At 41.8% G+C, this 72,089-nt stretch overlaps 1 protein-coding gene across 2 annotated transcripts; it reads right to left on the bottom strand.

The window, feature by feature from the left end:
• Nucleotides 1-23,169: 23,169 nt before the first annotated feature.
• On the bottom strand, nucleotides 23,170-68,651 carry CCDC61 (coiled-coil domain containing 61). 2 transcript variants are annotated; one of them, XM_053696432.1, is made up of 13 exons: nucleotides 68,256-68,651; nucleotides 67,234-67,316; nucleotides 61,218-61,378; nucleotides 60,980-61,132; nucleotides 60,689-60,899; nucleotides 60,520-60,602; nucleotides 60,244-60,437; nucleotides 59,676-59,754; nucleotides 47,212-47,270; nucleotides 47,049-47,124; nucleotides 46,862-46,931; nucleotides 25,776-25,857; nucleotides 23,170-24,262 (listed from the first exon to the last, which is right to left on the bottom strand). In XM_053696432.1, the coding sequence occupies exons 1-13, from the start codon at nucleotides 68,446-68,448 to the stop codon at nucleotides 24,168-24,170; spliced, it is 1,539 nt and encodes a 512-aa protein (XP_053552407.1). In that variant the 5' UTR covers nucleotides 68,449-68,651; the 3' UTR covers nucleotides 23,170-24,167. The 2 variants fall into 2 exon arrangements, with proteins under 2 accessions (XP_053552407.1, XP_053552408.1); XM_053696433.1 differs by having other exon boundaries at nucleotides 61,218-61,316.
• Between the last annotated feature and the right edge of the window lie 3,438 nt (nucleotides 68,652-72,089).

The raw sequence follows: 72,089 nt of genomic DNA, 5'->3' as shown, positions 1-72,089 counted from the left end.
AATCTCCTTAAAAATAAAGGGAGACAACCTATATGTCCTTACTGTAGCAGATCAATACCCTGCTATACTGCCCAAAGTTATATCCCCAAATTGAAGAGATATAACAAGTAAGTCCCATGACTCCACCAAAGAGGAATTTAAGTGCCACAGCCTTCATACGTAGAAGGGAAAGAGCACTTACTTGTGGAGCTCAGCTGCAGGGCATGCACAACGTATCAGCCATGACAGACTCAGACAACATCTGACAAAAACCTGAAGAGAAGAGAAAAGCAGAGTAACCAACCCTGGTTTTCTATAAAGGGGTTAGCATAATTTGTTGGAGGAAAGACAAAGACTACCTCACCGACCTCCAACAGCTAAAAGCCACCATAACTCTTACTAAAGATGATTACTTAGACACAGCATGGCCCCAATCCTTGCTTGCAGGGAAACTACCCATTAAAGGATTCATTTTCTTCAGACACCATCTTCACACACCACCATGGATCTACAAAGGCAAAGAATGACTGGGGGATCATGGGAAGTAGAAGGATACTTAAAGCTTTGCTGGGGTGTTCTTTGCCCAAAAGTCAGTAAATCCGTCCCCAGTTCAGGGTACAGGATAAAGATGTGTGTGGTGGTGCTGGACTCTACTGGAGATCAGTGAAAAGCTCTTCCTCAACAATCTTCAAAAAAGAACCACCACAATGGTGCAGAATGTCAGACCCACTGACGGCACTAAATGGAAAGTACTCACAGGATATCTGGTTACAAAATGTAAACAGCTTGTGGAACAATACGTAAAAACAAAACAGCTTTTAATACAATTTAAAACTCTCAACGTGTTTCAGAGATTACTAAACACCTTTCGCAAGAGCAATAAAAAAAGAAAATTTATGCTTACCTGATAAATTTGTTTCTTTTTAGACACAATGAGACCACGGATCATCTTCATTACAGCAGGAGGAGGCAAAGAGCACCACAGCAGAGCTGTTAAATAGCTCCTCCCTTCCCTCCCACTCCAGTCATTCGACCAAAGTTAGGAAGAGAAAGGAAAAGCCAAGGTGCAGAGGTGTCTGAAGTTTTTAATAAAAAACAACCTATCTAAACAGGGCGGGCCGTGGACTCATCGTGTCTAAAAAGAAACAAATTTATCAGGCAAGCATAAATTTTCTTTTCTTTTTAAAGACACGATGAGTCCACGGATCATCTTCATTACTTATGGGATACAATACCCAAGCTAGAGGACACAGATGATACGGGAAGGACAAGACAGGGAACCTAAATGGAAGGCACCACTGCTTGAAGAACCTTTCTCCCAAAAGCAGCCTCAGCCGAGGCAAAAGTATCAAATTTGTAAAATTTAGAAAAAGTGTGAAGAGAGGACCAAGTTGCAGCCTTGCAAATCTGTTCCACAGAAGCTTCATTTTTGAATGCCCATGAGGAAGCAACAGCCCTAGTGGAATGAGCCGTAACCCTCTCAGGAGGCTGCTGTCCAGCAGTCTCATATGCAAAACGTATGATACTCTTCAGCCAAAAGGAAAAAGGTAGCCGTAGCTTTCTGACCCTTACGTTTTCCAGAGAAAATTACAAACAAAGAAGAGGGCTGACGAAAGTCCTTAGTCGCTTGCAAGTAAAATTTTAAAGCACAGACCACGTCCAGATTGTGCAGAAGACGTTCTTTCTGAGAAGAAGGATTAGGACACAAGGAAGGAACAACAATCTCCTGATTAATGTTCCTATCTGAAACAACCTTTACTACGCAAAACTACCTTATCTGAATGAAAAATAAGGTAAGGCAAAGTGTATTGCAACGCCGAGTGCTCAGACACTCTACGAGCAGAAGAAATAGCAACAAGAAATAAAACTTTCCAAGATAACAACTTAATATCTAAGGAATGCATAGGCTCAAACGGAGCCCCTTGCAGAACTTTGAGAACTAAATTCAGACTCCATGGAGGAGTAACTGGTTTGAACACAGGTCTGATCCTAACTAAGGCCTGACAAAATGATTGTACATCTGGGACATCTGCCAGACGTTTGTGTAACAAAATAGATAGGGCAGATATTTGACCCTTTAGGGAACTTGTCGATAGACCCTTCTCCAAACCTTCTTGGAGAAAAGACAAAATTCTGGGAATCCTAACTCTACTCCATGAGTAGCCCTTGAATTCACACCAATAGAGATATTTACGCCATATCTTATGGTAAATCTTTCTAGTTACAGGCTTACGAGTCTGAATCATGGTCTCTATGACCGAATCAGAAAACCCCGCTTGGATAGGATTAAACGTTCAATCTCCAAGCAGTCAGCCTCAGAGAAACTAGATTTGGGTGAAGGAAGGGCCCTTGAATGAGAAGGTCCTTCCTCAACGGAAGTCTCCAAGGTTGCAGGGATGACATGTCCACCAGATCTGCATACCAAATCCTGCAAGGCCAAGCAGGAGCGATGAGGATCACTGGTGCCCTCTCTTGCTTGATTCGAGCAATGACCCGAGGAAGAAGCGCAAATGGAGGGAATAGGTATGCAAGATTGAAGAACCAAGGAACCGCCAGAGCATCTATCAGTTCCACCTGGGGATCCCTGGACCTCGACCCGTATCTCGGGAGCTGGCATTCTGATGAGATGCCATGAGATCCAACTCCGGCCGACCCCATTTGAGAATCAGGTTGGAGAACAGCTCCGGATGGAGTTCCCACTCTCCCGGATGAAAAGTCTGCCTGCTCAGAAAGTCCGCCTCCCAGTTGTCCACCCCTGGGATGTGGATCGCTGACAGATGGCAAGAGTGGGTCTCCGCCCACCGGATTATCCTGGCTACCTCTGTCATTGCTAAGGAACTCCTCATTCCTCCCTGATGATTGATGTAAGCCACTGACGTGATGTTGTCCGACTGGAATCTGATAAACTGGGCCAAAGCCAATTGAGGCCAGGCCAGAAGAGCATTGAAGATCGCTCTTAGTTCCAGGATATTTATAGGAAGAACAGACTGTCTGAGTCCTAGAAGGCTGGCGTCTGTTGTCACAATCGCCCAGGACGGTCTGTGAAAGCAGGTTTCCTGGGATAGATGATCCAGATACAACCACCATTGATGAGAGTTAGCACTTACCTTTGTATTCTGCCCGACAGCAGGGCAGCTCAGCAGGTTTATGAGGTCCTCTCCCTCCCATAGCCCTGTGGAAAATCATAAAGCCTGAGTTAACTTTGCTTAGGCTGTTAGGAGGGCAGCATCAATGTATAGGAGGCGCAGTGAGAATTATGTCCCACCAGTTCCTATTGCTCTAAAGCCACCAAAAGCTGTACTGAAGAGACTGATATGGACTACGGCTACACCCTAGAACAAAGCAGCACTCTCTGGCACTACTTTAAAAATAATAAACACTTGATTGAAGAATCTTTTCTAACACCTCACTTTACCTCTTCCTATCACTAACGTAGGCAAAGAGAATGACTGGAGTGGGAGGTCATTCCCACTCCTCCCATAAGTAATGAAGATGATCCGTGGACTCATCGTGTCTTTAAAAAGAAATAAAACTTTCAACAAAGGTGAATCACTGATTGAATTACATATATTTTTAGTTCATAGCTCCAATCAATATACCAGTGTGAACCATGGCTCCCGATCAAATGAAAATAGAATAACATATAGCAAATTATACCTCCTGTTTGTCAAAAATCTAAATGTTTATAAATAAAAAAATATTTTGTATTAAAATATTTGATTTTTAAATTATATTTTAATATTAAAAACTTTGTTTTTTGACAGTTTACACTCACATAATATAGTAGATAAACCACTAACCAATCAAAACAAGCTTAAAATTTGAACCATCCAATCCTATGTGTATTTGTTTATGACGCTCAAAATGCACCCGCTCAGGTAAATCAATATTCTATTCCTAAAACGTTATAATGGCCAATGTCCACATGTAAAATGTTCATGTAAAAAAAAAAAAATTGATCCATGTCAATTATCGGAAAATTAGTTCTCAAATAAGTCTGCAGTGCAAACCTCCATATTATAGCCAAATAGTTCTCAAATGAGTAGTAGCGCGCATCAGTTCTCAACCAAGTGCATTTAGCTCACCTTTCTGAATCCTTCTCCGACAATTGGATGCCCATAGTGCACTCCTCTCTCGACTAGATTATGAGTGGCCTGCTATCGTTTGCACACAAGCGATAGTTTTTTTCGCAAAAGTTTGTACGCAAGTTAAATTACGCTCGTATTACAACTTAAAAGTAAATGCGAACGCGATTCATACTAGAATGATTACCGCAACCTTTCTTTCAGAATGATGATGGTCCACAGGCCTACATAACTTATGGGATATATTTCCGGCCACTAGGAGGAGGTCACAAACCCATACAAGAGCTTTAAAATCCTACCACCTCTCTCTAGTTTTACATATAGCTGAGTAGAGAATAGAAAAGAAAGGTAGGAGAGGCAAAGCAGGGTCTATAGAGGTGTTATTAGAACTGCCGCCCAAAAATGTAACCCCTTAACGACCAAGGACATACCAGGCACATCCTACAAAAAAAAACAGTACTTAATGACCAAGGACGTGCCTGGTAAGTCCTCAGGGGTTTCAAGCAGTGGAAGCAATCGTGATCGCTTTTAGACGCTTTCAGGTTATTGCAGTCATGCCTCAATATTGAGGCATCATGCAATACCCTTTCCTAAGCAATCGATGCAGAGAGAGCACTCTGCATCAGCCAGCGATAGTGCCGGTCGTTGGTGGCGTGGGAGGGCGGTGGCCTATTGCTGGAGGAGGAGGGAGAGCAGGAAGGGAGCTTGAAGGGGGGCGGGACCGCTACGCCACATCAATCACGGCAGTGGGGAGGAGGGGGATACTATGTGAGATCCATGTTTGTAAAGGGATGTGGGAGGGCGGTTTGGCAACAAATAGGTATGTGGGGGAGGGTTAGAGCTGTTTGGGGGGGGGGGGGCTCAGGGAGGTTGGGTGGTAAGGGGGATCCTATACTGCAGAAATGATATAATAAAAAAACAAAACCTTTTTTTTATTTTAGTACTGGCAGACTTTCTGCCAGTACTTAAGATGGCGGTGACAATTATGAGGTGGGGGAGAGAAGAGAGCTGTTTGAGAGGGGTCAGGGAGGGATGTGTCAGGTGGGAGGCTGATCTCTACACTAAAGCTAAAATGAACCCTACAAGCTACCTAATTAACCCCTTCACTGCTGGGTATAATACAAGTGTGGTGCTCAGCGGCATTTAGCAGCCTTCTAATTACCAAAAAGTAATGCCAAAGCCATTAATGTCTGCTATTTCTGAACAAAGGGGATCCCAGAGAAGCATTTACAACAATTTATGCCATAATTGCACAAGCTGTTTGTAAATAATTTCAGGAAGAAACCTAAAGTTTGTGAAAAAGTTTTTTTTTTTTTTTTTTTTTTAATTTGATTGCATTTGGCGGTGAAATGGTGGCATGAAATATACCAAAATGAGCCCCTCTCTTTTGCTCTCTCCTCTCTTTTGCTCGCTCTCTCCCCACTCTCTTTTGCGCTCTCTTAAGGCCACGCCCACCCCTGTCTCTGCCACGCCCGGGCCCAGTCACACCCGCTCCAGTCTCGTGGTGGACAGCAGATCAGGTGTGTATATTCTAAGGCTAGGTGTGTTTGCCCTTGCGCTGTCTCTATTGCACATGACAGCTTCGGACAAACACACTTGGCCTTTTATATTATAGGATGATGAAAATAATGGTATCTTTAGAAAGTCCATTTAATGGCAAGAAAAATGGTATATAATGTGTGGGTACAGTAAATGAGTATATAAACTGTATATAATTTGTGTACAGTAAATGAGTATATAAACGGTATATAATATGTGCAGGTACAGTAAATGAGTATATAAACGGTATATAATATGTGTGGGTACAGTAAATGAACTGTATATATGTGTGGGTACAGTAAAGGAACTGTATATAATTTGTGTACAGTAAATGAGTATATAAACGGTATATAATATGTGCAGGTACAGTAAATGAGTATATAAACGGTATATAATATGTGTGGGTACAGTAAATGAGTAAGAGGAAAATCACAGCTAAACACAAACACAGCAGAAATGTAAAAATAGCCCTGGTTCTTAATGGTAAAATTGAAAAATGGTCTGGTCACTAAGGGGTTAAACTGGAGCGGGGCTTGTGGGCCATCATCATTCTGAAAGAAAATAATATATCAGGTAAGCATAAAATTTTATTTTAGTAAAATAATGATGGTCCACATTCCTCCATGACATATGGGATTAATACCAAAGTCGATGGTCTAGAACAGTGTTTTTCAACCAGTGTGCCGTGAGAGATCCTCAGGTGTGCCGCGGCAGACTGACAACAGTGCGGGGGTGTCCCTATTTCAATTTTTGAAATATTGTGAGGTATGTGACAGGCTCATCAGGCATCATTTACAACCATGACATTACATTCACAAACAATCATTATGATTGTTTGTGAATGAATGTCAATATGTCATGTATAGTTTGTAGGAGGCATGGCATGACAGCACAGTACTGTGTGTGTGTGTGTATATATATATATATATATATATATATACACACACATACACACACACATACATACTGTATATATATATATCCTGTACTAGGCTACAATGTGTGATTTTGTAAAATTTTGGGATGGTGGTGTGCCACAGGATTTTTTTAATGTAAAAAAGTGTGCCACGGCAAAAAAAAAGGTTGCAAATCACTGGTCTAGAAGACACTGTGGTCTGAAAGGCTTTCCTGCCAAAAGTTGCTTGTGATAAACTCTGAAAAACGTATGCAGATAAGACATGTTGCAGCTTTGCAAATCTGCTCCAAAGATGCATAATCTTTCAAAAACCCATGATGATGTAATTGCTCTTGAAGAAAGAGCTGTAATACTCAGAAAGGTGACCTTCCAACCGTCAAGAAAGTCTTGAATCCCTGGCACACCCCCCCTTAGTAGCTTCCTGCTCCTTACTAGACTCAGCAGTGAAGTTTGTCTAAAATGTTTTAGTTGCTTGGAGATAGAACATCAAAGCGTTTACTACAATCAGATTATGCAATATCCGCTACCTAGTGTTAGCAGGATCTGAACACAATGAAGGAAGGAACAACCATCTCTTGATTGGTATTTTTCTTAGGAAGAAAATCGTATTTAGTACAAAGTATAGCTTTTACTTTGTGAATAGGGAAAAATGTAGAATCACAAGATAAGGTTAACGATTTAGAAACTCTTTATGCTAAAGATATTGCTAAATAGAAAGAGAACTTCCCCAGATAAAAGTCAATATCAATGGTTCAAGAGAAGAACCTTGTAATATAAGAAAGGTGAGTTCAGATTCCAGGGTGGAGAAATAGGTTCCATTAGGAGGCTAATTCTAACTAATGCCTGAACAAAAGTCTGAACTTTAGGAAGTTTAGCCAACTTCCTATGAAAAAGAGATACAGAAGAAATTAGTGGACAAACCCTTGTTAAGGGCTTCCTGGAAAAACTGAAGGAATCTAGGAGTTTTAAAGGATACCAAAAAAAACCTCTAGAAGAACACCACTTAAAATGTCTTCTAATCTTGCATTACAGACTTTGTGGCCTGCATCAAACCTCTATGTTCCAAAACTACACACCACTAAATTAGAGATCTTGATAGAAAGAAGAACCTTGAGACAACCAATTCTGTCTCAGGGGAAAAAAAGCCATGGAAAGCAAAAGGACATCTGCACTATGCGGTGCCAGGCTGGAGCAACTAATATTACTGACGTTGACTCCTGTTCGATCCAAGGAATGACTTTTGAAATATAAACAAAAAGAAACAGATAAGTTGGATGAAAGTCCCATGGACATACCAAGGTGACTAACTTGTGAGCCTTAAAGGATTACTTTCTGTTATAATTTTTAAGCTAAACAACTAACATATTAAAGTTAATAAACATTAATTAAAACCTACTGACCTATATTTTCTCCAAAACGAAGTTTCATAACGTTCTAAAAGTTATATCTTTTATTCGCCGATGATGTCACGTTATCCTGCCCACTATTTTCAGCACTGCATGTTCAAAATACTTAAACCAATAACTTTGTGTTTAAACCGCCATTTTGAAACCTAGGTATTGTAAACGGATTGGTACAGAGCAAAGGATACCCACGGAGTGGGTTTGGAAAACAATTAAATTTGCAGACAAGATTTCTGATATACGGTAGAGATATGTTAATGAAATGCTATTGATAAAAAGCGTATTTGGGGTAGTTAGTTAGTAACAGGCATAAAAAATATTTACTTACAGTGGCCCTTTAAGATCTTTTGATATTGCACAATAGCTTGGAAGTATGAGATTTATGTGAGAGGCCATTAGATCTATGTCCTGTAAGCCCACTGGATCAATAAGGGATCAAAAATGTCCTATGGAGAGACCACTCTCTTGCCTGAGCCGGCCAGTGACTGCCTGCGTATGTGCCTGAGCCGGCCAGTGACTGCCTGCGTATGTGCCTGAGCCGGCCAGTGACTGCCTGCGTATGTGCCTGAGCCGGCCAGTGACTGCCTGCGTATGTGCCTGAGCCGGCCAGTGTCTGTCTCTGTATGTGCTGTGCCGGCCAGTGACTGCCTGTGTGTGTACTGTGCCGGCCAGTGACTGCCTGTGTGTGTGCTGTGCCGGTCAGTGACTGCCTGTGTGTGCGCTGTGCCAGTCAGTGACTGTCTGTGTGTGCGCTGTGCCAGTCAGTGACTGCCTGTGTGTGCGCTGTGCCGGTCAGTGACTGCCTGTGTATGTGCTGTGCCGGCCAGTGACTGCCTGTGTATGTGCTGTGCCGGCCAGTGACTGCCTGTGTATGTGCTGGCCAGTGACTGCCTGTGTATGTGCTGTGCTGGCCAGTGACTGTCTCTGTATGTGCTGTGCCGGCCAGTGACTGCCTCTGTATGTGCTGTGCCGGCCAGTGACTGCCTGTGTGTGTACTGTGCCGGTCAGTGACTGCCTTTGTATGTGCTGTGCCGGCCAGTGACTGCCTGTGTGTGTACTGTGCCGGTCACTGACTGCCTGTGTATGTGCTGTGCCAGCCAGTGACTGCCTGTGTGTGCGCTGTGCCAGCCATTGTTTATAAGCTGTGCCGGTCAGTATTTCAGTACACTGATACTTAGAGGTGCAAAGACACACAAACAATAATGTAGCAGATTTTTCCACAGACACAGACCAATACACACACACAGACACTGGTGGATATTTCTGTCTAATTCTTTCCATACCTCGCTCTCTATTCCGCACACTCTAAATATAAACATCCGAAAACTCTCTGCTAAGGAATGTAACCAAACATAGTGCAGAGCTGAATGCAGTGTATAACCCCTTCCCTGCCAGAGTATGCAATTCCTAACCGAGAGAGAGGAAGCCTTGCAAGACACTTATCCCCTCTGCTGCCAGAATGGCACAACATATTGCCCTATCATTACCAAAGAACTACAAAGCAATGAACCCCTGCAGAGTACTTAACCCCTCCCCTGCCAGAGACTTGCAGAGTTCTTAACCCCTGCTCTACCAGAGACCTGCAGATTAAATTAACCATCCCGACAGCAACCTGAAGAGCATTTAACCCCTCCCAGCAAGAGTTAACCCCTGCTCTGTCAGAGACCTGCAGAACAAATAAACCGTCCCCGAAAGCAACCTGCAGAACATTTAACCCCTCTCCACCGGATAAACCTGCAGAACTTGCAGGCCCTCAGCTAAAAAAATAATAATGGAGGCTATACACCTTTACTTGAGCCAGAGTGGGAAACTTTATTTAGCCCAAAAGAGCAACATTTTTATTGTAGTGGCCAAAGACTTGCAGAGTTCTTAAACCCTCCCTTGCCAGAGTCCTGCAGAACTTAACCACTTCATTAACAGAGTGCTGAAGATCCTTTAACCACTTCCCAGTTAGACAAACATGAAAATCACTCAACCTCATCCTGTCAGACTTGTAAAACACGTAACCCCTTCCCTGCCAGACACCTGTGAAACACATAACCCCCTCCCCTGCTAAAGAGGCCTACAAGACAATTATTTACTCTCCTGCCAGAGACCTGTGGAACATATCAGCCGACCACTGCAAGACAGAAGTGCGGAACGCATAAGCCTTCCCCTACAAGAGAGACCTGTGGAATCTTGCGTAAGCCCTCCCCAGCTAAAGAGACCTACAAAACAATCCCTCCCCTGCAAGACTTGTAAAACAATTACCCCCTTGTAACGGGACCTAATGGATTGCCCCCTGAAGAGAGGGTCAGTTACGTCCCGCTCTGCCATTTGCCGTTCTCCAAGTACCATCAGAGAGCTGCAGGGACCAGGCAACTCATCTAATAGCCCTATTTGCAGCGATTAATCCCTGTACTATAGAAGCTCTTTCCCTCCAGCTTAGTGCAGTACAGAGTAACTCATTTTAATGGTGAAGACACAGGGTTTATATACAGTACAAGGTGTAAAATGTAAACAAGCCAATCACATTCTGCCCCCAAGTGTTTGTATGCGTCTGTGCAGGAGCAACAAGACTTTTTGCGTTTACCGGCTGCTCACAAGGTAGCGTAGCCAGGATTAGTAGGGGGTATTGAGGGTACAATAAAATACATCCTAAAAAGGGAAAAGGTGTTGAAAAGGGTGTGAAGGGACGGGAGAAAAAAAAAAAAAAAAAAAAAAAAAAAAAAAAGGGACTTGTGGCTATGAATCATCTTTTTAACCCCTGAGTGGCCAGGCTTTGTGTCACACCCCTTCCCTGCCAGAGATCTGTGGAATGCGTAAGCCCACCCCCTCTAGGGACCTGAAAAAATATAAAACCCCCACTGCAAGAGACATGTGGAACAACCTTCATAACAGTTAACCCCTCCCCTGCCAGAGAGACTTGCAAAGAACTTAAAGGGACACTGAACCCAAACTTTTTCTTTCGTGATTCAGATAGAGCATGGAATTTTAAGCAACTTTCTAATTTACTCCTATTATCAAATGTTCTCCATTCTCTTGGTATCTTTATTTGAAATGCAAGAATGTAAGTTTAGATGACGGCCCATTTTTTGTGAACAACCTGGGTTGTTCTTGACGATTGGTGGATAAATTAATCTACCAATAAAAAAAGTTCTGTCCTTATTTCTGAACTAATAAAAAAAGCTTAGATGCCTTCTTTCTCTTGTAAGGTGTATCCAGTCCACGGATCATCCATTACTTGTGGGATATTCTCATTCCCAACAGGAAGTTGCAAGAGGACACCCACAGCAGAGCTGTCTATATAGCTCCTCCCCTCACTGCCATACCCAGTCATTCTCTTGCAACTCTCAACAAACATGGAGGTAGTAAGAGAGAAGTGGTGATATGTAGCTGTTATTTTACTTCAATCAAAAGTTTATTATTTTTAAATGGTACCGGAGTTGTACTATTTTGTCCCAGGCAGAAAATAGAAGAAGAATCTGCCTGTGATTTCTATGATCTTAGCAGGTTGTAACTAAGATCCATTGCTGTTCTCACACATGACTGAAGAGAGAGATAACTTCAGCGGGGGAATGGCGTGCAGGTTATCCTGCTATGAGGTATGTGCAGTTAAGATTTTTCTAGAAGATGTGAATGCTAGAAAATGCTGCTGGTACCAAATTTATGTAAGGTAAGCCTGAATACAGTGATTTAATAGCGACTAGTATCATGCTTACTTTCTGAGGTAATACTCTTTTATATTTACAATATAAAACGTTTGCTGGCATGTTTAAACGTTTTTATATATACTTTGGTGATAAAACTTTATTGGGGCCTAGTTTTTTCCACATGGCTGGCTTAAATTTGCCTAGAAACAGTTTCCTGAGGCTTTCCACTGTGTTACTATGAGTGGGAGGGGCCTAATTTAGCGCTTTTTTGCGCAGTAACTTTTACAGACTGAGACATCCAGCTTCCTCCAGGAGTCCCCTGAATGCTATAGGACATCTCTAAAGGGCTCTTAGGCTTTCCAAAATCGTTTGTTGGGGAAGGTAGGCCCACAGCAAGGCTGTGGCAGTTTGGTGTGACTGTTAAAAAACGTCTATATCGTTTTTTTGATCCGTTTTTTTTAACTAAGGGGTTAATCATCCATTTGCAAGTGGGTGCAATACTCTGTTAGCTTATTATACACACTGTAAAAATTTCGTTTGATTTACTGCCGTTTTTCAAATTCTGACAAAATTTGTTTCTCTTAAAGGCACAGTACCGTTTTTTATATTTGCTTGTTAACTTGATTTAAAGTGTTTTCCAAGCTTGCTAGTCTCATTGCTAGTCTGTACAAACATGTCTGACATAGAGGAAACTCCTTGTTCATTATGTTTAAAAGCCATGGTGGAAAACCCTCTTAGAATGTGTACCAAATGTACTGATTTCACTTTAAGCAATAAAGATGATATTCTGTCTTTAAAAAATTTATCACCAGAGGAATCTGATGAGGGGGAAGTTATGCCGACTAACTCTCCCCACGTGTCAGAGCCTTTGACTCCCGCTCAAGGGACTCACGCTCAAATGGCGGCAAGTACATCTAGGGCGCCCATAGCGTTTACTTTACAAGACATGGCGGCAGTCATGGATAATACACTGTCAGCGGTATTAGCCAGACTACCTGAATTTAGAGGAAAGCGAGATAGCTCTGGAGTTAGACGAAAACAGAATTTATGCTTACCTGATAAATTACTTTCTCCAACGGTGTGTCCGGTCCACGGCGTCATCCTTACTTGTGGGAATATCTCTTCCTCAACAGGAAATGGCAAAGAGTCCCAGCAAAGCTGGCCATATAGTCCCTCCTAGGCTCCGCCCACCCCAGTCATTCGACCGACGGACAGGAGGAAAAATATAGGAGAAACCATATGGTACCGTGGTGACTGTAGTTAGAGAAAATAATTCATCAGACCTGATTAAAAAAAACAGGGCGGGCCGTGGACCGGACACACCGTTGGAGAAAGTAATTTATCAGGTAAGCATAAATTCTGTTTTCTCCAACATTGGTGTGTCCGGTCCACGGCGTCATCCTTACTTGTGGGAACCAATACCAAAGCTTTAGGACACGGATGAAGGGAGGGAGCAAATCAGGTTACCTAAACGGAAGGCACCACGGCTTGCAAAACCTTTCTCCCAAAAATAGCCTCCGAAGAAGCAAAAGTATCAAATTTGTAAAATTTGGCAAAAGTGTGCAGTGAAGACCAAGTCGCTGCCTTACATATCTGGACAACAGAAGCCTCGTTCTTGAAGGCCCATGTGGAAGCCACAGCCCTAGTGGAGTGAGCTGTGATTCTTTCAGGAGGCTGCCGACCGGCAGTCTCATAAGCCAATCGGATGATGCTTTTAAGCCAAAAGGAAAGAGAGGTAGAAGTCGCTTTTTGACCTCTCCTTTTACCAGAATAGACAACAAACAAAGAAGATGTTTGTCTGAAATCTTTTGTAGCCTCTAAATAGAATTTTAGAGCACGGACTACGTCCAAATTGTGTAACAAACGTTCCTTCTTTGAAAATGGATTCGGACATAAAGAAGGTACAACTATCTCCTGGTTAATATTTTTGTTAGAAACAACCTTTGGAAGAAAACCAGGCTTAGTACGCAAAACCACCTTATCTGCATGGAACACCAGATAGGGCGGATAACACTGCAGAGCAGATAACTCTGAAACTCTTCTAGCAGAAGAAATAGCAACCAAAAACAAAACTTTCCAAGATAGTAACTTAATATCTATGGAATGCAAAGGTTCAAACGGAACCCCTTGAAGAACTGAAAGAACTAAATTTAGACTCCAGGGAGGAGTCAGAGGTCTGTAAACAGGCTTGATCCTAACCAGAGCCTGAACAAATGCTTGAACATCTGGCACAGCTGCCAGTCTTTTGTGTAGTAAGACAGATAAAGCAGAGATCTGTCCCTTTAGAGAACTTGCAGATAATCTTTTCTCCAAACCTTCTTGTAGAAAGGAGAGAATCTTAGGAATTTTTATCTTATTCCATGGGAATCCTTTGGATTCACACCAACAGATATATCTTTTCCATATTTTATGGTAAATCTTTCTAGTTACCGGTTTTCTGGCTTGAACCAGAGTATCTATCACAGAATCTGAAAACCCACGCTTTGATAGAATCAAGCGTTCAATCTCCAAGCCGTCAGTTGGAGGGAGACCAGATTTGGATGTTTGAATGGACCCTGAACAAGAAGGTCCTGTCTCAAAGGTAGCTTCCATGGTGGAACCGATGACATATTCACCAGGTCTGCATACCAAGTCCTGCGTGGCCACGCAGGAGCTATCAAGATCACTGAGGCCCTCTCCTGTTTGACCCTGGCTACCAGCCTGGGAATGAGAGGAAACGGTGGGAACACATAAGCTAGGTTGAAGGTCCAAGGTGCTACTAGTGCATCCACTAGAGTCGCCTTGGGATCCCTGGATCTGGACCCGTAGCAAGGAACCTTGAAGTTCTGACGAGACGCCATCAGATCCATGTCTGGAATGCCCCATAATTGAGTTAGTTGGGCAAAGATCTCCGGGTGTAGTTCCCACTCCCCCGGATGGAATGTCAGACGACTCAGATAATCCGCTTCCCAGTTTTCCACACCTGGGATGTGGATCGCAGATAGGTGGCAGGAGTGATCCTCCGCCCATTGAATTATTTTGGTCACTTCTTTCATCGCCAGGGAACTCCTTGTTCCCCCCTGATGATTGATATACGCAACGGTCGTCATGTTGTCTGATTGGAATCTTATGAATCTGGCCTTTGCTAGCTGAGGCCAAGCCCTGAGAGCATTGAAGATCGCTCTTAGTTCCAGAATGTTTATCGGGAGAAGAGACTCTTCCCGAGACCATAGTCCCTGAGCTTTCAGGGATTCCCAGACCGCGCCCCAGCCCACTAGACTGGCGTCGGTCGTGACAATGACCCACTCTGGTCTGCGGAAGCTCATTCCCTGGGATAGATGGTCCAGGGTCAGCCACCAACGGAGTGAATCTCTGGTCTTCTGATCTACTTGAATCATTGGAGACAAGTCTGTATAGTCCCCATTCCACTGCTTGAGCATGCACAGTTGTAATGGTCTTAGATGAATTCGTGCAAAAGGAACTATGTCCATTGCTGCAACCATCAACCCTACTACTTCCATGCACTGCGCTATGGAAGGACGTGGAACAGAATGAAGAACTTGACAAGTGCTTAGAATTTTTGACTTTCTGACCTCTGTCAGAAAAATCCTCATTTCTAAGGAATCTATTATTGTTCCCAAGAAGGGAACTCTTGTTGACGGAGACAGAGAACTTTTTTGTATGTTCACCTTCCATCCGTGTGATCTGAGAAAGGCCAGAACGATGTCTGTATGAGCCTTTGCTGTTGACAGGGACGACGCTTGTATTAGAATGTCGTCCAAGTATGGTACTACTGCAATGCCCCTCGGTCTTAGAACCGCTAGAAGGGACCCTAGTACCTTTGTGAAAATCCTTGGAGCAGTGGCTAACCCGAATGGGAGGGCCACAAACTGGTAATGTTTGTCCAGAAAGGCGAACCTTAGGAACTGATGATGTTCTTTGTGGATAGGAATATGTAGGTATGCATCCTTTAGATCCACGGTAGTCATAAATTGACCTTCCTGGATAGTGGGTAGAATCGTTCGAATGGTTTCCATCTTGAACGATGGTACCCTGAGAAATTTGTTTAGGATCTTCAAATCCAAAATTGGTCTGAAAGTTCCCTCTTTTTTGGGAACTACGAACAGATTTGAATAAAATCCCATTCCTTGTTCCTTTATTGGAACTGGGTGTATCACTCCCATCTTTAACATGTCTTCTACACAATGTAAGAACGCCTGTCTCTTTATTTGGTTTAAGGAGAAGTGAGACATGTGGAACCTTCCGCTTGGGGGTAGTTCCCTGAATTCCAGAAGATAACCCTGAGAAACTATTTCTAGTGCCCAGGGATCCTGAACATCTCTTGCCCATGCCTGAGCAAAGAGAGAGAGTCTGCCCCCTACTAGATCCGGTCTCGGATCGGGGGCTACTCCTTCATGCTGTTTTGTTAGCAGCAGCAGGCTTCTTGGCCTGCTTACCCTTGTTCCAGCCTTGCATAGGCTTCCAGGCTGGTTTGGGCTGTGAGGCATTACCCTCTTGCTTAGAGGATGCAGAATTAGAGGCCGGTCCGTTCCTGAAATTGCGAAAGGAACGAAAATTAGACTTATTCTTGGCCTTGAAAGGCCTATCTTGTGGAAGGGCGTGGCCCTTTCCCCCAGTGATGTCTGAGATAATCTCTTTCAATTCTGGTCCAAATAGAGTTTTACCTTTGAAAGGGATGTTAAGCAATTTTGTCTTGGATGATACATCCGCTGACCAAGACTTTAGCCAAAGCGCTCTGCGCGCCACAATTGCAAACCCTGAATTTTTCGCCGCTAATCTAGCTAATTGCAAAGCGGCATCTAAAATAAAAGAGTTAGCCAACTTAAGTGCATGAACTCTGTCCATAACCTCCTCATATGGAGTCTCTGTACTGAGCGACTTTTCTAGTTCCTCGAACCAGAACCACGCTGCTGTAGTGACAGGAACAATGCACGAAATGGGTTGTAGAAGGTAACCTTGCTGTACAAAAATCTTTTTAAGCAAACCTTCAAATTTTTTATCCATAGGATCTTTGAAAGCACAACCATCCTCGATAGGAATAGTAGTGCGCTTGTTTAGAGTAGAAACTGCCCCCTCGACCTTAGCGACTGTCTGCCATAAGTCCTTTCTGGGGTCGACCATAGGAAATAATTTCTTAAATATAGGGGGGGGAACAAAAGGTATGCCAGGCTTCTCCCACTCCTTATTCACTATGTCCGCCACCCGCTTGGGTATAGGAAAAGCGTCGGGGTGCACCGGAACCTCTAGAAACTTGTCCATCTTGCATAATTTCTCTGGAATGACCAAGTTGTCACAATCATCCAGAGTAGATAACACCTCCTTAAGCAGTGCTCGGAGATGCTCTAATTTAAATTTAAATGTCACAACATCAGGTTCAGCTTGTTGAGAAATTTTCCCTGAATCTGAAATTTCCCCATCTGACAAAACCTCCCTCATGGCCACTTCAGATTGGTGTGAGGGAATGACAGAACAATTATCATCAGCACCCTCCTGCTCTTCAGTGTTTAAAACAGAGCAATCGCGCTTTCTCTGATATGCAGGCATTTTGGATAAAATATTTGCTATGGAGTTATCCATTACAGCCGTCAATTGTTGCATGGTAATAAGCATTGGCGCGCTAGATGTACTAGGGGCCTCCTGCGTGGGCAAAACTGGTGTAGACACAGTAGGAGATGATGTAGTATCATGTCTACTCCCCTCATCTGAGGAATCATCTTGGGCAATTTCATTATCTGTGGCAGTACTGTCCTTACTTTGTTTGGACGCTATGGCACAATTATCACACAATTTTAAATGAGGAGACACATTGGCTTTCATACATATAGAACATAGCTTATCCGAAGGCACAGACATGTTAAACAGGCTTAAACTCGTCAATAAAGCACAAAAAAACGTTTTAAAACAAAACCGTTACTGTCTCTTTAAATTTTAAACAGAAACACTTTATTACTGAATATGTGAAAAAGTATGAAGGAATTGTTCAAAAATTACCAAAATTTTACCACAGTGTCTTAAAGCATTAAGAGTATTGCACACCAATTTTCAGAGCTTTAACCCTTAAAATAACGGAACCGGAGCCGTTTACAAATTTAACCCCTATACAGTCCCAGATACAGCCTTTGCTGAGACCTAACCAAGCCCAGAGGGGAATACGATACCAAATGACGCCTTCTAGAAACTTTTCCAGCTACTTTCAGATCCTCACACATGCATCTGCATGTCTTGCTCTCAAAAACAACTGCACAGTAATGGCGCGAAAATGAGGCTCAGCCTACAACTGGGAAGGCCCTCCCTGACTGGAAAAGGTGTCTAACATAGGGCCTGCCGTTAAAAAACGTTCCCCAAGTTTATAAATGTGAATTACAAGCATAAACATGTATAAAATGCCCAAATAAAGCAATCGATTTTGCCCATAAAAATGTCTACCAGTTTTATAGCCCATATTAAGCCCTTTATTCTGTTTGAGACTAAGAAAATGGCTTACCGGTCCCCATGAGGGGAAATGACAGCCTTCCAGCATTACACAGTCTTGTTAGAAATATGGCTAGTCATACCTTAAGCAGAAAAGTCTGCTAACTGTTTCCCCCAACTGAAGTTACTTCATCTCAACAGTCCTATGTGGAAACAGCAATCAATTTTAGTTACTGTCTGCTAAAATCATCTTCCTCTCACAAACAGAAATCTTCATCCTTTTCTGTTTCAGAGTAAATAGTACATACCAGCACTATTTTAAAATAACAAACACTTGATAGAAGAATAAAAACTACATTTAAACACCAAAAAACTCTTAACCATCTCCGTGGAGATGTTGCCTGTGCAACGGCAAAGAGAATGACTGGGGTGGGCGGAGCCTAGGAGGGACTATATGGCCAGCTTTGCTGGGACTCTTTGCCATTTCCTGTTGGGGAAGAGATATTCCCACAAGTAAGGATGACGCCGTGGACCGGACACACCAATGTTGGAGAAATACAGAGCATACTGACGACGCTTTAAGAGCTATGTCTGATACTGCCTCACAATATGCAGAAGCTGAAGAAGGAGAGCTTCTTTCTGTGGGTGATGTTTCTGACTCAGGGAAGATGATGCAACCTGATTCTGATATCTCTACATTTAAATTTAAGCTTTAACACCTCCGCGTGTTACTCAGGGAGGTTTTAGCTGCTCTGAATGACTGATACAATTGCAGTGCCAGAGAAATTGTGTAGACTGGATAAATACTATGCAGTGCCGGTGTGCACTGATGTTTTTCCAATACCTAAAAGGTTTACAGAAATTATTACTAAGGAATGGGATAGACCAGGTGTGCCGTTCTCTCTCCCTCCTATTTTTAGAAAAATGTTTCCTATAGACGCCACCACACGGGACTTATGGCAGACAGTTCCTAAGGTGGAGGGAGCAGTTTCTACTCTAGCAAAGCGTACTACTATCCCTGTCGAGGACAGTTGTGCTTTCTTAGATCCAATGGATAAAAAGTTAGAGGGTTACCTTAAGAAAATGTTTATTCAACAAGGTTTTATCCTACAGCCCCTTGCATGCATTGCTCCTGTCACTGCTGCTGCGGCGTTCTGGTTTGAGTCTCTGGAAGAGGCTTTACAGGTAGCGACTGCATTGGATGACATACTTGACAAGCTTAGAGCACTTAAGCTAGCCAATTCTTTTGTTTCTGATGCCATTGTTCATTTGACTAAATTAACGGCTAAGAATTCTGGTTTTGCTATCAAGGAGCGCAGAGCGCTATGGCTTAAATCATGGTCAGCTGACGTTACTTCAAAGTCTAAGCTGCTTAACATTCCTTTCAAGGGGCAGACCCTATTCGGGCCTGGTTTGAAGGAGATTATTGCTGATATCACTGGAGGAAAAGGTCATGCCCTTCCTCAGGATAGGTCCAAATCAAGGGCCAAACAGTCTAATTTTCGTGCCTTTCGAAACTTCAAGGCAAGTGCGGCATCAACTTCCCCTAATGCAAAACAAGAGGGAACTTTTGCTCAGTCCAAGACGGTCTGGAGACCTAACCAGACCTGGAACAAGGGTAAGCAGGCCAAAAAGCCTGCTGCTGCCTCTAAGACAGCATGAAGGAACGGCCCCCTTCCGGTAACAGATCTAGAAGGGGGCAGACTTTCACTCTTCGCCCAGGCGTGGGCAAGAGATGTCCAAGATCCCTGGGCATTGGAAATTATATCCCAGGGATATTTTCTGGACTTCAAGGCTTCCCCCCCAAAAGGGAGATTTCACCTTTGACAATTATCTGCAAACCAGATAAAGAGAGAGGCATTCTTACACTGTGTACAAGACCTCCTAGTTATGGGAGTGATCCATCCAGTTCCAAAGGAGGAACAGGGACAGGGATTTTACTCAAATCTGTTTGTAGTTCCCAAAAAAAGAGGGAACCTTCAGACCAATTTTGGATCTAAAGATCTTAAACAAATTCCTCAGAGTTCCATCATTCAAGATGGAGACTATTCGTACCATCCTACCTATGATCCAGGAGGGTCAATACATGACTACAGTGGATTTAAAGGATGCTTATCTTCACATTCCGATACACAAAGATCATCATCGGTTTCTCAGGTTTGCCTTCCTAGACAGGCATTACCAGTTTGTAGCTCTTCCCTTTGGGTTAGCTACAGCCCCAAGAATTTTTACGAAGGTTCTGGGGTCGCTTCTGGCGGTCCTAAGGCCGCGGGGCATAGCAGTGGCCCCTTATTTAGACGACATCCTGATTCAGGCGTCAAACTTCCAAATTGCCAAGCCTCATATGGACATAGTGTTGGCATTTCTGAGGTCGCATGGGTGGAAGGTGAACGAGGAAAAGAGTTCTCTATTCCCCCTCACAAGAGTTTCCTTCCTAGGGACTCTGATAGATTCTGTAGAAATGAAAATTTACCTGACGGAGTCCAGGTTATCAAAACTTCTAAATTCCTGCCGTGTTCTTTATTCCATTCCTCGCCCCACGGTGGCTCAGTGCATGGAAGTAATCGGCTTAATGGTAGCGGCAATGGACATAGTGCCGTTTGCACGCCTACATCTCAGACCGCTGCAACTCTGCATGCTCAGTCAGTGGAATGGGGATTACACAGATTTGTCCCCTCTACTAAATCTGGATCAAGAGACCAGGGATTCTCTTCTCTGGTGGTTATCTCGGATCCATCTGTCCAAAGGTATGACCTTTCGCAGGCCAGATTGGACAATTGTAACGACAGATGCCAGCCTTCTAGGTTTGGGGTGCAGTCTGGAACTCCCTGAAGGCTCAGGGATCGTGGACTCAGGAGGAGTCACTCCTTCCAATAAACATTCTGGAACTAAGAGCGATATTCAATGCTCTTCAGGCTTGGCCTCAGCTAGCGACAATGAGGTTCATCAGATTTCAGTCGGACAACATCACGACTGTGGCTTACATCAACCATCAAGGGGGAACAAGGAGTTCCCTAGCGATGTTAGAAGTCTCAAAGATAATTCGCTGGGCAGAGATTCACTCTTGCCACCTATCAGCTATCCATATCCCAGGTGTAGAGTACTGGGAGGCGGATTTTCTAAGTCGACAGACTTTTCATCCGGGGGAGTGGGAACTCCATCCGGAGGTGTTTGCACAATTGGTTCATCGTTGGGGCAAACCAGAACTGGATCTCATGGCGTCTCGCCAGAACGCCAAGCTTCCTTGTTACGGATCCAGGTCCAGGGACCCCAAGGCAACTCTGATAGATGTTCTAGCAGCGCCTTGGTCCTTCAACCTGGCTTATGTGTTTCCACCGTTTCCTCTGCTCCCTCGTCTGATTGCCAACATCAAGCAGGAGAGAGCATCGGTGATCTTGATAGCACCTGCGTGGCCACGCAGGACTTGGTATGCAGATCTAGTGGACATGTCATCTTTTCCACCATGGACTCTGCCGCTGAGACAGGACCTTCTACTTCAAGGTCCTTTCAACCATCCAAATCTAATTTCTCTGAGGCTGACTGCCTGGAGATTGAACGCTTGATTTTATCAAAGCGTGGTTTCTCCGAGTCAGTCACTGATACCTTAATTCAGGCACGAAAGCCTGTCACCAGGAAAATCTATCATAAGATATGGCGTAAATATCTTTATTGGTGTGAATCCAAGGGCTACTCATGGAGTAAGGTCAGGATTCCCAGGATATTATCTTTTCTCCAAGAAGGATTGGAGAAAGGATTGTCAGCTAGTTCCTTAAAGGGACAGATTTCTGCGCTATCTATTCTTTTGCACAAGCGTCTGGCGGATGTCCCAGACGTTCAGGCATTTTGTCAGGCTTTAGTTAGAATCAAGCCTGTGTTTAAACCTGTTGCTCCACCTTGGAGCTTAAATTTGGTTCTTAAAGTTCTTCAGGGGGTTCCGTTTGAACCTCTTCATTCCATAGATATCAAACTTTTATCTTGGAAAGTTCTTTTTTTGGTAGCTATTTCCTCGGCTCGTAGAGTTTCCGACTTATCTGCCTTACAATGTGATTCTCCTTATCTGATCTTCCATGCAGATAAGGTAGTTCTGCGTACCAAACCTGGGTTTTTACCTAAGGTGGTATCTAATAAGAATATCAATCAAGAGATTGTTGTTCCGTCTTTGTGTCCTAATCCTTCTTCAAAGAAGGAACGTCTATTACACAATCTGGACGTGGTTCGTGCTTTAAAGTTTTACTTACAAGCTACTAAAGATTTTCGTCAAACATCTGCTTTGTTTGTTGTCTACTCTGGACAGAGGAGAGGTCAAAAGGCTTCGGCAACCTCACTTTCTTTTTGGCTAAGAAGCATAATCCGCTTAGCCTATGAGACTGCTGGCCAGCAGCCTCCAGAAAGGATTACAGCTCATTCTACTAGAGCTGTGGCTTCCACATGGGCCTTTAAAAATGAGGCTTCTGTTGAACAGATTTGCAAGGCGGCGACTTGGTCTTCGCTTCATACTTTTTCTAAATTCTACAAATTTGATACTTTTGCTTCTTCGGAGGCTATTTTTGGGAGAAAGGTTTTACAGGCAGTGGTACCTTCCGTTTAAGTACCTGCCTTGTCCCTCCCTTCATCCGTGTACTTTAGCTTTGGTATTGGTATCCCACAAGTAATGGATGATCCGTGGACTGGATACACCTTACAAGAGAAAACATAATTTATGCTTACCTGATAAATTTATTTCTCTTGTGGTGTATCCAGTCCACGGCCCGCCCTGTCATTTTAAGGCAGGTATTTTTTAATTTTAAACTACAGTCACCACTGCACCCAATGGTTTCTCCTTTCTCTGCTTGTTTTCGGTCGAATGACTGGATATGGCAGTTAGGGGAGGAGCTATATAGACAGCTCTGCTGTGGGTGTCCTCTTGCAACTTCCTGTTGGGAATGAGAATATCCCACAAGTAATGGATGATCCGTGGACTGGATACACCACAAGAGAAATACATTTATCAGGTAAGCATAAATTATGTTTTTTCAAATAAAGATAGCAAGAGAACAAAGAAAAATTAATAGGAAAAAAAAGTAAATTAGAAAGTTCTATGCTCTTATCTTAATCACGAAAGAAAAAGTTTGGGTTCAGTGTCCCTTTAACTTCCCACATGCTGGAGAATGATCTGAAAGGACCTCTGCTGCTGGAAATAAAAAAAAACTGAACACAAGTGATTTTGTTTAAATATAATATAAACATTACAGTCTCAAACCTTCATTACAAGTTACAATAAAACCAAATAAATTAAAAATTCCAATATAAAAATTCAGAAAAAAAAAAAAAAAAAAATACAATAAAATGATCCAAGCAGCAAAATGCAGAGCAGCTCCACATGGTTCATTGTGGGCCCCACACAATCTGCAGCCGCCCTTGTTCTAATCACACGTGAAAGCGAATTTGTGCGCCAGTGTGAGGAGGTAGCACACACAAGGTTGGCAGGGTCATCCGCTGGATTACGTTACTTGTACCATATAGAAATACTCTGTCTCCTTTTCACCGCTTGGCTGCTAATGCTGTGCCTGGCTTCTAATTAAATGTCCCTGATATGGTGCGTTGGCTACTGAGCTTTCACTATGATAGAAGGTAACAGATTACATGGACGACTAAATTCCAATACTCCTCTTTCATTTAAAGCACAGAGATAAAATGACAATTTGTTCGTTGTGTACGAGGAATGCATAAGTTGCTGCAATAAACTGCGTAATCCAGGGCAGTCCTAACTCAGTGGCGCAAGCCGAGAGCATAACGCAGCCACAAGGTGGTATTAACTGTGGTCCTGTGTGCGCTCACACATTCTGTTTGGTCAAACAAGATACAATCGAGTGTCTGTACATCTCACAAGTTTTTAGTTGGAGTTCTACCTCCTCTTCTTAAACAGCCTCATTCTACACACTTTTTACGTCTCTAGGATTGTCATATAGTTAAAAACAAAGTGTCTGCACGGGTGACCAATCAGTAATACAGATACTGGCGATAAGTAGAATGGTGATGTATTCTCACTGGCGACCAGATGCCAGGGAATTTCTATTGCACCCATTGTTTAATTCAAGATGAATCCCAGAACTGCAGGAGAGCTTTTACTAAGGGGGGTGTCATGTCTCACTTCCCCCAAGTATCGTCAAAGCAGGTCAGCCATTTTTTATTGCATTCATTGTCACAAACCGTGGGAATCACTTTAGCTGCGAGTGTCAAGATTTCTCATGTAATCCTGCAATGCCTGCAGCCGTGCATCAATGTCTGAGAGATCTGAGAGGGGGTCAAAGCGATTTTCTGTGGGAAGAACAAAAGGGGGATACCAGTTTTTAGGATTTATAAAGAGAAGTATGAAGGTGACTCATACAGGATAAGAATAAGAAGGCGCTGAGGGCGAATATTAGTGCAGGGATAACTTGTACAGAATAAGACAGGAGTGCTGTGTATAAGATAAAGAAGGCATGGGGGGGGGATGTATAAGATATAAAATAAAAGGGGCGTTGGGGGGTATATAAGATAGAGGTTGTTGGGGTGTATAAGATAATAGGGCGAGGTGGACATTTATAAGATAAAGGTGTGGGGAGTGTATAAGATAATAAGGCGAGGGGGACACGTATAAGATAAAGAGGTTGTTGGGGTGTATAAGATAATAGGGCGAGGGGGACACGTACAAGATAAAGAGGTTGTTGGGGTGTATAAGATAATAGGGCGAGGGGGACACGTACAAGATAAAGAGGTTGTTGGGGTGTATAAGATAATAGGGCGAGGGGGACATGTATAAGATAAAGAGGTTGTTGGGGTGTATAAGATAATAGGGCGAGGGGGACACGTATAAGATAAAGAGGTTGTTGGGGTGTATAAGATAATAGGGCGAGGGGGACATTTATAAGATAAAGGTGTGGGGAGTGTATAAGATAATAGGGCGAGGGGGACACGTATAAGATAAAGAGGTTGTTGGGGTGTATAAGATGATAGGGCGAGGGGGACATTTATAAGATAAAGAGGTTGTTGGGGTGTATAAGATAATAGGGCGAGGGGGACACGTACAAGATAAAGAGGTTGTTGGGGTGTATAAGATAATAGGGCGAGGGGGACACGTATAAGATAAAGAGGTTGTTGGGGTGTATAAGCTAATAGGGCGATGGGGACACGTATAAGAAAAAGGTGTGGGGGGTGTATAAGATAATAGGGCGAGGGGGACACGTATAAGATAAAGAGGTTGTTGGGGTGTATAAGATGATAGGGCGAGGGGGACATTTATAAGATAAAGAGGTTGTTGGGGTGTATAAGATAATAGGGCGAGGGGGACACGTACAAGATAAAGAGGTTGTTGGGGTGTATAAGATAATAGGGCGAGGGGGACACGTACAAGATAAAGAGGTTGTTGGGGTGTGTAAGATAATAGGGCGAGGGGGACACGTATAAGATAAAGGTGTGGGGGGTGTATAAGATAATAGGGCAAGTGGGACATTTATAAGATAAAGGTGTGTGGGGTGTATAAGATAATAGGGCGAGTGGGACATTTATAAGATAAAGGTGTGGGGGGTGTATAAGATAATAGGGCGAGGGGGACACGTATAAGAAAGAGGTTGTTGGGGTGTATAAGATAAAGGTGTGGGGGGTGTATAAGATAATTGGGCAAGGGTGACATTTATAAGATAAAAAAGGTGTGGTGGGCGTATAAGAAAATACGACAAGGGTTACACGTATAGGATAAAGAGGGCGTGGGGTGTATAAGAAAATAGGGTAAGGGGGAGACATAGGATATGGAGCAAGGAGTGGGGAAGTACATGGCTGGGGCTATAATCACCTTTTTCACTTTTACGGTCATTGGCCGGAGTGCTGGAGAGACGTTTTCTTCCTGTAGATTTATCTTGAATCCCATGAGCACCCTAATGACAGCAGATGACAGACATGACTACTGTGTAACCACACCCCCTGCATATACAGAGTGTGTATATATATATATATATATATATATATATATATATATATATATATATATATATATATATATATATATATATGTGTGTGTGTGTGTGTGTGTGTGTGTGTGTGTGTGTGTGTGTGTGTGTGTGTGTGTGTGTGTGTGTGTATATATATATATAAAAAATAATAAAATAAAAAAAACACACACATACACAGTATATACACACACACACACACATACATAATCCCACAAAAGTGAGTACACCCCTCACATTTTTGTAAATATTTTATTATATCTTTTCATGTGACAACACTGAAGAAATGACACTTTGTTACAATGTAAAGTAGTGAGTGTACAGCCTGTATAACAGTGTAAATATTTATTATATCTTTTCATGTGACAACACTGAAGAAATGACACTTTGTTACAATGTAAAGTAGTGAGTGTACAGCCTGTATAACAGTGTAAATATTTATTATATCTTTTCATGTGACAACACTGAAGAAATGACACTTTGTTACAATGTAAAGTAGTGAGTGTACAGCCTGTATAACAGTGTAAATATTTATTATATCTTTTCATGTGACAACACTGAAGAAATGACACTTTGCTACAATGTAAAGTAGTGAGTGTACAGCCTGTATAACAGTGTAAATATTTTATTATATCTTTTCATGTGACAACACTGAAGAAATGACACTTTACTACAATGTAAAGTAGTGAGTGTACAGCCTGTATAAAAGTGTAAATATTTATTATATCTTTTCATGTGACAACACTGAAGAAATGACACTTTGCTACAATGTAAAGTAGTGAGTGTACAGCCTGTATAACAGTGTAAATATTTTATTATATCTTTTCATGTGACAACACTGAAGAAATGACACTTTGTTACAATGTAAAGTAGTGAGTGTACAGCCTGTATAACAGTGTAAATATTTTATTATATCTTTTCATGTGACAACACTGAAGAAATGACACTTTGCTACAATGTAAAGTAGTGAGTGTACAGCCTGTATAACAGTGTAAATATGTTATTATATCTTTTCATGTGACAACACTGAAGAAATGACACTTTACTACAATGTAAAGTAGTGAGTGTACAGCCTGTATAACAGTGTAAATATTTATTATATCTTTTCATGTGACAACACTGAAGAAATTATACTTTGTTACAATGTAAAGTAGTGAGTGTACAGCCTGTATAACAGTGTAAATATTTATTATATCTTTTCATGTGACAACACTGAAGAAATGACACTTTGCTACAATGTAAAGTAGTGAGTATACAGCCTGTATAACAGTGTAAAGTAGTGAGTGTACAGCCTGTATAACAGTGTAAATATTTTATTATATCTTTTCATGTGACAACACTGAAGAAATGACACTTTGCTACAATGTAAAGTAGTGAGTATACAGCCTGTATAACAGTGTAAATATTTTATTATATCTTTTCATGTGACAACACTGAAGAAATGACACTTTGCTACACTGTAAAGTAGTGAGTGTACAGCCTGTATAACAGTGTAAATATTTATTATATCTTTTCATGTGACAACACTGAAGAAATGACACTTTATTACAATGTAAAGTAGTGAGTGTACAGCCTGTATAACAGTGTAAATATTTATTATATCTTTTCATGTGACAACACTGAAGAAATTACACTTTACTACAATGTAAAGTAGTGAGTGTACAGCCTGTATAAAAGTGTAAATATTTATTATATCTTTTCATGTGACAACACTGAAGAAATGACACTTTACTACAATGTAAAGTAGTGAGTGTACAGCCTGTATAACAGTGTAAATATTTTATTATATCTTTTCATGTGACAACACTGAAGAAATGACACTTTGTTACAATGTAAAGTAGTGAGTGTACAGCCTGTATAACAGTGTAAATATTTTATTATATCTTTCATGTGACAACACTGAAGAAATGACACTTTGTTACAATGTAAAGTAGTGAGTGTACAGCCTGTATAACAGTGTAAATATTTTATTATATCTTTTCATGTGACAGCACTGAAGAAATGACACTTTACTACAATGTAAAGTAGAGAGTGTACAGCCTGTATAACAGTGTAAATATTTATTATATCTTTTTATGTGACAACACTGAAGAAATGACACTTTGCTACAATGTAAAGTAGTGAGTGTACAGCCTGTATAACAGTGTAAATATTGTATTATATCTTTTCATGTGACAACACTGAAGAAATGACACTTTGCTACAATGTAAAGTAGTGAGTGTACAGCCTGTATAACAGTGTAAAGTAGTGAGTGTACAGCCTGTATAACAGTGTAAAGTAGTGAGTGTACAGCCTGTATAACAGTGTAAAGTAGTGAGTGTACAGCCTGTATAACAGTGTAAAGTAGTGAGTGTACAGCCTGTATAACAGTGTAAAGTAGTGAGTGTACAGCCTGTATAACAGTGTAAAGTAGTGAGTGTACAGCCTGTATAACAGTGTAAAGTAGTGAGTGTACAGCCTGTATAACAGTGTAAAGTAGTGAGTGTACAGCCTGTATAACAGTGTAAAGTAGTGAGTGTACAGCCTGTATAACAGTGTAAAGTAGTGAGTGTACAGCCTGTATAACAGTGTAAAGTAGTGAGTGTACAGCCTGTATAACAGTGTAAAGTAGTGAGTGTACAGCCTGTATAACAGTGTAAAGTAGTGAGTGTACAGCCTGTATAACAGTGTAAAGTAGTGAGTGTACAGCCTGTATAACAGTGTAAAGTAGTGAGTGTACAGCCTGTATAACAGTGTAAAGTAGTGAGTGTACAGCCTGTATAACAGTGTAAAGTAGTGAGTGTACAGCCTGTATAACAGTGTAAAGTAGTGAGTGTACAGCCTGTATAACAGTGTAAAGTAGTGAGTGTACAGCCTGTATAACAGTGTAAAGTAGTGAGTGTACAGCCTGTATAACAGTGTAAAGTAGTGAGTGTACAGCCTGTATAACAGTGTAAAGTAGTGAGTGTACAGCCTGTATAACAGTGTAAAGTAGTGAGTGTACAGCCTGTATAACAGTGTAAAGTAGTGAGTGTACAGCCTGTATAACAGTGTAAAGTAGTGAGTGTACAGCCTGTATAACGGTGTAAAGTAGTGAGTGTACAGTCTGTATAACAGTGTAAAGTAGTGAGTGTACAGCCTGTATAACAGTGTAAATATTTTATTATTTCTTTTCATGTAATAACACTGAAGAAATGACACTTTACTACAATGTAAAATAGTGAGTGTACAGCCTGTATAACGGTGTAAATTGGGCCCAAAAAGAAAATTTATGCTTACCTGATAAATGTATTTCTTCTTAGACACGATGAGTCCACGGATTTTATCCTTACTTGTGGGATATTCACCTCCTGGTCAGCAGGAGGAGGCAAAGAGCACCACAGCAGAGCCGTTATATATAGCTCCTCCCTTCCCTCCCACTCCAGTCATTATACAGAAGTTTAGGAAGAGAAAGAAAAAGCCAAGGTGCAGAGGTGTCTGAAGTTTACAAAAATTAATAACCTGTCTCAAAGAACAGGACGGGCCGTGGACTCATCGTGTCTAAAAAGAAACAAATTTATCAGGTAAGCATAAATTTTCTTTTTTTTAAAGACACGATGAGTCCACGGATTTCATCCTTACTTGTGGGATACAATACCAAAGCTAGAGTACACGGATAATAAGGGAGGGACAAGACCGGGAACCTAAGCGGAAGGCACCCCTGCTTGAAGAACCTTTCTCCCAAAAACAGCCTCAGCAAAGGTATCAAATTTGTAAAATTTAGAAAAAATGTGAAAGGAGGACCAAGTTGCAGCCTTGCAAATCTGTTCTACAGAAGCTTCATTTTTAAATGCCCATGAGGAAGCAACAGCCCTAGTGGAATGAACCGTAACTCTTTCAGGAGGCTGCTGTCCAGCAGTCTCATATGCAAAACGGATGATACTCTTCAGCCAATAAGAAAGAGGTAGCTGTAGCTTTCTAACCCTTACGTTTCCCAGAGAAAACGACAAACGAAAAAAAGACGACTGAGGAAAGTCCTTAGTCGCTTGTAAACAAAATTTCAAAGCACAGACTATGTCCAAATTGTGTAAAAGATGTTCCTTTTGAGAAGAAGGATTAGGACAAAGGGAAGGAACAACAATCTCTTGATTAACCTGCTTGAGACAACCTTAGGAAGGAACCCTATGTTAATAAGTAAAACTACCTTATCTGAATGAAAAATAAGGTAAGGAGCATTGAATTGCAACTCCGAAAGTTCAGACACTCTTTGAGCTGAAGAAATGGCAACAAGAAATAAAACTTTCCAAGATAACAACTTAATATCTAAGGAATGCATAGGCTCAAATGGAACCCCTTGAAGAACTTTGAGAACTAAATTCAGACTCTTATGGAGGAGTAATTGGTCTAAACACAGGCCTGATTCTAACCAAAGCCTGACAAAAGGATTGAACGTCTGGGACATCCGCCAGACATTTGAGTAAAAAATAGATAAGGCAGAGATCTGACCCTTTAGGGAACTTGCTGATAAACCCTTCTCCAATGCTTCTTGGAGAAAAGATAACATTTTGGGAATCCTAACTCTACTTCATGAGTAGCTTTTGGATTCACACCGATAAAGATATTTACGCCATATCTTGTGGTAAATTCTCCTAGTCATAGGTTTACGAGCCTGGATCATAGTCTCTATGACCGAATCAGAAAATCCCCGCTTGGATAGAATTAAACGTTCAATCACCAAGCAGTCAGCTTCAGAGAAACTAGATTTGGGGAAGGAAAGACCCTTGAATGAAAAGGTCCTTCCTCAACGGAAGTCTCCAAGGTGGTAGGGATGATATGGCGACCAGATCGGCATACCAAATTCTGCAAGGCCACGCAGGACAATGTGGAACACTGATGCCCTCTCCTGTTTGATTCTGGCAATGACTCGAGGAAGAAGCGCAAACGGAGAAAAATAGGTATGCAAGATTGAAGGACCAAGGAACCGCCAGAGCATCTATCAGTTGCACCTGGGGATCCCTGAACCTCGACCCGTATCTCAGGAGCTTGGCATTCTGACGAGATGCCATAAGATCCAACTCTAACCGACCCCATTTAAGAATCAGGTTGGAAAATACTTCCGGATGGAGTTCCCACTCTCCCGGATGAAAAGTTATCTGTTCAGAAAGTCTGCCTCCCAATTGACCACCCCTGGGATATGGATCGCTGACAGATGGCAAGAGTGGGCCTCCGCCCACTGGATTATCTTGGCTACCTCGGTCATAGCTAAGGAACTCCTCATTCCTCCTTGATGATTGATGTAAGCCACTGTCGTTATGTTGTCCCTCTGAAACCTGATGAACTGGGTCGAGATCAACTGAGGCCAGGCCCAAAGAGCACTGAAGATCGCTCTCAGTTCCAGAATGTTAATAGGAAGAAAAAACTCTGGCTGAGCCCAAACTCCCTAAGCCCTTAGGGAGCCCCAGATTGCTCCCCACTCTAGAAGGCTGGCGTCTATACAAACACCCAAGATGGTCTGCGAAAGCAGGTTCCCTGGGAGAGATGATCCAGAGACAACCACCACTGAATAGAATCTCTTGTCTCCTGCTCCTAGTAGAATTCGAGGAAACAAATCTGAATAATCTCTGATCCGTTGCCTGAACATGTTTAACTGCAGAGGTCCGAGATGGAACCGAACGGGATGATGTCTACCATCAGCCCGATTACCTCTATGCACTGAACCACTAAAGGCCAAGGAATGGACTAAATGACTAAACCAGTATCGATAAACTCAGATTTCCTGACATATTGTCAGAAAAATCTTCATTTATATGGAATCTATAATATATCCCAAAAAGTTTCCCTTATGCATGAGACTAAGGAATTTCTTTCCAAATTTTCCTTCCACTCGTAAGACCACGGGAAGGATAACAGTCTGTGTGAAATCCTGCTAGCTGTAAGGATGGTGCCTGGACTAGAATGTCGTCCAGATAGGACTCCACTGCAATGTCCCGTACCAAAGCACCGCCAACAGCGCTCCCAGAGCCCTTGTGAAAACTCAGAGCTGAGGCAAGACCGAAAAGGAAGAGCCACGAACTGGAAGTGTATGTCCAACTTGTGAATGGCACATGAAAGTATATGTCCTTTAAATCCACTGTTGTATAAATTGACCCTCTTGGATCAATCAAGGAAAGGATGGAACGAATAGTTGCCATTTTGAAGGACAGTACATTAATAAAACTGTTTAGACTCTGGGATCTAAAAAGTGGTCTGAAGATTCCCTCTTTTTTTGGAAACCATAAACCAATTGGTATAAAAAAAAAAAAAACGACCCAGAACCTGTATTGGTACTGGAATAATCATCCCCAGGTCTGAGATGTCTCTTACACAGTGTAAGAACACCTCTCCTCTTTGTCTAATCTGCAGATAATCTTGAAAACAGAGACCTGCCTCTGGGATGAAAAATATTGAACTCCAATTTGAATTCCTGGAACACTATTTCCTATTGCCCAGGGATTCTGAACATCTCGAACCCAAGCCTGAGCGAAGACTGAAAGTCCGCACCCTACAAGATCCAATCCCGGATCGGGGGCATGCCCGTCATGCAGTCTTTGATTCAACAGCAGGCTATTTGGATTCTTTTTTTTTTTTTGTAGAAATTCCTTAAAATTTTAAAGGATATTATTTTCGTCAAGGTTCCAACAAGGTCTTCCCCTTGTAATGAATCGTTAAAGGTTTAGGCCATACATCCGTAGAACAAGGCTCTAAACATAAAAACTCTGTGAGCTGTAACAGAGAAAAATGAAACCTATACTCCCATCTTGATAACTTGAGAGAAGGAATTTGAAATAAAGGAATTAGCCAATTTGAAAGCCTTTATCCTGTCCTGGATTTTATCCAGAGGAGTTTCTGACTTAAAAACCTCAGACAACTCATCAAACCAAAATGCAGTCGCCCTAGTGACGGTAATAAAGCACACAGCTGGATGTCATTGTAAGCCCTGGAGTACATCCTCTCCTAATCTTCGTCTATAGGACCTATGAAACAACCAACTACCCTCTAAGGAAATAGTAGTTCTCTTAGTAAAGCTGAAAACTACTCCTTTAACTCTAGGAAATGTCTACCCAGCCTCCTTAGCTGAGATGGTTATGGGAAAACATCTCTTTAAATATAGAAAATGCAGTCTTTTCCATTCCTATAACTTAATGGACGTGCTAGAATAAATTACACCGGTATAGTCGGAGTCGTCCAGTGTAGCTAAAACCAACAAAAAATCCTCTAGTAATGTTAGCTTCCACTTGGGAAAAACATAGAATGCATGAGATGCAGGAAAAAACTCTGAACGGAGTATGAGAGGAAGCGCAGGGCACTCACTGCATGTGGGACCTAATATTTTGTGGACACTGTAGGAATGTGGCATAAAGTGACCATTGTCAACATACTCCCAAATAGCAAATGCCTAAAAGGAGAAGGTTTAGAAAAAAAAAGAAAAAAAAAAAAAAGTGTAATTTTTCAATAAAAATTAACATAAAAAACGTTACTGTCTCTTTAAATTTTAAAAGAAACTTCTTATTTCTGTTGTGCAGAAACAATCCAATTAGAATTGTAACATTGCTGTTAATAGACATCGCTATGTACATTAAAGAAGCAATGTCTTGTGCAACAATTCCATATGAAATTTGCAAGGAACCGCAGAGCACATCATGGGGGCCATAAAAAAATATTTGGGACACTATAGGAGAAATTTGTGGCATGGATTGACCGGTGTCAGACTCCTAACAGCAAATCGCTTTAAAAGGAGTAAATATAATAAAAATTGACACATAAAAAACGTTACAGTTTCTTTAAATGTTAAAGTAACATTATCTTTTGTGTGCTTTTGTAGCATCCTAAGACACAAAGGATGAACTAAACAAACACAACTGAAATTATAATAAAAATAACAGAAACTTTACTGTCCCTTTAAATTTTAAAAGCAACATTTTTTGTGTGTGCTTTTCTCTTAAATTTCAAACGGTCACCTTATTATGCAAGCAGGTTTGAAATAAATCAGTAAGCAAACATTTTCAGGACCTACTGAACCTCTGCTATTGCGCTGAGGTTCCCATGTGTCCAAGTTATAACCATAACAATCAGAAACTTAATAAAACGTTTGGCATTTTCATGAATAAACGATTTACTTAGGTCTAATACTGAGCGTTTCACAGTTGTGTTAAAAGCTCTGCCCTCCGGTATCGTAATGGAGTGGAGAGCGCAACCAACAAAGGCTTGACATAGCTCCGCCCCTCGTGGGCGTGACAGCACTCCATCTCCAGGCACTCTGTTTGACTGTGCCCTGAGATGGAGGAATGAGCCCAAAAACGGCGGGAAGACAACTCCGCCCATCGTGGGCGTCCCAGTACTCAAATCTCCCGGTCGCCATTAAGATCTTATAGATCGGACACCGGGAGATATAATAACTAAGCCAAATGTAAAAAATTGAAGCTGAGTATGCTACCGCATGTCAGGTAGCTCTAGTGACCCAAAACACTTCTTTCTGAAACTCTATAAAAACATCCCAACTGATGTCCTGAGAAACACCACATAAATTCTCTTAAGCCCCAGTGCCTGCCAAAAAAAAACTGTGCTGTCGTAGGATCCCCTCCCCTATATAAGTCTAGGAGGATAGCGTCCTAATACAAGAGATCTATCTCATCAAGTGCCCCACTTCCTGAGGTTCCCAGACCCAGAATAAAAAGTTGGCACTTACCTTTAACATCTGCCTGACAGCAGGGCAGCTCAACAGGTTTAGGGGGTCCTCTCCCTCCCATAGCCCTGTGGAAAATCATAAGCCTGAGTTAATTTATACTTAGGCTGTCAGGAGAAGGGCAGCATAAATGTATAGGAGGCGCAGTGAGAATTATGTCCCACCAGTTCCTATTGCTCTAAAGCCACCAATAGCTCTACTGAAGAGACTGATATGGACCACGGCTACACCCTAGAACAAAGCAGCATAATCTTGCACTACTTTAAAAATAATAAACTCTTGATTGAAGAATCTAATCTAACACCTTTTTTGTGCATCATCTTTAGTAGAGGCTTCCTTCTGGGACGACAGCCATGCAGACCAATTTGATGCAGTGTGCGGCGTATGGTCTGAGCACTGACTGGCTGACCCCCCCACCCCTTCAACCTCTGCAGCAATGCTTGCAGCACTCATACGTCTATTTCCCAAAGACAACCTATATGACGCTGAGCACGTGCATTCAACTTCTTTGGTCGACCATGGCGAGGGCCTGTTCTGAGTGGAACCTGTCCTGTGACAGAAGTACATTATTAAAAAGGGGGGGGGAAGCTAATAAGAAAGACTAATAATCAAATACTGGAAGTACCAATAATTGCCACATATTCAGCACAATATAAAATGTTTGAAAAAGTAGTAAAACACACTGGCCCCTACTCTTAAAAGACCCAATAATTGGACATACGCTTGAGAGGAATCCTACATTTATTTACAAAAAGGCGAGACATTTTATAAACATGTTAGCTCCCAGAGAGTATAAAAAGAAAAAAAATATCACTGAATGGAAGTGTGAAAGATCTTAAAGGAAATATGATTGAAGGTTTTTTCCCATGCCAACAATGCAAGTCATGTAAATTCAGTACAAAATGAAAAAGTATAAAATCAGATAAAAAGATAAATGGAATAGACATGCACAGGGTGGTTCCGGAGGAGGAGCTCAGGTGTGTGGTCACGTGTTACACCTGCTCTGCCTTCCCTTCAAGCTTTTGGCGAGATACTCGCGCCCAAACGCTTAGACCCTGGGTGGCTTGGATAGCTCAAACTCACCGCTACTGGAACTTCCATAGTGCTATAACAACGCACTAGGGCTGCACGCTGCAGCATCTGAAAGGACCCACTTCTCTCAGAACTGTCATACAATTTCTGGTACACCAGCCTAACTCCCTACTGAGAGAGGGAAGGGGACAGAAGTGGAAAACCTGTATGCCTAATACAACAACTATACTGCATACCTCCCCTCCCACAGGTGTTGCGTGAGGGACGCTTTGTCCTTGCCTAAGCGGCTTTACCTTGCTACTTCAACTGAACCAGGGTAGGAGGTCCGTCTGATGCCAGAAGTCGTGCTGATCCAGAATCCAGAGCGGTCTTTGCTCCTTGAGGGGTCTCTCGCCTTCGACTTATTACGGGTCTTAACCCGGCACGTTACCCGGCTGCCCTTCTGTGTCTACTATACTGATCTGGAGACGGGGTTGTCTGCTGCATCGTCGGCTCTGTGTAGATCTCGGCATCTCCGGTCAAGAAGAGAAAAGGGGAGCTCTCGTGAGACCCTCAGAGCCACATCACTCCTATACCTATAGCCCCCTCCCACCGGCGCTGCGCGAGGGGTAAGGTCTGTTACTGCTCACTGGGGTGCCCCTGCAGCCTCGGCGTTGCTTCTCCCTTTGGCTACATATACAGGGCCGGTGCAGCGATAACCCAGTGGCACCGGTCAGCTCTGCTTATTTGTTTAACTCCCCCTCCCACCGGTGCTGCGAGAGGGGGGACTGACACGGAGAGAGGCTTCCCAATTCTCACCCGGCACCTGATGCCACAGAACTGGTAACGTACTGAAGTCTTCACTGGTGTTCTTTTCTCCCCTTTTGCCTCAACTTATTCCATCTATTATTGGGTTATGGAGCAATAACTTCCTCGGTTTCAATAAACGGATTCTTGACCCGTATAGTTAGACTCTCCCTGGCTCATCCCGTCAGCCTAATTCTCTGTGACAGGAGCGAGCTGCACTTAGTCTTATGGTGCGGTCGGGCCGGGCTGTGACTATACAGCTGGCCCGATGCGCTGACTAAAAATAACAGACCCGCTCAGCAGAGAGCGGGTCTGTAAAAGCGCCATATTTTTAGCAAATTAAAAAGGTAAAAAAGGCATTTATGGCAGAATTATATAACATTATTTTTAAGGTTTACTGTCCCTTTAAGGTTGCTTAAGCTCTTTTACAACAGGAGTAATTGTGGGAAAGAAGAGACAAAGAGCACCACATTTGGGCCAGAATCATATAAAGAAAAGATGAAAGAGTATAATTTTATATCAAACTTTTATGTTCAGCTTTGTCCCCCATGATCTTTCCGTGACTTTGCTCTATCTGCCCCATACCTTATAAGCAGGAGTCCTAGTCTGATAAACATCTATATTGTTAAGGTTCAGTATAAGCTACAAATGTATGCTTAGAACCGTTTCTATATCTATGGAATTAGCAAGTCTGGATGTTTTATGCAGCTGCATTATTACCGCTAACTTGCTATATTTTTTTGCCTGTTTCAGCAAATCTCCTTCTGCCATATTATATTCTGTTAGAGGTCAAAACCCCTCAAATCTTGCTAAATACACAAACTATAAGCAAATACTAGGGTTTGGGGCTTAATACATAAAATAATCACTTGGTTCTGCAATTTTGGCAGCACTCGATTTTATCAAATGCTGACCTTATCCTAACACCGGAAACTGTATATACTGTTTACCTTATGATTGTATCTTCTTGTTGTGAGTCTCTTTAAATTGTTTAAAAATATCTATAGGTGAGTTTGCAGAGCATTAGTATATAAAAAGCCTTTATATAAATTCTCTTAGATCAGTCTCTGTGGTTACAGATCCACTCAGACCAATCTCACTACACTTGAGTACTTGAATTACTAACCTTTTATTCCTTCCAATATTAACTAGTTCACCTAGTTTAAAGTAAAGAAACATATTGCTTAAAGTGTTACGGCATATCAAGGGCCTCTACAGGCATCCTAATAAAACTGCAACTGGGCCATATTACACTTTGCTAAGGGCTGTAGAACATTTAAACGTATAAACAAACAAGGAAAAGGGGGCTAGGGGCTGTGGCATAAAATAAATTATTCTCTACTGAAATTTCAGTATCATTTAAACGGCCCTGAACGGCAGTTTCAACCAAATCAACTGAGAATGCTCCCTTTTGTCTCCATCATGGCTGCACTTGGCTCACCAAATTATTTTTTCTCAGTAATTTTTCTCTTTTTTTCTCTGTCACATCTCACTTCACTCTTCCCCCACCCCCTTTTTTTGTGTGCACTTTCCCCCCTTCTCCCACGAGGGGGGATCCTAAGGGGTTCTTCCCCCACTTAATGAATTGTTAGCTACTTATTTCACATCACACATTTCTTCACTCTCACTCTAAAACTTCACCCTCAGCAATGACGGCAAGACAAAGGGATAAAAAGCATAAATCTATCGCTGAGGCCCCCGTAGAGACACAGGTATCCTCATGAAACCCTCTAATTCCACAAGAGCTCACTGACTTACAGTCCCTAGTTCTTAATATCTCTGAGGCTCTCTCACCTAAATTTGATTCTTTAAAAAAATAGATCAAACAAGATATTAACCACAGAAGTTAAACAATTTGCCGAAAGGTTCTCCGAAGTAGAACAAAGAGCATCTGATCTTGAAGATTTTACTTCAGGCCAGAATGCTAAGTTGGAAGCTACAACCTCTGCTCTCCTTAAATTACAGAATAAAGTCGAAGATCTGAAAAATAGCGCAAGGCGAAATAATTTAAGAGTAATTGGCGTCCGAGGAAAAAAAGTTTGAAGACTTCAATAAATTATTTACAATTACACTCCCACGACTGTTAAAGATCCCTGAGAGTTATCCTAAAATAATTATAGAACGAGCACATAGGATAGGACCAGTAGTTTCCACTAAAACCAACAAGAGGCCAAGACCATTCATAGTTAAATTCTTGAATTATCAAGATAAAATCATGTTTTTACAGTCTTATCGTAAGCATCAACCTTTTTCTCTTGGGGAGGCTAAAATTCTCATATTCCAGGACTATGCAGCAGAAACAACCCTGAAAAGAAGGGAATTAGCCCCAATGTGCACAAAATGTATACAGCAAGGGCTGCGTGCAACTATTTTACACCCTGCCAGACTTAGATTGGTGCTTGATAATACCACACACTTTTTTGATACAGCTTCTGCAGCAGAAAATTTTTATTCTAAGAATTGTTCCTCTGAATAAATGGCGATACAGGTGACAACAGAAAATTATAGATGTCCCCTCTTCTCTTCACTCCTTTTTTCCTCCTTTATTCTTAACCTCACGTTTGGTCATTAGACGGCGGTGGTATAGTCGTCTATTCTGTGTATGTTGTTTGGTCTTTTTGCCTTTTTTTTTTCTTCCTTCCTCTTTCCCTCTACTGCACATAGATAATTCCTATGGTTGCTGGAGTTAAATTCCCCTCCTGGAACATAGGAGGTCATATCTCCTATTAAAAGAAAAACGATAATAACTTTCCTTAAGAAAATTGATACTTCTGTAGCCTTCCTACAAGAAACTCATCTGAAAATCGAAGAGGTCCTTAAACTTAAATCCTCTTGGGTCAAAGTGGTTTTCTTTTCTCCTAGTTTGAGTCGAATAGCTGGAGTCGCTATTCTTTTGGGCAAAAAATTTAACTACGAGGTACTGCATAATGAGTCAGACTATGAGGGGAGATATCTTATATTGAAAATTAAAATTTCCAATGTTCTTTTATACTTTATGTAACATATATGCTCCGAACGTTTTCAATTTATACTTTTGGGATACCCTACAGGCGAGGCTCATGACTTGTGCAGAAGGTTTCTTAATAATGGGTGGCGATTTTAATATGGCACCTCAGTATCCTATGGATAGACTGAGACAGAATGTTGCTTCTAAAAAAACTAAAAAAAGATAACCTTGAGTCAAGATTTTTTTCCAGGATTTTCAATAATTTAGGAGTGCGTGACATATAGAGACTACAAAATCCCGATACACGGGATTTTACATGCCTCTCAAAAGCAAACAAATCACTTTCGCGGATTGACCTATTCTTGATTGATGAAAGGTTGTGTAATCAGAAAGCCTTGCCTCAAATCTTACCCATCTCAGTCTCAGATCATGCCCCCATATGTCTGGAGTTTCAGCCTAATTTTTCTTCACCCACAAATAATCGCTTCTTCTTTCCCACATTCTTAGCCTCGGATGCTAAATTTAAAAATTGGCTTGAAGCTAAATTTGGCGAATTTGCTTTATTTAACAAATTCAAATTGCGGGAGAATTGAACTACTACGTGCGGTTACAAATACTTATAATGCTTACCTAGTTGAAAAGACGCCGCAGAAATGGGCTAAATACATCTCCGCATTACGGGAGAGAGATTCATTCTTACTATACAAGTCCACACAAAAAGATATTAGGTTTCAAGCAAAGTTACATAGATATGGGAATAAGAAAGGGAAACTTTTAGCAAAACCTGTCAAACAGGATATAGGTTCTCAGCTGATAGACTCCCTATATGCGGAAGGCCAAATGCTTAGATCGGAAGAACTTGTGCAAACTTTCTTTAATTACTATAGAGACATATTCTCCTAGAACCTCTAATATCAAGGAGCGTGAGGATTTTTGGAGAAAAATCTCTTATCCCTCATTAATAGCTGCCTCACTTCAAGATCTTTATTCTCCCATTACTGACCTACAAGTGACTAACACAATTAAAATGCTCGTTCATAAAGCACCTGGCCCAGATGCACTGCATAATGAATTTTATAAGATACTATCTCCTATCATAACACCTTATATTACCTCTCTAATTATATATATATATCAAGGTTGTATATGAAGCTGTAAAGTTAACTGTAGGTTATGAACCTATGAACCTACAGTTAACTTTACAGCTTCATATACGACCTTGATACTAAAAAAGGGAAAAGACCCAACTATGAAGGAATCTTACAGACCCATTGCTCTCATGAACACAGACTATAAATTGTTAACTTCTATCTTGGCGCAACAACTTCAATCTCTTCTCCCTTGTATTATGAATACGGATCAGGCTGGTTTTATGAAGAATAGGAATTCAGCAGCTAAAATAAGGGAAATAGATTTCGCGAAAGGTGAAGGCTCTGATCAAACACGGAAAGGAACTACTTCGGACTTGGCAATACTAGCCATTGATGCCGAAAAGGCCTTCGATTCAGTTCATCATGATAATTTGCTATTTTCCCTAGAGCAATTTGGACTGAAAGGAAACTTTATTAAGTTTGACAAAAAAATATACCAAAAGGCCTCCACAAGGATGATAGTGAATGGGCAGTTATCTTCCGATATAACTCTCCATAGGGGAACCAGGCAAGGGTGTCCCCTCTCCCCGCTCCTTTTCAATATTTCTATTGAACCTCTTGCTATATTTATTAGACATCAACTTGAAGGAATTAAAATAGGCAGCAAGGAACTAAAGATTGCACTTTATGCGGATGATATTCTTATTTATATGTCCAACTCCCATATGAATATACCTAGACTTCTTTCAATAATACAACAGTTTGGATCTTTTTCTGGGTACAAGGTTTATATAACAAAGTCTGAATTCCTTTGGGTTAAGCAGACAAGGGACTCTTGTACAAGCGTACCTTTCTCTGTAGTTCACGACTCTTTCAGGTATTTAGGTATAACTATATCTTTTAATCCCGATAACTGGTACTCTCTTAATATGATCCCAATTCTAAACAAAATCAAAGATACTTTTAAAAATTGGCATAATTTACCTCTTTCTCTGTCCGGACGTATAGCAGCATACAAGATGATTCTCCTCACTAAAATTCTCTATATTCTTCAGAAAACTCCCTTGCTCCTAAAGAGGAAGTAGTTAATTCTGTTTAATTCTCAATTGAGCTCTTTTTATGGCAAAATAGAAGGCCTAGAATTTCACTATCGAAACTCTCTCTTCCAGTAAGACATGGAGGCCTGGCTTTACCTGATCTCAGGGCTTATAACTATGCTTTCCTAGTTCCTAGCTTGCATAGTGACTGACTGGTTATTTTCAAGAGACTACGTTACAAATAATGATCTTGAAAAAAATATAACGAACCCTCTTTCCCCTGTCACACTTATTCATCTTGACACTACTCTTATTCCACCTGAAATAAAATTGAGATCCTTATATAATCCAATTTTAGCATGGAAAAAGATCTGCAACATCTTAGCCATAGAACATCGTGTAGAGATATATCTCATTTGTGGGAAATCCTCAATTCCAAGCAGGAATTTCCTCAACTTTTTTTTTTTTTTTTTTAATGGAAGGCGGAAGGTCTCTCCAAGGTACATCAGATATTAGACATGGAGAAAAGTTGTGTCAAATCATTTGATTCTCTTAGAACAGAATTCAATCTTTCACATAGAAACTTTTTTGTGTACCTCCAGGCAAGACACTATGCGCTTAAACTTACTTATGACTATGGGTGGAATTGGTCCTTAGGGAATATCGAGAATTGTCTCATTCTAGTCAAAAACGGACATATGTCAATCTCTCCTTGTTATACGGTCCTGGTTTCCGATAGAGGTATAATTAATCTTGACAGAATTTCTTCTAAGTGGGCTGCATTGTTGAACCAAGAATTGGATCCCAAGCTACCTCATCTTTCAATCCAAGAAGCTACCAGAGTAACCCCTCTCCGCTACTTGGAGGGAGTCCCATTTGAAACTACTTTATATGACTTATTTTACCCCAGAAAAAGGATTTAAATGTGGAAACACAAACTTTAGCACCTGCCCCAAGTGTTCTCTCCCATTGGCAAACCTTCTGCACATGATATGGACCTGCCCAAAAATTAGAAATGTCTGGCTCAAAGTTCAATTCTGGCTTCAAAAAATGCTAAATGCTCCCTCTCTAACTTTGTCAGCAATGAATATAGTTATTTTTTTGCCATTACTTAGAAAGCAAGCAGTTAAATATTAAAATTATTAATCTGGTTATATTGGCCATCAGATATCTTATCCTTAAAAAATGGAAAATGCGAACAGTTCCTAGTATCCCGGAAATTAAAAATTGTCTAAAAAAAACAATGTATCCTTGAACAACTTGACATTAGTATGGATAACGATGAAGATATTACTAGGTTCTTCCTTAAATGGTCATCATTTATAAAAGCACTCCCTCCCACTGAAATTGAATATCTAATCTATCCTTTTCGAAACTCTGACCTGGTCTTGTTAGGGCTATGGTAAATAGGCTTTCCTTTTTTCTCCTTCCCCTCCCCTTTTTTTTTTTCCTTTTTCTTTTTTCCTTTCTTTATTGTATAGTACAAAAACTTCAACAATGTGTACTTAAAATTGTAAAGATACAGAGTTATAGTTTTCTCGGAATATGTAAACATATATTGTGTGCTTCTTCATTGTACCTCGTTTGGGGTTTAAATTTATTCGTTATAGGTTATACACATTGTTCACAAATAAAGATTAAAAAAAAAAAAAAAAAAAAAAAAAAAAAGGATAAATGGAATAATAAGATGTTCGGATATGAATATAATATATCTTGTACAGTGTAGCTGTAATCTGAAATATTTTGGCCAAACAAGTAGAAAGTTAAGAGATCGCATAAGGGAACAACTATTAGGTATTGAACATAATAGAAAAGACACAACTTTATATAGACATTTTCTGGAAGTACATCAAGTGAGAACTGATGACCAAGTTCTGGGGTATTAAAAAGTTAGAACAGGATGGGAGGCAAGGAAATATGGAAGAAAAACTATTAAGACAAGCAGAAATGATCTATAGCTTTGGCACATTGGCACCAACAGGTCTAAATAGTGAATTAGATCTCAATTTCATTATGAAATGATTTGACTGAGTGCCATTATAGATATAAAAAATACCCTAATATCTGCATCAAACTATTAAGAATTTATTGTATGTTTTAGACTGGAATGTCTAACATAATTTGACATCAGTAAACCATATTTTCAATTTAGGACTCTCATACATTATTTGTATTTTTTTTACATTTCTGCAATGTATTTATTCTAATGTAAATAATCGTATGAAGAAACATTCATTTGGGATTTTAGAATATATAATTTCGAATAAATTAGAAATAATGTATCCTGTCACAAAAAAAAAAAAAAAAAAAAAAAGCGAGTATCTAACATGCTGAAATATAATCTTTTTTTTTTTTTTTTTTTTTTTTTTTAAATGGCGAGTATTTAACATGCTGAAATATAATAATTTTTTTCATTAAACAAGTCCTGTTACTTTAAGAAACGCGACAAGTAGCGATATGCCAACATATGAGAAATATAAGTATATCAATACTATGACAAGTATCTTTTAAACTGGAACTACTTAATAAACCAAGAAGAATGAGCAGACGGATTATTGCCAAGTGCAAGAAGGGTTAACAAGCAACCCTATATAAAGGAGGAGCTGGAAAAGAGGATCATCTTGACAAAGGCTCTAAGTAGCTGAAACGCGTAGACGTTCCATTTTACAGCTCCTCATATCTAGGGAGAACTTCGGATGAACTCCCATAACCACTTCATTTCAATTATCAAAAGTTGAAGCGGTAGGAGTTTGAAGAGTGATCAGCTGTTTTCTTTCTTAAAAAGGGCGCGCACTTCACCCCTTTGAACTGATTGGGCAAGAGACACGCATAATTCACTGACCGCAGAGAGCGATCGGACTGGCGAGGACGCCGAAGAAACAGTGAGTACTACTCAGTGTGTACACAAGTCATATCGTTCACATTGTTTACACCGTGGGAGGTGACTGCAATAATTCAAAAGAGACACTTGAGGTCTAATACTGCTGCACGTACATCAGTAACTTTGTATCTACCTAACCTAATTGGATATTTATACTGCTCATATCGGCATCAAAAGATTGTATAAGTGTAAGATTGTAATTGGTTTGTTATAACCAAAAGAACTGCTTAAATAAAGGGTTGAACGTATCAATATTCCCACTATCAACAGAGATTTGCACACCCGTTAAATCGTTGTAAAAATGATGTTTTTAAGAATCTGTGCAAAGTAACCGTTTTTAAATCAAGTTTAGATAATTTAATGCCATAATTGCCAGCATTACTCGCCTAGGATTTAACCATTTGTGATTGTATATTTGTTTTCCATTTAATTCCGCTAACAATTTTATTGTTAGTTTTATTAAATACTGTATGAATTAGAGCTGACACCGGTGTCATTTAGATTATTTTATTGTTAGATTTATTAAATAGGTTTTTAATAAGTACTGTATGAATTAGAGCCGACACCGGTGTCATTTAGATTATTTTTATACCAAGTCACATCTAGTAACCATCTTGTTATATGAATCTTATCAGACATTACATTTTGTGTATTATATAGGATTGTGTCACTTTTGATTGTATACTTTACAAGGGTCAGATAATTTCTGTACTCAAATACCACTCCTACACAGTAGCCAAGGGGCGCCACCCACACCCTACATACTAGCATTTTCTGTTTTTTGATCGCACACTGTGAGAAGTACGATCAGTGGGTAGGTCTAGTACTGTGTTCTTTTAGTTCAGTAGACACCACTGTTGTTATTTTGGACCATTCCTCCTTGCAAAACATCTCCAGTTGAGTTAGGCTTGATGGTTGCCGAGAATGGACAGCCCGCTTCAAATCACCCCACAGATTTTTAATGATATTCAGGTCTGGGGACTGGGATGGCCATTCCAGAACATTGTACTTGTTCCTTTGCATAAATGCCAGAGTAGATTTTGAGCAGTGTTTTGGTCGTTGTCTTGTTGAAATACCCAGCCCCGGCGTAACTTCAACTTTCTGACCGATTCCTCAACATTATTCTCAAGTATCTGCTGATATTGAGTGGAATCCATGCAACCCTCAACTTTAACAAGATTCCCAGTACCGGCACTGGCCACACAGCATGATGGAACATCCACCAAATTGTACTGTGCGTAGCAAGTGTTTGTCTTGGAACGCTGTGTTCTTTTGCAGCCATGCACAACGCCCCTTGTTATGACCAAATAACTCAATCTTTATTTCATCAGTCCACAGCACCTTCTTCCAAAATGAAGCTGGCTTGTCCAAATCTTCGTTTGCATAGCTCAAGCGACTGTTTGTGGCGTGTGTGCAGAAAAGGCTTCTTCCGCATCACTCTCCCATACAGCTTCTCCTTGTGCAAAGTGCGCTGAATTGTAGAACGATGCACAGTGACACCATCTGCAGCAAGATGATGTTGGAGGTCTGTGGGCTGTTTTTGACCATTCTCACCATCCTTTGCCTCTCCGATATTTTACTTGGCCTGCCACTTCTGGCCTTAACAAGAACTGTGCCTGTGGTCTTCCATTTCCTCACAGTGGACACTGACAGCTTTAATCTCTGCGATAGCTTTTTGTAGCCTTCCCCTAAACCATAATGCTGAACAATCTTTGTTTTCAGGTCATTTGAGAGTTGTTTTGAGGCCCCCATGTTGCCACTTTTCAGAGGAGAGTCAAAGAGAACAACAATTTGCAATTGGCCACCTTAAATACCTTTTCTCATGATTGGATGCACCTGCCTATGAAGTTCAAGGCTTAATGGACTCACCAAACCAATTGTGTGTTCCAATTAATCAGTGCTAGGTAGTTACAGGTATTCAAATCAACAAAATGACAAGGGTGCCAAAATTTATGCACCTGTCTAATATTGTTTTGATGCATATTGCACATTTTCTGTTAATCCAATAAACCTAATTTCACTACTGAAATATTACTGTGTCCTTCAGTTATTTGATAGATAAAAAGGAAATTCCTGATCCAAACACCCAATTATTTATACATGAAAATCATAGAAATTGTTAGGGGTGCCTAAACATTTGCATGCATATACACACACACACATACATATATATAATTGTCTAAGAAGGCCTGTGCACGTAACTGACAATTAGACATCACATGTGACAATAAAACGTTACATGACATTGCCTTCCCAGCAGTACCCATATGCCTGTCTAGTGGAAAGTGCTGCAAACTCTGGAGTAACACAGGAGCTTCTGAATAAGTTTTAGAGTCACAGACTTACTGAGGAGCGAAGAAGCTTGCAATACTGTGAAACAAATTATAGGGCAAACTAAGGATAGCTGTGACTACTAAAGCTGTTGCTCACAGAGGAATTATAGGTTAATAGAACCTGCAAACCTGCAGTAAAATTTACCGGATTACGACTGTTCCAGGAGGACGGGGCAAAGGGTCTTCTGCCTCGAGGCGTCACCCGTTTGTCAGTACTAGAGAGGGGACAGAGAAGTGGTTAAGACAGAACAAGGGGCTGGTAACCTCCCATTTGTGGTCTTACAGGAAGTGTATAAATCCCCACCCCAGGTAACCTCCCGCTGCCAGCTAACCTCCTGCCAAGCAGCTCTGTGTCCTCTATTTCATCGCCTGAGCTTTGGCAGGTTCGATGACTTCGAAGGCTCTCAACTGCAGGACAAGATAGGAGCATTACAGACCATAATGTAGTACATGGAGTAGAATATAAGTTTGGCACATGAGACCTCTAGGACTCACCTGAGGAGCTGCGTCGCTGGCCTCTGATACTTGATGGTGACCCGGAAACTCTACGAACCCTATGAAAAAAAGAAAAAACATAATTTATGTAAAAACTTGCCTGATTAATTAATTTCTTTCATATTGGCAAGAGTCCATGAGCTAGTGACGTATGGGATATACAATCCTACCAGGGAGGGGCAAAGTTTCCCAAACCTCAAAATGCCTATAAACACACCCCTCACCACACCCACAATTCAGTTTAACGAATAGCCAAGTAGTGGGGTGATAGAAAAAAGGAGTAAAAAGCATAAAAATAAATAAAAATAAAAAACTGGAAATAGAATTGTGCTTTATACAAAAAAAAAAAAAAACACATAACCACCATAAAAAGGGTGGGTCTCATGGACTCTTGCCAATATGAAAGAAATTAATTTATGAGGTAAGTTCTTACATAAATTATGTTTTCTTTCATGTAATTGGCAAGAGTCCATGAGCTAGTGACATATGGGATATCAATACCCAAGATGTGTTACTCCACAGAAGAGTCACTAGAGAAGGAGGGATAAAAATAAAAACAGCCATTTTCTGCTGAAAAAATTAAATCCACATCCAAAAAAAATAAGTTTTTCTCATAAGCAGAGGAATCAAACTGAAACAGCTGCCTGAAGAACTTTTCTACCAAAAACTGCTTCCGAAGAGGCAAATACATCAAAGCGGTAGAATTTTGTAAATGTATGCAAAGAAGACCAACTTGCTGCTTTGCAAATCTGATCAACTGAAGCTTCATTCTTAAAAGCCCACAAAGTGGAAACTGATCTAGTAGAATGAGCTGCGATTCTCTGAGGCGGGACCAGACCCGACTACAAATAAGCCTGATGAATCAAAAGCTTTAACCAAGATGCCAAAGAAATGGGAGAAGCCTTCTGACCTTTCCTAGAACCAGAAAAGACAACAAATAGACTAGAAGTCTTCCTGAAATCTTTAGTAGCTTCAACATAATATTTCAAAGCTCTTACTACATCCAGAGAATGCAAGGATCTCTCCAAAGAATTCTTAGGATTAGGACACAAAGAGGGAACAACAATTTCCCTATTAATGTTAGAATTCAATTCACAACTTTAGGCAAAAACTTAAATGAAGTCCGCAAAACTGCCTTATCCTGATGGAAAATCAGGAAAGGAGACTCACAAGAAAGAGCAGATAATTCGGAAACTCTTTTAGCAGAAAAGATAACCAAAAGGAACAAAAAACTTTCCAAGAAAGTAGTTTAATGTCCAAAGAATGCATAGGCTCAAAAGGAGGAGCCTGTAAAGCCTTCAAAACCAAATTAAGACTCCAAGGAGGAGAGATTGATTTAATGACAGGCTTGATACGGACCAAAGCCTGAACAAAACAGTGAATATCAGGAAGCTTAGCAATCTTTCTGTGAAATAAAACAGAGAGCAGAGATTTGTCCCTTCAAGGAAATTGCAGACAAACCTTTATCCAAACCATCCTGAAGAAACTGTAAAATTCTAGGAATGCTAAAAGAATGCCAGGAGAATTTATGAGAAGAACACCATGAAATAGAAGTCTTCCAAACTCGATAATAAATCTTCCTGGAAACAGATTTAGGAGCCTGTAACATAGTATTAATCACGGAGTCAGAGAAACCTCTATGACTAAGCACTCTGCGTTCAATATCCATACCTTCAAATTTAACGATTTGTGACCCTGATGGAAAAACGGTCCTTGAGACAAAAGGTCTGGTCTTAACGGAAGTGGCCAAGCTTGGCAACTGGACATCCAGACAGGATCCGCAAACCAAAACCTGTGAGACCATGCTGGAGCTACCATCAACACAAACGAATGTTCCATAATGATCTTGGAAATAACTCTTGGAAGAAGAACTAGAGGCAGGTTGGTAAAACCAAGGAACTGTTAACGCATCCACCTACTCCGCCTGAGGATCCCTGGGAAGTTTCTTGTTTAGATGAGAGGCCATCAGATCTATTTCTGGAAGACCCCACATCTGAACAATCTGAAAAAACACATCTGGAGGGACCACTCCCCCGGATGTAAAGTCTGACGGCTGATATAATCCGCTTCCCAGTTGTCTACACTGACTTAGGATATGTACCGCAGAAATTAGACAAGAGCTGGATTCTGCTTAAGAAAGTATCGGAGATACTTCTTTCATAGCTAGGGGACTGTGAGTCCCGCCCTGATGATTGACATATGCCACAGTTGTGATATTGTCTGTCTGAAAACAAATGAATGGTTCTCTCTTCAACAGAGGCCAAACCTGAAGAGCCCTGAAAATAGCACGGAGTTATAAAATATTGATTGGTAACCTCGCCTCTTGAGATTTCCAAACCCCTTGTGCTGTCAGAGATCCCCAGACAGCTCCCCAACCTGAAAGGCTTGCATCCGTTGTGATTACAATCCAGGTTGGATGAACAAAAGAGGCTCCTTGAACTATTCGATGGTGATCTAACCACCAGATCAGAGAGAGCCGAACATTGGGATTTAAGGATATTAATTGCGATATCCTTGTATAATCCCTGCACCATTGATTCAGCATACAAAGCTGTAGAGGTCTCATATGAAAACTTATATATATATATATATATAAAACGAGCAAAGGGGATCGCGTCCGACGCTGCAGTCATGAGACCTAAAACTTCCATGCACATAGCCACTGAAGGGAATGATTGAGACTGAAGGTTTCAAAAAGCGGAAACCAAATATATTCGTCTCTTGTCTGTTAGAGACAGAGTCATGGACACTGAATCTATCTGGAAACCTAAAATGGTGACCCTTGTCTGAGGTAAATTGATCCTCCAACCATGTCTTTGAAGAAACAACACCAGTTGATTTGTGTGAGATTTGGCAGAAAGTAAAAACTGAGCTAGTACCAAGATATCATCCAAATAAGGAAACACAGCAATACGCTGTTCTCTGATTACAGAGAGTAGGGCACCAAGAACCTTCGAAAAAAATATTGGAGCTGTCGCTAAGCCAAATGGAAGAGCGACAAATGGGAAAAGAGAATCTCAGAAATAGATAGTGGTCTGTATAAATCGTAATATGAAGATATGCATCCTGTAAGTCTATCGTGGACATATAGTGACCTTGCTGAACAAAAAGAAAATTTATGCTTACCTGATAAATTTATTTATTTTTTGACACGATGAGTCCACGGATCATCTTAATTACTAATGGGATATTCACCTCCTGGTCAGCAGGAGGCGGCAAAGAGCACCACAGCAGAGCTGTTAAATAGCTCCTCCCTTCCCTCCCACTTCAGTCATTCGACCGAAGTTAAGGAAAGAAAGGAAAAGCCAAGGTGCAGAGGTGTCTGAAGTTTACAATAACCCACAACCTGTCTAAAAAGAACAGGGCAGGCAGTGGACTCATAGTGTCAAAAAAGAAATACATTTATCAGGTAAGCATACATTTTCTTTTCTTTTTTAAGACACGATGATTCCACGGATCATCTTAATTACTAATGGAATTCAATACCCAAGCAAGAGTACACAGATGATACGGGAGGTACAAGACAGGGAACCTAAACGGAAGGCACCACTGCTTGAAGAACCTTTCTCCCAAAAGTGGCCTCAGCCGAGGCAAAAGTGTCAAATTTGTAGAACTTTGAAAAAGTATGCAGAGAGGACCAAGTTGCAGCCTTGCAAATCTGTTCCACAGAAGCCTCATTTTTTTGAACGCCCATGAGGAAGCAACAGCCCTCGTGGAATGAGCCGTAACTCTCTCGGGAGGCTGCTGTCCAGCAGTCTCATATGAAAAACGTATAATACTCTTCAGCAAAAAGAAAGAAGTAGCCGTAGCTTTCTGTCCCTTGCATTTTCCTGAGAAAACCACAAACAAGGAAGAAGACTGACAAAAGTCCTTAGTCGCCTGCAGGTAAAACTTTAAAGCACGGACCACGTCCAAATTGTGCAGAAGCCTTTCCTTCTGAGAAGGAGGAGGATTAGGACACAAGGAAGGAACAATAATCTCCTGATTAATGTTCCAATTAGAAACAACCTTAGGAAGAAATCCTAATTGAGTACGTAAAACTACCTTATCTGATGGAAAATAAGATAAGAAGACTCATACTGTAATGCAGAGAGCTCTGACACTCTCCGAGCAGAGGAAATAGCAACAAGAAATAAAACTTTCCAAGATAACTTAATATCTAAGGAATGCATAGGCTCAAACTGAGCCCCTTGAAGAACTTTGAAAACTAAATTAAGACTGGAGGAGTAACTGGTTTAAACACAGGCCTGATCCTAACCAAGGCCTGACCAAATGATTGAACATCTGGAACATCCGTTAGACGTTTGAGTAACAAAATAGATAGGGTAGAGATCTGACCCTTTAGGGAACTAGCCGATAAACCTTTCTCCAAACCCTCTTGGAGAGGAGACAAAAATCTATGAATCCCCGCTCTACTCCATGAGTAGCCCTTGGATTCACACCTATAGAAATATTTACTCCATATCTTATGGTAAATCCTTCTAGATACAGGCTTACAAACCTGAATCATGGTCTATGACCGAGTCTGAAAGACCCAGCTTGAATAAATCTAAGTGTTCAATCTCCAAGTAGTCCGTATAAACTTGGCGACAGCGGCTGGATTCAAACTGCTGTCCTTTCATCTGGTAGGCTGCTTGCTTACCCACTAAGCCACTGGGGATTTTGATCTTCAGAGAAAATAGATTTGAATGAAGGCAGGGCCCTTGAATTAGAAGGTTCTTCCTCAACGGAAGTCTCCACAGTGGCAGAGATGCCATGTCCACCAGATCTGCATACCAAATCCTGCAAGGCCAAGCCGGTGCAAAGAGGATCACCGACATCTTCTCCTGTATGATTCGAGCAATGACACGAGGAAGAAAAGCAAACGGAGGAAAAAAGGTATGCTAGACTGAAAGTCCAAAGTACCGCCAGGGCGTCTAACAGTACCACCTGAGGGTCCCTAGACCTCGACCCGTACCTCAGAAGATTGGCCTTCTGCCGAGATGCCATGAGATCCAATTCCGGCTGACCTCATTTGAGAATCAAGCTGAAAAACACTTCCGGAAGGAGTACCCACTCCCCCGGCTGAAAGTTCTGCCTGTTCATGAAGTCCGCCTCCCAGAGTCCACCCCTGGGATGTGGATTGAAGACAGACAGCGAGGATGGGCTGCCCACTGAATTATTTTGGATACCTCTGTTATCGCTAAGGAACTCCTCGTTCCTCTCGGATGAGATGAAGATGTATCCAACTGGAACCAGGTAAACTGGACTGAGACTAACTGGGGTCAGGCCAGAATAGCATATAAGATTGCTCTCTCAGCTCCAGAATGATAATAGGAAGACCAGACTCTGACCAAGTCTAAAATTCCCTGAGCCTTTAGGGGACCATAGACTGCTCCCCATCCTAGAAGGTTGGCGTCCGTTGTCAGACACCCAAGATGGTCTGCAAAAGCAGGTTCCCTAGAAATGATGATCCAGAGACAACCACGCTTAAAAAATCCCTTGTCTCCTGCTCCAGTAATATTCGAGGATACAAATCCATATAATCTCTGTTCCATAGCCAGAGTATGATAACCAGCCTAGGTCTGAGAAGGAACCGAGCAAACGGGATGATGTCCCATGCCGCTAACATCAGCCCAATATCTCCATGCACTGAGCCACTAATGGCCGAGGAGAAGACTGAAGAAATAGACAAGAATTTAAAATCTTTAATTCCCTGACGTCTGTCAGGAAAAAAACAAAACTTCATTTATAGGGATTCTATTATGGTTCCCAAGAAGGTTACCTTTGTCCATGTGACAAAGTAACTCCTTCCCAAATTTACCTTCCTCCTTGATATTACAGAAGGGATAACATTTCCCTAGGGAATCTTGCTTAAAAAGATTGCGCCTGGACTAGGCTGTCTTCCAGAAAGGACACCCCAGCAATGCCCTGTAACCGAGCACCGCCAACATCAAACCCAGACTCCTATAAGGAAATGCTGGGAGCTGTGGCAAGGCCGAAAGGCAAATCCACAATTGGAGTGTATGCCTGAGAATGTGAAAATGCAAGCACGCGTCTTAAATCCACCTTCATAAAATGACCCTTCAGGATCAAAAGGAAAATGGAACGAATAGTTTCCACCTTGAAGGACGGAACACTTAGGAATTTGATTAGAATCTTGACATCTAAAATTTGATTAGATTCTAGAGACCTAAAATAGAATTGAAGGTTGCCTCTTTTTTGAGAACCACTACCAGATTAGACTAAAATTCCAAACTTCGTTCATGAATCAGGACAGGAACTCACTTTTTCCCAGATCGGAGAGTTCTCCTACCCAGAGTAAGGCCACCTTGCCTCTTATCTGGCTTCAAACATTCTTGAAAGCCAAAACCTCCCTCCTGCTCAGAGGAAGAAATAGAAAGATTCCCTTGAAATCTTGAAAGGAACAAAAAAGTAATCTTAACCATAATGAGTGCCAATATGGTAAGCCTGAAATCTTACCTTCCCGCTAAATACTTGAAGGGAAGCATCTGTTAAAAAAGGAGATGACCGACTTAAAGGCCTTTATTTTATCCTGGATCTCTTCGAAGGGAGTGTCTGTTCGAATAGAACCAGACAACGTATGAACCAGTATGCTGCCGCATAAATGACAGTGGCAATACAAGTAATAGGATGCCATTATTGACCAACCCCTCTAACCTCTTATCCCTAGGATCCTTAAAGGAACAACTATCCTCTATGGGAATAGTAGGACTCCCGGCTAGCGTGGAAATTGTCCCTTCCACATTGGGTACCGACTGACGGAACTCCTTGAAAGAGTCCTTTATGAGTAAAAAATATCTCTTCCAAACATAGGAAATGGAGAAAAAAAAAAAAGGGGTACCTTCTCTCCCATTACTTAGCAATTATCTTGGTACAACCTAATATTGACAACCACCATGGTATCGTTGTCGTCCTGAGTAGCTAAAGTAAGTAACAGACGGAGGTGTAGTTTAAACCTGAAAGATAAAACTTCAGTATCAGCAGGAGGAATTATACTGTCAGAAACTGAGATTTTATCCTCAGATGCTACCGAAGTATCCTCCTCCTCACGTCTGGGAGGGGACCTCTGAGATAGGAACCTCGCTCACTGAATGTTTAATTTTTCCTCTTGCGCTTTCCCTGCAGCATAGGAAAAACCAACAACGCACTAGAGACAGTCTAGTAAAAAAGGGAAGCGATGTCTTGCAAGGTAACTCCAGGAGGAGCCGTGGAGGAAGCGCAGGGCACTGGTTGAATGGAAGCTACGTTTTTAGGACTCTTTAGGAGAAAGCTGCAGAATGTATAGAACATTGTCATAATGCATCTTGTCTTTTAATAGCATCTGAGACAATGTTGGCTCTGAAAAAGATGTTTATCACTGACCTGTAAAATCCTCTCCCTGCATGAGGAATAGAAAAGTCAATCATAATGAATATGTAATATCTTATATTCACAGTTTAATCTAATAAATTGAATATTCTAACTAGAGTTACTGTGCCTTTAAATGTTAAAAGCAACGTGCTAACACTACATAACATCCCTATGTTAATTTACATGTTGAAGGGCCTCCTGAACCATCTGTATTCACAGTTTGATCAGCAAATTTTAATGTTACTGTGTCATTAAAAATATCAACTGTTTTATTTTTGCCAAAAAATTAAAATGTGTAACATGTAACGTCTTTACATTTGACCTATATATCCCCACACCTCAGCTAATTCCTGCTGAGGTATCTGCTTGCCACCGGATGGGAGACTAAGTAGTCGTCTAAGAAATAAACATAATACACATCCGGTTCTATATAAAGGCTAGAAAATAGAATGTGAAGCTTCTCTACTGCGTGACCTAACGCAGCAGAGAAGACCCACCATCGCTCTCCGCATCAGATAAGCGCTGTGAAAAACGGTGCGCTTTAACTCCGCCCACCGTGGGCGTATTCAATAAACTTCCCGGGTGGTATATACCTTAGTAAAGAAGAGCCGTCGGAAAAAAATAACTCCTATCATGGCGGCTTAGAAGTGTTAAAACTCCCGGTCGGCTAGACTATGTACGTAAGTCATCGCGAGTAGTAAATGCAACTAGAAATTAAGTTTAACCTCCCGATCGGCTGTTAACTTACAATAAGCCATTGGAAGTAAATAAGAGCCACCAAGCATTCCCGGTCGGCTGTTTGAACTAAAAAAGCCGTTGGGAGATATAAACAGTCACCAAGTATAAATATGGAAGTAGATTTACACTGACAAACTGTATGCCCCAAACAAATATAAAAGCCATTTTGCCAAGTCCCCAGTGCCTGCAGAAACTGCCCTATGACCTATTCCTCCTAGGAATAAAGTGCCAATCTTTCTGTGTATATACCCCAGAAATGAAAATAAGCACTTACCTTAGAAATCTGCCCGGCAGTAAGGAAGCTCACCCGGCTTGAGAGGTCCTCTCCCTCACATTGGCCTGTGGAAATAAAAAGTACTGAGTATTTTTCTCCCTCAGACTTTCACAAACAGGGCAGCATCAAGTTATGGGAGGCGCAGTGAGAATGATGTCCCACAAGTTCCCATTGCTCTAAAGCCACCAATGCTCTACTGAAGAGACTGATATGGACTACGGCTACACCCTAGAACAAAGCAGCATAATCTTGCACTACTTTAAAAATAATAAACTCTTGATTGAAGAATCTAATCTAACACCTCACTTTACCACTTCCTAGCACTAACGTAGGCAAAGAGAATGACTAGAGTGGGAGGGAAGGGAGGAGCTATTTAACAGCTCTGCTGTGGTGCTCTTTGCCGCCTCCTGCTGACCAGGAGGTGAATATCCCATTAGTAATTACGATGATCCGTGGACTCATCGTGTCTTAAAAAAAGAAAGGCAGAATAGTCCTTATAGTCACCATTTTGAAAGTTGGCACTTTTACAAAACGATTCAATATTTTCAGATGCAGAACTGACCTGAATGAATTTTTTTTCTTTGGGACAATAGATTTGAATAAAACACCAAAACTGGTATGATAACCCCTAAAAGCTCTAGATCTGAAACACTTCAGAAAAGCCTGAGTCTTCACCGGATTTGCTGGAACGTGAGAAAGAAAGAATCCTATTCGATACCCTTGAGAGACAATACTCTGAATCCACTGAATCTGCCCAAATGTCTTGGAATGAGGGCAGCAACCTGATGCAGACGTGGGGAGCTGGCTTTGGTTTATAATGACAAAGCTATTTTCTAAAGCTTTCATTACAAATATAAATTGTGTACTCTTATTTCTTACTAAACAATGTTTAAGACAGAGTAAATCCACTTTTTTATTTGCAGCGTTACCTGTCTCTGGCCGCCTCCGTGTAAAAAAAAATACCGATTCTGAATTTGATTGACATATGGTTCATCCAATAGCAGATGCACCATACGCTCTCGCACTGCTCCTTTGAGGACTCTGAATTAACAATGTACACTGTGCAAGTGCAGTTGTCAGACAAACCGATAGCCTCATGAAAACAGTGAATCTTTTCTTACATTATCGATTCACTGTTTACTGTTGGCGTCTCTGCTGACGTGCTCATTCTTCTGTCATACCCCTAGCCCAAACGAACATTTGAGGGTGGCTAGCATATATAGTAAGTCAAAAGTAGTACAAAAATCATACTATTTTATTTCCAATAAAACTTGTTCGTTTGGGCTAGGGGTATGACAGAAGAATGAGCACGTCAGCAGAGACGCCAACAGTAAACAGTGAATCGATAATGTAAGAAAAGATTCACTGTTTTCATGAGGCTGCTATCGGTTTGTCTGACAACTGCACTTGCGCAGTGTACATTGTTAATTCAGAGTCCTCAAAGGAGCAGTGCGAGAGCGTGCTGAGGACCAAATACATAGGGCGTATGGTGCATCCGCTATTGGATGAACCATATGTCAATCAAATTCAGAATCAGTATTTATTTTTTATTTTTTTAACACGGAGGCGGCCAGAGACAGGTAACGCTGCAAATAAAAAAATGGATTTACTCTGTCTTAAACATTGTTTAGTAAGAAATAAGAGTACACAATTTATATTTGTAATGAAAGCTTTAGAAAATAGCTTTGCCATTATAGTGAATTTACCATCACTTTAAAAGGCTTGGATTTATTCCAACTTGAAGGTTTCCAATTGGCACCAGATTCTTTGGGGGAAGGATTGGCTTTCTGTTCTTTATTCTGATGAAAAGAACGAAAATGATTAGAAGCTTTAGATTTACCCTTGGATCTTTTATTTCTGAGGCAAAAAAAACTCCCTTACCCCCAGTAACAGTTGAAATAATAGAATCCAACTGAGAACCAAATAAATTGTTACCCTGGAAAGAAAGAGATAGTAATCTAGATTTAGATACCATGTCAGCATTCCAATATTTGAGCCACAAAGCTCTTCTAGCTAAAATAGCTAAAGACATAGATTTAACATCACTTTTGATGATATCGAAAATAGCATCACAGATAAAATGATTAGCATGTTAAAGCAAGCAAACAATGCTAGGCAAATCAGAATCTGTTTCCTGTTGCGCTAAGCTTTCCAACCAAAACGTTGATGCAGCTGCTACATCAGCCATAGATATAGCAGGTCTAAGAATATAGCCAGAAAATAAAAAAGCTTTCCTTAGATAAGATTCAAGTTTCCTATCTAAATGATCCTTTAAAGAAGTACTATCTTCCAAAGGAATAGTAGTATGTTTGGCAAGAGTAGAGATAGCCCCATCAACTTCGGGGATTTTTTCCCAAAACTCCAATCTAGCTGCTGGCAAAGGATACAACTTTTTAAACCTAGAAGAAGGAATAAAAGAAGTACCAGGCCTATCCCATTCCTTTGAAATCATATCAGAAATCGCATAAGGAACTGGATAAACCTCTGGAGTAACCACAGGAGGTTTATAAAACAGAATTTAAACGTTTACTAGTTTTAGTATCAAGAGGACTAGATTCCTCAATATCCAAAGTAATCAACACCTCTTAACAAGGAACGTATATATATACTCCATCTTATAAGTAGATTTGTCAGTGTCAATATCTGAGGTAGGATCTTCTGAATCAGATAGATCCTCATCAGAGAAGGATAATTCAGTATGTTGTCAGTCATTTGAAATGTCATCAACTTTATGAGAAGTTTTAAAAAGACCTTTTACGTTTATTAGAAGGCGGAATAGCAGACAAAGCCTTCTGAATCACATCAGCAATAAAATCTTTTATATTCACAGGGATATCATGTACATTAGATGTTGAAGGAACAACAGGCATTGTACTAGCAGTGATGGATACATTCTCTGCATGTAAAAGGTTATCATGACAACTGTTACATACTACAGCTATCAGTATTCTATCGGTTGTTTTTGAAACAGGATCAGATTGAGACATCTTGCAAACGTAAGAGAAAAAAACAACATATAAAGCAAAATTATCAATTTCCTTATATGGCAGTTTCAGGAATCGGAAAAAAAATGCAAACAGCATAGCCCTCCGAGCATAAAAAAGGCAAGAGGCATATAGGAAGTGGTGTTTAAATAATTAAATTTTTTGGCGCCAAGTATGACGCACAACGCAAAATTAAATTTTTTGGAGCCAACAACTCGCGTCATGGTAGACGCAACCTTGTGCAAGGAAAAACTGGCATCAACTAAGATGCCGGAAATGACGAATTTGCGTCACCAAACATACCTTTGCGCCCAAAAAATTCTCGCGCCAAAAATGACACACTAAATATCAGCATTTTGCGACCTCGCAAGCCTTATTTGCGAAATTTTTAAGAAAAAGCAGTCAATTTGAAGAAAAAGACTATACCCCAGGTAAGAAAAAATTACTTCCTAAATATTTTCCCCAATTTTGAAACTGATAGTCTGCAAAAGGAAATATACATAAACCTGACTCATGGCAAATATAAGTACAATACATATATTTAGAACTTTACATTAATACATAAAGTGCCAAACCATAGCTGAGAGTGTCTTAAGTAATGAAAACATACTTACCAAAAGACACCCATCCACATATAGCAGATAGCCAAACCAGTACTGAAACGGTTATCAGTAGAGGTAATGGTAAATTGAGAGTATATCGTCGATCTGAAAAGGGAGGTAGGAGATGAATCTCTACGACCGATAACAGAGAACCTTTGAAAAGATTTCCCGTGAGGAAAACCATAGAATTCAATAGGTGATACTCCCTTCAAATCCCTCTGACAAACGCTGTACTCTGAGAGGAATCGGGCTTCAAAAATGCTGAGAAGCGCATATCAACTAAGAAAATCAAGCACAAACTTACTTCACCACCTCCATAGGAGACAAAGTTTGTAAAACTGAATTGTGGGTGTGGTGAGGGGTGTATTTATAGGCATTTTGAGGTTTGGGAAACTTTGCCCCTCCTGGAAGGATTGTATATCCCATGGACTCTTGCCAATTACATGAAAGAAAAGGTATTAGTAGTTTCACTTGACGGCAGGATGCAGAGTAACCAGTAACAATGTGACTTACTTCTTAAGCTCTGCCTCCTTCTGCCTGCGGTCCCTGTCTTTGATGTATGCTGTGGGGTCAAATCGTGGTGGACGGACACCTAGAAGAGAGCATAAGGTCAGAAGACCAAGCCCTTTACCAGCACCCAAACTGTACACTCTCTTTCTCAAGACCAGAACCCTCCGTCCAGCTAACCTTTAAACTGGGGGCTTCATTACTCAATACCTTTTTTTGTTCAGCCATTTTCTAAACCAAGCTCTCACTCTCGATTAAGCCCCCTCCCTCGAGCAGCCTCAACACTAGGCAACCTTTTTCCAGCCCTACTCTAAACTAAGCTCTCTCTATCCTGACAAATTCTTGTCCAGGATTCCACTCCTACAAAACAAAAGTGAGCGGCTCGCCATTCATGCAACATGAAGACTAATTGTCTGTCAATTCAATCATGTTGTAGACAAGTTTCTTTCCCTTCAACATCTGTACAAAAATTAAATAAAAATAGCCTTAATAACTCACCAGCCCAGGACACCAGCATCTGAGAAAAACACATGTCTGCAGTAACAGAAATCCACAGTATCATACTATTACTTACCCACAGGTGAAGGAGACATCCTTGGTTGCCGGTTTCCTGGTCTCACATCTCCAGAACACCTCCCAATCCTCTCTCGTGAATTAGACCTGTCTCTCCTCCCCATGCTATCTCCCCGAGAGCCACTGCGGGATACGGGAGCCTTGCCTGCAGAGCCAGAACGACTCGAGGGGGAAGGACCTGTGGGAGTCACACGTCTGTGGGGTATGAAAGGTCATGTTTAATAGGAAGAATTTAAATTCTACCCTGTAAGTCTGCGCTTCCTAGATCACAACTCACCCTCGTTTGTACATGGCAAGCTCTGTGGTCAGAGTCTTCACCTTTAGCCTCAGAGTACGCTCCGCGGCCCTCGCTTCCTCGAGCTGTAAAGTAACAGACTAACCATGAAGTGCCCAGCCTCGGGGTACAGGATAATTATATGAGAAGGGCTGCAGTCTTGGCTTCTTACCTGCTCTGCTAGCTGGCTGCATTCCTCCCGTTTCTTGCTGGCTGCCCGCTGACTCCTGCTTCGCTCCTTCTGTAGCTCCGCCTCTAGCGTCTGCACTGCCCTCTTCAGGATGCGAACCTGACTGGCCTCTTTACTATTGGGAATCTCTACCTCCTGCAGCCTGTGAAGAGCAAGTTCTGCCTCCCGCTTCTCCTCAGTCACCCGGTGGAGTCTGGGAAGAGACGTTAATGGTCAGCAGTGAATAGTGTGACTGAATCTACACAACAGCTATTTACAGAATATGATGCTCACTCTTCTCGCAGCCGCCGGACCTCACTCTCCCTGGAACCTTCACCTGCTGTTGTCCGTAGAGCTGCCACCTCTTCCTTCAAGCCTCGGATGACCTGGCGAAGGTAAACAGGGTCTGGCTTTCCAACATAGGGCAGTGGAAGCGGGTAATGAATCCTGTGGAGAAGAGCACAACATCTAATAAATCTGTAGGCTGGCCGACACAAAAAGGTAAATCAAATGGTACATCAGGAACCCCCACCTGTCAAATTCCACCGAGTAGATGAGAATCAAGTAGCGCTTGGAGCTGAGGGCTGAATTTCTAGTGGGCAGAGCTTGTCTGGAGGCTCCTCCCGCTTTCCTGTGACGCAGCAACTCAAGGTCAGCATAGGTCAGAAGGTCAAGGGTCACAGACTCACTAGACTGTGGAAACCAACATTTGGATTTAAACATAGAAAATTAATGATGCCACAAAAAGCAAAGGCTAAACCGCTGTATCTAAAGCTAATAAGGAGATATATGAACAATGAAAGTTCTGCCGTTAAACGGATCTATAATCAGTAACAAATACAGAGAAACCTTCTTGACTCCAAAGAGGTTTTACATGAGTCTGTGCTTAGGTAAAAGAGCTGGAGCGTTCTAATGTACCTGAATATAGTTGTATATGAGCCTGAGATTAGTATGTGTAGGAGTATGTTTATATCCCCGAGTATGGATCTAACTAAACCTCTGATAGTAACACACGCCTGAGGGTACTTATACCCCTGAGAATGGATCTAACTGGTACTAATACCCCTGAGTATGGATCTAACTAAACCTGCGATAGTAACACACACCTGAGGGTACTTATTCCTCCGAGTATGGATCTAACTAAACCTGCGATAGTAACACACACACCTGAGGGTACTTATTCCCCCGAGTATGGATCTAACTAAACCTGCGATAGTAACACACACACCTGAGGGTACTTATTCCCCCCGAGTATGGATCTAACTAAACCTGTGATAGTAACACACACAACTGAGGGTACATATTCCCCCGAGTATGGATCTAACTAAACCTGCGATAGTAACACACTTGAGGGTACTTATTCCCCTGAGTATGGATCTAACTAAACCTGCGATAGTAACACACACCTGAGGGTACTTATTCCCCCGAGTATGGATCTAACTAAACCTGATAGTAACACACGCCTGAGGGTACTAATACCCCTGAGTATGGATCTAACTAAACCTGCGATAGTAACACACACCTGAGGGTACTTATCCCCCCCCGAGTATGGATCTAACTAAACCTGATAGTAACACACACCTGAGGGTACTTATCCCCCCAGAGTATGGATCTAACTAAACCTGTGATAGTAACACACTTAAGGGTACTTATTCCCCCCGAGTATGGCTCTAACTAAACCTGTGATAGTAACACACACCTGAGGGTACTTATTCCCCCGAGTATGGATCTAACTAAACCTGATAGTAACACACACCTGAGGGTACTTATTCCCCCGAGTATGGATCTAACTAAACCTGATAGTAACACACACACCTGAGGGTACTTATCCCCCCCGAGTATGGATCTAACTAAACCTGTGATAGTAACACACACCTGAGGGTACTTATTCCCCTGAGTATGGATCTAACTAAACCTGATAGTAACACACACACCTGAGGGTACTTATCCCCCCCCCCCCCCCCCCGAGTATGGATCTAACTAAACCTGATAGTAACACACACACCTGAGGGTACTTATTCCCCTGAGTATGGATCTAACTAAACCTGATAGTAACACACACACCTGAGGGTACTTATTCCCCTGAGTATGGATCTAACTAAACCTGATAGTAACACACACACACCTGAGGGTACTTATTCCCCCGAGTATGGATCTAACTAAACCTGATAGTAACACACACACCTGAGGGTACTTATTCCCCCGAGTATGGATCTAACTAAACCTGATAGTAACACACACACCTGAGGGTACTTATTCCCCTGAGTATGGATCTAACTAAACCTGATAGTAACACACACACCTGAGGGTACTTATATCCCCGAGTATGGATCTAACTAAACAACTGGATAAACTAATTGTATAAAAGGATACAACATAGTTTGTAGCAAAGAACCCCACCAGAATACAATGATTTTTAAATATAAATATATATATATACACACACACACACACACACACATATACATATATACACCTTAAAATTGATATATAAAAACTTATGGTGCCCACTTTATCAGATACTAACAGTTAAAAGTAATATAGCCCTCGGAGTGTAAGGGCTTAACTTGCTTTAGTATAACAAAAAACTGTGGGCTCATAAATAACATCATTATGAATAATTGCAGCAATCTATATTCACCGTTAAACCAGGTTTAAGTGTTTTTAATCTTGTTTGCCTTGCCACAGCATGAATGTGTGTTCCTAGTTTATTTAATAAAGTTTATAATGTATGAATGAAATGGAACTTTTTAAAATAGGAGAATTATCTGAATCAAACTTAATTTTTCTTTGGAGTTAAGAATCATTGTACCTGAGGGTACTTATTCCCCCCAAGTATGGATCTAACTAAACCTGCGATAGTAACACACACCTGAGGGTACTTATATCCCAGAGTATGAATCTAACTAAACCTGCGATAGTAACACACACCTGAGGGTACTTATTCCCCCCAAGTATGGATCTAACTAAACCTGCGATAGTAACACACACCTGAGGGTACTTATATCCCAGAGTATGGATCTAACTAAACCTGCGATAGTAACACACACCTGAGGGTACTTATTCCCCCCAAGTATGGATCTAACTAAACCTGCGATAGTAACACACACCTGAGGGTACTTATATCCCAGAGTATGAATCTAACTAAACCTGCGATAGTAACACACACCTGAGGGTACTTATATCCCAGAGTATGGATCTAACTAAACCTGCGATAGTAACACACACCTGAGGGTACTTATTCCCCCGAGTATGGATCTAACTAAACCTGCGATAGTAACACACACCTGAGGGTACTTATATCCCAGAGTATGGATCTAACTAAACCTGCGATAGTAACACACACCTGAGGGTACTTATATCCCAGAGTATGGATCTAACTAAACCTGCGATAGTAACACACACCTGAGGGTACTTATATCCCAGAGTATGGATCTAACTAAACCTGCGATAGTAACACACACCTGAGGGTACTTATATCCCAGAGTATGGATCTAACTAAACCTGCGATAGTAACACACACCTGAGTGTACTTATATCCCAGAGTATGGATCTAACTAAACCTGCGATAGTAACACACACCTGAGGGTACTTATTCCCCAAGTATGGATCTAACTAAACCTGCGATAGTAACACACACCTGAGGGTACTTATTCCCCCGAATATGGATCTAACTAAACCTGCGATAGTAACACACACCTGAGGGTACTTATATCCCAGAGTATGAATCTAACTAAACCTGCGATAGTAACACACACCTGAGGGTACTTATTCCCCCGAATATGAATCTAACTAAACCTGCGATAGTAACACACACCTGAGGGTACTTATTCCCCCGAGTATGGATCTAACTAAACCTGTGATAGTAACACACACCTGAGGGTACTTATTCCCCCGAGTATGGATCTAACTAAACCTGCGATAGTAACACACACACCTGAGGGTACTTATTCCCCCGAGTATGGATCTAACTAAACCTGCGATAGTAACACACACCTGAGGGTACTTATATCCCCAAGTATGAATCTAACTAAACCTGCGATAGTAACACACACCTGAGGGTACTTATATCCCAGAGTATGAATCTAACTAAACCTGCGATAGTAACACACACCTGAGGGTACTTATATCCCAGAGTATGAATCTAACTAAACCTGCGATAGTAACACACACCTGAGGGTACTTATATCCCAGAGTATGAATCTAACTAAACCTGCGATAGTAACACACACCTGAGGGTACTTATATCCCCAAGTATGAATCTAACTAAACCTGCGATAGTAACACACACCTGAGGGTACTTATATCCCAGAGTATGAATCTAACTAAACCTGCGATAGTAACACACACCTGAGGGTACTTATTCCCCCGAGTATGGATCTAACTAAACCTGATAGTAACACACACACCTGAGGGTACTTATTCCCCCGAGTATGGATCTAACTAAACCTGCGATAGTAACACACACACCTGAGGGTACTTATTCCCCCGAGTATGGATCTAACTAAACCTGCGATAGTAACACACACCTGAGGGTACTTATTCCCCCGAGTATGGATCTAACTAAACCTGCGATAGTAACACACACCTGAGGGTACTTATTCCCCCGAGTATGGATCTAACTAAACCTGATAGTAACACACACACCTGAGGGTACTTATTCCCCTGAGTATGGATCTAACTAAACCTGATAGTAACACACACACCTGAGGGTACTTATTCCCCTGAGTATGGATCTAACTAAACCTGCGATAGTAACACACACCTGAGGGTACTTATTCCCCCGAGTATGGATCTAACTAAACCTGCGATAGTAACACACACCTGAGGGTACTTATTCCCCCGAGTATGGATCTAACTAAACCTGCGATAGTAACACACACACCTGAGGGTACTTATTCCCCCCCGAGTATGGATCTAACTAAACCTGATAGTAACACACACCTGAGGGTACTTATTCCCCCGAGTATGGATCTAACTAAACCTGATAGTAACACACACCTGAGGGTACTTATATCCCAGAGTATGAATCTAACTAAACCTGCGATAGTAACACACACCTGAGGGTACTTATTCCCCCGAGTATGGATCTAACTAAACCTGCGATAGTAACACACACCTGAGGGTACTTATTCCCCCGAGTATGGATCTAACTAAACCTGCGATAGTAACACACACCTGAGGGTACTTATTCCCCCGAGTATGGATCTAACTAAACCTGATAGTAACACACACCTGAGGGTACTTATTCCCCCGAGTATGGATCTAACTAAACCTGCGATAGTAACACACACCTGAGGGTACTTATTCCCCCGAGTATGGATCTAACTAAACCTGATAGTAACACACACCTGAGGGTACTTATTCCCCCGAGTATGGATCTAACTAAACCTGCGATAGTAACACACACACCTGAGGGTACTTATTCCCCCGAGTATGGATCTAACTAAACCTGCGATAGTAACACACACACCTGAGGGTACTTATTCCCCCGAGTATGGATCTAACTAAACCTGTGATAGTAACACACACACCTGAGGGTACTTATTCCCCCGAGTATGGATCTAACTAAACCTGTGATAGTAACACACACCTGAGGGTACTTATTCCCCCGAGTATGGATCTAACTAAACCTGCGATAGTAACACACACACCTGAGGGTACTTATTCCCCCGAGTATGGATCTAACTAAACCTGCGATAGTAACACACACCTGAGGGTACTTATTCCCCCGAGTATGGATCTAACTAAACCTGCGATAGTAACACACACACCTGAGGGTACTTATTCCCCCCCGAGTATGGATCTAACTAAACCTGGGATAGTAACACACACACCTGAGGGTACTTATTCCCCCCCGAGTATGGATCTAACTAAACCTGCGATAGTAACACACACACCTGAGGGTACTTATTCCCCCGAGTATGGATCTAACTAAACCTGCGATAGTAACACACACACCTGAGGGTACTTATTCCCCCCCGAGTATGGATCTAACTAAACCTGCGATAGTAACACACACACCTGAGGGTACTTATTCCCCCGAGTATGGATCTAACTAAACCTGATAGTAACACACACACCTGAGGGTACTTATTCCCCCGAGTATGGATCTAACTAAACCTGCGATAGTAACACACACCTGAGGGTACTTATTCCCCCGAGTATGGATCTAACTAAACCTGATAGTAACACACACACCTGAGGGTACTTATTCCCCTGAGTAGGGATCTAACTAAACCTGCGATAGTAACACACACCTGAGGGTACTTATTCCCCCCCGAGTATGGATCTAACTAAACCTGCGATAGTAACACACACACCTGAGGGTACTTATTCCCCCGAGTATGGATCTAACTAAACCTGGGATTAGTAAAATGTAAACACGTCCTGAGCATTTTGATTGGTTTAACAAACTGAGTAACCATGAATCACATAACTAACCTGATATAAACTCAGTTTATGAGGCTTTATGAGCTATCAATGTGTTTGTCTGTAAAAGTATATTCACAACCTGTTTAATGTGAAGTAGCTGGGTGCTTTCTCACCTGTGTAAGGGCTGAATGAAGCATGTTGCAGAAGATGGCATATTGCTTAAAGTTCCCCGTCTTGTGGGTCACATCCTCAATAACTAGAAGAGACAAAAAGGACTAACAGATTAAAGACCAGGGAGCCTGCCCCTCGCCCTCTGCAGGGTAACACAGTGACGCAGACAGAGACCTGGGAGCCTTCCTAACTCAAGTTGACAGAGTGACAAACACAGGGACCTAATAGTGTCTGCTCTCCCAACTCAAGGTGACATAGTGACAAACACAGGGACTTCTGTGTCTGCTCTCCCAACTCAAGGTGACATAGTGACAAACACAGGGACCTCGGTGTAAGCCCTCCCAACTCAAGGTGACACAGTGACAAACACAGGGACCTCGGTGTAAGCCCTCCCAACTCAAGGTGACACAGTGACAAACACAAGAACCTCGGTGTAAGCCCTCCCAACTCAAGGTGACACAGTGACAAACACAGGAACCTCGGTGTAAGCCCTCCCAACTCAAGGTGACACAGTGACAAACACAAGAACCTCGGTGTAAGCCCTCCCAACTCAAGGTGACACAGTGACAAACACAGGAACCTCGGTGTAAGCCCTCCCAACTCAAGGTGACACAGTGACAAACACAGGAACCTCAGTGTAAGCCCTCCCAACTCAAGGTGACACAGTGACAAACACAGGAACCTAGGAGTGTGTGCCCTCCCAACTCAAGGTGACACAGTGACAAACACAGGAACCTCGGTGTAAGCCCTCCCAACTCAAGGTGACACAGTGACAAACACAGGAACCTCGGTGTAAGCCCTCCCAACTCAAGGTGACACAGAGAAACACAGGAACCTTGGTGTAAGCCCTCCCAACTGAAGGTGACACAGTGACAAAGACAGGGACCTAGGAGTGTGTGCCCTCCCAACTCAAGGTGACACAGTGACAAACACAGGGACCTCGGTGTAAGCCCTCCCAACTCAAGGTGACAAACACAGGGACCTTATAGTGTGAGACAATTTGCAGACATAGTCATCTACTCACACTCAGCATCAAACTCTCCTCTCCACTGATCAGTTGTGACAGCGTCTTCCACTTCCACCTCTAGTCGGTCACCAGCATCTCGGACGCGCAGCACATGTTCAATTCCTCGGAACACACATCGTGCCTCAGTGACTTCAGGGTCATCCATGACGGAGTCTGGAATTGATAATGACAATGAGAACATGTCCTGCATTATCTAAGCCATCTCTTGCTATATCCCTTATGACTAGTAATCTCTTTCTGCAACTCCCCCTTCAGTCTACTATGTATCCGTTCCCCTACTGCCCCAATCTTAGTTACTTAATAATGCTCACTTTTTGCTTCTAGAGACTGCACAGTCCTTTATTCCCCCATGCGCCCCTCTATATATCTATGTCCTCCTATTCCTCCATATAATGTGCTCATCAGATATCACTATATATATATATATATATATATATATATATATATATATATATATATATATATATATATATATATCCTATTCTCCCATATAGCATAAACATCTACATAGGGTCTGTAGCCCTGTATACTCCCACATACTGGTCTATCCTATTGTATATATATTCTGTTCTTCTATATACTCCCATGCTATCACACAGCCTTTTGTTACTCTATGAATCCTATGCTTCAACAGAACCACTATATCTCCACCATATGCGCCATTACACCCTAATACCCAATTCTAATGTTCTGATTTCTACCTATGAACTTATACACCTTAATACATATCCCCCACACTTTTATATCCCCAGTGCTCTTAAATCCCCCCATAGGTCTCTGTACCCCCCCTTCCCCCTGTAGGTCTCTGTACCCCCCCCCCCTTCCCCCTGTAGGTCTCTGTACCCCCCCCCCCTTCCCCCTGTAGGTCTCTGTACCCCCCCCTTCCCCCTGTAGGTCTCTGTACCCCCCCCCCTTCCCCCTGTAGGTCTCTGTACCCCCCCCTTCCCCCTGTAGGTCTCTGTACCCCCCCTTCCCCCTGTAGGTCTCTGTACCCCCCCCTTCCCCCTGTAGGTCTCTGTACCCCCCCCCCCTTCCCCCTGTAGGTCTCTGTACCCCCCCCCTTCCCCCTGTAGGTCTCTGTACCCCCCCCCCCTTCCCCCTGTAGGTCTCTGTACCCCCCCCCCCTTCCCCCTGTAGGTCTCTGTACCCCCCCCCTTCCCCCTGTAGGTCTCTGTACCCCCCCCCTTCCCCCTGTAGGTCTCTGTACCCCCCCCTTCCCCCTGTAGGTCTCTGTACCCCCCCTTCCCCCTGTAGGTCTCTGTACCCCCCCTTCCCCCTGTAGGTCTCTGTACACCCCTGTGCACACAAATACGAGTTATACTCCCAGGCACAATTCCATTCTATCCCCTATATAACCCCCCTATGCTTCCCAATACAGCACTATGCATCCCGCATATACCACATACACAGTCCGGCAGTACCCCATTTGCTCCTATATACCCCCTTGCCTCTCTGTATTACCCCTATATACCCCCTTGCCTCTCTGTATTACTACCCCTATATACCCCCTTACCTGTCAGTATTACCCCTATACACCCCCTTACCGCTCAGTAATACCCCTATATACCCCCTTACCTCTCAGTATTACCCCTATACACCCTCTTACCTCACTGTATTACCTCCCCTATATATACCCTCTTACCTCTCAGTATTACCCCTATATACCCCCTTACATCTCAGTATGACCCCTACATATCCCCTTACCGCTCAGTAATACCCCTATATACCCCCTTACCTGTCAGTATGACCCCTATATATCCCCTTACGTCTCAGTATGACCCCTATATATCCCCTTACCGCTCAGTAATACCCCTATATACCCCCTTACCTGTCAGTATTACCCCTACATAGCCCCTTACCTGTCAGTATGACCCCTATATATCCCCTTACCGCTTAGTAATACCCCTATATACCCCCTTACGTCTCAGTATGATCCCCCTATATATCCCCTTACCGCTCAGTAATACCCCTATATACCCCCTTACCTCTCAGTATTACTCCTATATACCCCCTTACCTCTCAGTATTACCCCTATATACCCCCTTACCTCTCAGTATTACCCCTATATACCCCTTACCTCTCAGTATTACCCCTATACACCCCCTTACCTCTCAGTATTACCCCTATACACCCCCTTACCTCTCAGTATTACCCCTATACACCCCCTTACCTCTCAGTAATACCCCTATATACCCTCTTACCTGTCAGTATTACCCCTATATGCCCGCTTACCTCTCAGTATTACCCCTATATAGCCCCTTACGTCTCAGTATTACCCCTATATACCCCCTTACCTGTCAGTATTACCCCTATATGCCCGCTTACCTCTCAGTATTACCCCTATATACCCCCTTACCTGTCAGTATTACCCCTATATACCACCTTACGTCTCAGTATTACCCCTATATACCCCCTTACCTGTCAGTATTACCCCTATATACCACCTTACGTCTCAGTATTACCCCTAAAATGCCCCCTTACCTGTCAGTATTACCCCTAAAATGCCCCCTTACCTGTCAGTATTACCCCTAAAATGCCCCCTTACCTGTCAGTATTACCCCTAAAATGCCCCCTTACCTGTCAGTATTACCCCTAAAATGCCCCCTTACCTGTCAGTATTACCCCTAAAATGCCCCCTTACCTGTCAGTATTACCCCTAAAATGCCCCCTTACCTGTCAGTATTACCCCTAAAATGCCCCCTTACCTGTCAGTATTACCCCTAAAATGCCCCCTTACCTGTCAGTATTACCCCTAAAATGCCCCCTTACCTGTCAGTATTACCCCTAAAATGCCCCCTTACCTGTCAGTATTACCCCTAAAATGCCCCCTTACCTGTCAGTATTACCCCTAAAATGCCCCCTTACCTGTCAGTATTACCCCTAAAATGCCCCCTTACCTGTCAGTATTACCCCTAAAATGCCCCCTTACCTGTCAGTATTACCCCTAAAATGCCCCCTTACCTGTCAGTATTACCCCTAAAATGCCCCCTTACCTGTCAGTATTACCCCTAAAATGCCCCCTTACCTGTCAGTATTACCCCTAAAATGCCCCCTTACCTGTCAGTATTACCCCTAAAATGCCCCCTTACCTGTCAGTATTACCCCTAAAATGCCCCCTTACCTGTCAGTATTACCCCTAAAATGCCCCATTACCTGTCAGTATTACCCCTAAAATACCCCCTTACCTGTCAGTATTACCCCTAAAATGCCCCATTACCTGTCAGTATTACCCCTATATCCCCTTACCTGTCAGTATTACCCCTATACACCCTCTTACCTCTCATATTACCCCTCTTTGCCCGCACGTCCCCCAGTTACCTGCCCTGCTGTACCCTACCCGGTCTCACAGTCAGTTAAACCGCCGCTAATACCAACATCCCCGCCTTCTCCTCCCATTGGCCGGAATCCTCGAATCCCACAACCCCGTTTGATATCTATCAAGTAATTAACAAACGTCCCCGGCTGTCATCATGATTCCGTTCGCCTATTGGACCATACAGCTGTCATTCTTCGTATAGAGCAAAATGGGCGGTTCCATGTTGTAAAAAAGCCAATCAGGACTCATTAACCGCACAAGCCGTTACCATAGTGATCATAATAAGGCCTAGCACGCCCTGTAAGCCTCTCTAAAGTTACTGCTTATTAAACGCGAATAAACGAGAAGGGTCTAGCTGCAGACTGGAGCTCCACTCTAGACAGGAAACATGTGACCTCCACTGACTCTAGACAGGAAACATGTGACCTACACTCAAAGCTTTTTTTTTTTTTTTTTAAACTTTAAAGTAACAAACAACCTATAGACAATGATCATTCTGTAAACGAAACATTTTG

This window comes from Bombina bombina, unplaced genomic scaffold (assembly GCF_027579735.1).
Source record: "Bombina bombina isolate aBomBom1 unplaced genomic scaffold, aBomBom1.pri scaffold_545, whole genome shotgun sequence".
Classification (NCBI taxonomy): domain Eukaryota; kingdom Metazoa; phylum Chordata; class Amphibia; order Anura; family Bombinatoridae; genus Bombina; species Bombina bombina.
Note: the sequence above shows the minus strand (reverse complement) of the source record. Positions and strands in the feature narration are given on the sequence as shown.

Coding starts and splice junctions, on each gene's coding strand:
- CCDC61 (XM_053696432.1), bottom strand. CDS start 68,448: ATGCAGGACATGTTCTCATTGTCATTATCAATTCCAGACTCCGTCATG. Junction 60,900..60,979: donor GTCCGGCGGCTGCGAGAAGA/GTGAGCATCATA, acceptor GTCTCTTCCCAG/ACTCCACCGGGTGACTGAGG. Junction 47,271..59,675: donor AAGGAGGCAGAGCTTAAGAA/GTAAGTCACATT, acceptor TTTTTTTCATAG/GGTTCGTAGAGTTTCCGGGT.